Raw genomic sequence first — 72089 nt, forward strand, 5'->3', positions numbered from 1 at the left:
TGAAGCTTGGACAACAACACACACAGAGAGGGTACATCCCAAGTCTCTTAATTGTGTCCACATGGCTCCTCCGAGATCCAAGAAAATAAGAAAGAAATAAGAGCTTTGGACGGCCGTCAATGTGGAGGAGCAGAACAAGCAAGGATTGAGGAGTGAGGAAATTTAAAAAAAGAGACTTGGGATTTACCCAGAGAGTGACTTCATTTTCTGCTCAGGTGGGCATTACTCCACTATATATTTACATGTCTGCTGCTATATTAATACTCTGGATTTCAAATATAGCAGCTTTAAAGTAAGTTATGAAAAGTAAAAGTACTTATAATGCAGAAGAATGGCAGCCGTCAGTGTTATATGGTTGCATTACTTATTACTGATACCTTAATATCAGATTGTAGCACCGGTGGAGTAGCTTACTTTATGTTCAGTTGTGTAATTCAATTGTATCAAGTGGACTGGTAAAAAACTATACCTCAAATAAATGTAGAGGAGTAAAAAGTAGCATTCTTCCTACTGAAATGTTGTGAAGTAGAAGTATAAAGTAACGTAGGATGGAAATACTGACACAAGTATGTAAAAATTGGACTTTAGTGTAGTACTTAAAATGTTCTATTGCTCTTTTAAGTAAAACAATCTTCCGTTTGGTCTTTAGTTTATGTCTGTCCAGTGTGAATACATCACAAATCATGCTTAGTGTGCTTTGGTGCCTCGTGTGGAATTGGAAGACAGTATCTGTGCGCACAGTCCAACAGAACACTGATCACCATGTTGATAAGTGAAGCTACACAGTTAACTGTAACATTCACCTGCTTTAACCTCTCTCTCAATCCAATTCACTCAGCATGGGTCTAATTGATCATTTGAGCTCAGTTGTAGATTACTGCTGGTGTTTGCTTCCATAGGGCAGCAGATTTTAATCTACTCTGAGCACTGTTTTTGATACTGGATGCATGGGAAGGGCCACAATGTGCTAGTAGTGTTGTTTTGCAGGTTCATCACAACTATACAGTGCTTTGTTTGTTTTACGGGTTAGTATTACGTTCCTGCTGAAGATTAATATAGGCTTTCAAACTTCTTTTCAAATCTTCCTGCCACAGCAGGTCCACTGACACTCCAGACTATATAACACACATACAGAACATATTATAGGAAACATCACCATATGTACTTAGAGCAGAGCTAGAGAGTCAAACATATTTACACTTTACAAACATAATTAGAATTGTTTACCCTCCACCATCAACGGCTGACATTGAATGAAATCTCAGTTTTGTGCCAAAAGTAGAACTGAAGTGGTGAAGAGTTATGTCACAATTCAAACACTTCTAAAACCTTATGTTAACATGAATGGGACACATCTTAAAACAGTATAAATGTTGGTCTCTGCTGTCTTCATATTGATTTGAAGAACAGTACATAGAACAGAACTGTGTAGCTTTATAACATTAAACATTAAGCAAGCCTGTTAAATTGCTGTGGGGTGTCTTTGCTTCTTCAAACCGTACTGTAAGAAAGTGAAATAGTCTTGTTTAAACAGAAGAATTTAAACTTGAACACCTCTACCACGTGTGCGAGTTGTCTGGTAAATGCACACCTCTATCTGTGTTTCTGTGTCATAACAACAGGTGACACCCCAGCTGATGATGGCTGCGGGGACAGCTGTGATTGGCTCTCTCCAGTTTGGCTACAACACTGGTGTCATCAACGCTCCTCAGAATGTGAGTATTTACTGTAGTTGTGTGAGTGAAAAAGAAGGAAGGAAAATAAATATAAGGAATATACAGAAATAAATATAAAGAATACAAACAAATGTGTGAGAATGATGACGGTGGAAAGTGGCAGCGTGTGCACTCATAAGAATCCATGTAATACATTCACTGCCTTCACCCAGCATTTATTTAGAGAACTCATTTAGTCCAGTTGATTCTGATTGCAGCCGGCTTTGATTGCTCATGGAGTAAAAGAACACCCACTCTTACTTCTTCTTAGTTGGTTATAACGGTTCTGTTCACTCCAGAACCTGCCAGGAGGAGAGCAGACGGGAGCTCCGGTGAAGTAGTCTGCCAAAGATAGGGAGTGAAATGGGGTGAACGAGCTAGCTAATGCTAGCTCTTGTCTCATTTGTGGTCTGATAAACAGTACATCAGGACATCCATGTACCGTACTTACTGAACCGACAGTCCAAAATGACAAAGACAACAAACCAAGATGAGCTTTATTCATATGTAATAACACTGGGCAATGGCTATCTTGTGTAAGCTAAGTGAGGATGTTTTTACTTTATTAGCATCAATACATGTTGATTTGCTTGCTAGAAGCTATCTCGCTTTGTTAAGCTTGCAAGCTAGCTAGTTTTGTTGAGATGGAGTTGGTATAACTTACTTAGGTAACATGAAGCATTTAGTTAGCTTAGTGTTACATGTTTCATCAAAGTCACATATAAATGATTTTGACAAAGAATTTGACAAAAAGTGACTTAAATTGCTTAGCTTTGCATTACATGCTTAGCCACTGATTAGACCGACACAAACAGGTCAATTAAGCAACAAACCAATGATCTATGTGAGCTGTACTGTCACGTTGGAGCACCTCTCCACGCCTGCATCAGAGCCATCTCCATTTAGTTCACCTTGACTGAAAAGATCCATCTAGAACTTTGGATTCTTGTGTGGTTCCACAGAGACTTTTTATTTAGGCAAGATAAACGCACACTTTATTTATGTAGCCCAGTGGAAAACAGGGTTAACTTATGTCAGTTGCCTCCGAAGGTGCTTTGACAGATATTGGAAAAGACAGGGAACAGGTTAATGAGATGTTTGTTGGAGGCATTAAGGATTAAGGAGCTCAAGGTTACCAGGCAAGTTACTGAACTTGTGCTTGCAGGGGGACTACCTAAGGTCATGTGAACCTTTAAGGTTATTATGACAATAATGTGAAAGACCCAATGGGGAAAATGTACAAACAACGTATAATGATGCATAGTGGGTTGATGCTCCTCCAACTAATTTCCTATGGGACATTTTACTGTGAATAATATGTATGCTGCCTTTATGTTATGGTTACTAATCTATGCTACCATGCACATTGACTTAGAACAGTTGTCCTGAACACTGCATCAGTATTAAAGTAAGACCTAACCATTAAAAGGGGGAAATGGGTTTAGCTAATGCGTCAAGAAGTGGTTGGTCCCATTTGATTCAGTAGTGTATGGTTGTATACTGGGATGTGGTGTTTGGAAGTGAAGTTAGGGATGACAGCATGTAAGACCCCAACTTACAGCTTGTATTAACATGCAATCTGTATTTGTATATCTTCCATCTGGACAAGGAACAACTAAGAGTCTACAGCTATTATTAGTGGCTCTGTGAGGCTGTACTTTGGCACAGCAGAGCTTTGAGCTAAATGCTATGCTAATATGCTCACAATGACAATGTGTACATGGCAGTTTTTAGCAGTATAATATTAACCATCTTTGTTTGGAAAACATTTGCAAATTAGTGCTGATAGTATTTAGTCTTTTACTCACGCAAACTATGAGACTGTTATAGATTTGACCTGTAGGTGGAGCTGGAGGAAAAGGAATAGTATCAACAAAGTTAGAATAGTTCATCCTCTGGGGACCATGAATGTCTGTAATCCATCCCATAGTTCTTGAGACATTTCAGTCTGAACAAAAAAATATAAACGTGATGATGGTGCTCCAGGAATAGCTAGGGGATCCATGGAGTCAATAAGTGGTGGACCAAGTGACTGAGCGACATTGTTGAGAGCCACAAGCAGGTTCAGTCTGTCTTTATTGATCTGACACATTGAGTCAGAACGTGTGTTGTTTTATGTTCTAGATTATTGAACATTTCTACAATGAGACGTGGAGCAGCAGATATTCAGAGCCCATCTCTCAAGGTACTTTAACAGGTCTGTGGTCGCTCTCTGTGGCCATCTTCTCTGTGGGAGGAATGTTCGGCTCTTTCTCTGTCGGCCTCTTCGTCAACCGCTTCGGCAGGTACGACTCTTCCTATGACCATAAAACTTTATTAATATCACCTGCCACTTGAAATGACAAACAACTCTTATTTTCTCTAAAGGAAGAACTCCATGCTCATGGCCAACGTGCTCGTCTTTATTGCTGCTGCGTTTATGGGCTTCTCCAAGCTGGCCGCTTCCTTTGAGATGCTCATCATTGGACGTTTCATCGTGGGTCTCTACTCCGGCCTCAGCACCGGCTTTGTGCCCATGTATGTTGAGGAAATCTCACCCACATCTCTGCGTGGCGCATTAGGAACTCTGCATCAACTTGGTGTAGTGATCGGTATTCTCATGGCACAGGTGAGATCCTTACTGCAACTCTTGAACTATGACTAGCCTCTTCATTTCCCATCTCCAATAGCTTTAGGGCCTTTACACACACAAAAAAACCAACACCTTCAAATGTGAATGTTCAGGCTGCCATAGCTGGTATTCAAAGAATGGAGTCTTGAATAATTGCTGACTGGAGAAATAAAAGCTGGATAAAAAACATTGATGAGGAGAAGAATTATCTTTGATATAATGTACATTTCCACAGTCATAAACCACCAGTGTGAAAGTGTTTTCAGCACAATAGTGACTTTGACATGACTCTGTTGATACAGTTAGTTCTGGGGAAAGGTGCATTACAGGTTATCAACAGTTAAAATGGAGGACATTTTGAGTCTGTTAGAGACATGAAGACCTGCTTCTCTGCAGCTGAGGTCCCAACAGTACAGTAAGTAGCATCTTGGTAAACTTAGGGATGTTGACTAGATGTCGACATGCACACAATAATCCAGTCATAATGAGATTAAGGTATTAATGTCAGTAGGGCCGAGCCACCACATTGTCATTGTGCCAATGTGATAATGCTGATAGTCGGAGTAAACACATTAATCCACACACAGCAGTCTCAACATGTGAGTCCCGCCTCTCTAACTAACCGAAGTAAGGTTGAGGTTGAGCTCGGAGCGTTCGTTCTCTTCTCGTGTTCTGATTCAAACTTCCAGACTGTGCAGATGTAACGGCTATTGATCACATTAAAGTCATTCCCTCCAATCTCCAATAATTACCTTTTGAAAAAGAAAAAAAGTGAACGAAATTGTGGCAGGACACACACACACACACACACACACACACACACACACACACAAATGCATGGAAGTTCACACATGACGGGCAATGCAGGTTCAACAGTGTATAAATGTAACAACATCCAAATATGTTTTTGATAAAAACTGCAAATACTTTATATATTTGTGGGTTTATATAGGTATGTGTGCATCAAAAATACATTTGTGAACATTATTCTTTATTGCATTGAAACACAATGTCGCTCACATATAAATGACATTTTTACATGTGTTACACATGCTAATACTCAATGTACTAATATAAAATATGTATAAGCAAAGTGTTGCGTGTGCTGTGCAGATCTTTGGGACTGAATCCATCTTGGGGAATGCCTTTCTGTGGCCCCTCCTGCTGGCTTTCACTCTGCTGCCGGCTGTGCTGCAGTGTGTCCTGCTGCCCTTCTGCCCTGAGAGCCCCCGATACCTGCTCATCAACTGCAACGAGGAGAGCAAAGCCCGCAGCAGTGAGACACACTGCACACACACGCACACACACACACACACACACACACACACACACACACACACACACACGCAAACACACACATGCAAACACAACTCATCAATGCTTTTCTACAAGCTACTGTAGTGAAATGAGCTTGCCTGTCAGAAAGAAAGGTTGGTAATACTTCATCATTAGACCACATATATCCTGCCACATCCTGCACCCTCAGTGTGTGGCAGCTTAATGAGGCCCCCCTCCAAGCTGACTTACATGTAACTTGAGCCTACTGTCTTCCAGTCTTGGTGAAGCTGCGGGGCACTGACGAGGTAACCGAGGACATGCAGGAGATGAAAGAGGAGAGCCAGCAAATGATGAGGGAGAAGACGGTGACCATCCCCGAGCTGTTCCGCTCCCCCATATACCGCCAGCCTATCTTTGTGGCCATCATGATGCAGCTCTCGCAGCAGCTGTCTGGAATCAACGCTGTAAGTCAAAGGACCAAAGAGGAGCCGATGAGGTCTGCCAAATGCTATGATCAAATGAGGGACAAGTTAGTGACTGTACCATCCCAAGGAAGAATAGATTTGATAGGTCGTTTATTAGATTCCTCTTCCTCTGGAGGAACATTTAACCCAGTGCTACACCTTCACTGCCCTTTCTCCAGGTACATGCAGTACCATTTTTTTTCCAACATGTTAACCTAAAGGAGAGATTATTAGAACGGGGCTTGATTAAACACAATGACTCAAGAGACAGGCCCTCAAAGTTGACCCATATTGGACGACCACCCCTCCTATAGACACAGATATCTTCTTACAAAATAAACATAACAGTATTGTTCTCTGATTATCAGAACGCTAACGAACAAGGTTATCCACAATTTTAATAATTTTGCAAAACATTTATTAATAAGCCAAAAAACGTAATCATTTTAATATGCTATACAGAGACACTTTACATCTTCTGAAGTGTTCATGTTGTGCTGGCTATCCCTTGAGCAACAGCAGACTTTTGAGTATGTGGTGGTTAGATCAGTCCAACACATGAATCCTTAAAGGTGCAGTGTGGAGGATTTGGTGACATCCAGTGGTGATGTAGCAGATTGCAACCAACTGCAACTTCTGCTGTGTGCCAAGTGTGTAGGAGAACTTGTGGTGGAAAAAAACTATTCAATAGCACAGAGTGAGTCCTATAATACTGAATACTGAAACAAGAAACATTGAGGAAAGAAGTTTGTCTTTAAAGTATTTATTCTGTGGCCAGAGAAGGCTTCACCGTCATACAGACTGCAGTTCAGTCTGCAGAGGATGAGCCAAGAATCCAGTGTCTCTCTTGCTTATAAGCATCTCAGCACACAGGCTGGGAGAACATCAGGTATTTACATTATAACAAAGCAGTTTCAAGCTCCCCATTGACCCATCCAGTCAAACCCTTCCTCTTCTGAGCCTTGTCACACAAAGACATGTGTCTTTATTACTCGTGCCTATCTCTGAGAATCTTCACACCTCAACATTCTCTGGTTAAACTGCATCCCCCATTTGGTTACTTCCTCTTATCAAAGCAAAAGCCCACGATACCCCATATGGTCCTGTTACCACTCTCCTAGGTAACAATCATATGTCACATATATAGTTGTGTTAGTGAGTAAGGCACATAAACTAAATCACAGTAGAAATGTACTAGCACAGGGAAGATTCTCTATCACAAACTACAGTGGCCAAGGCGAAATTGTGAAACCACAAAGCGCCCTATCAAAAGCAAGTGTTTGGTTTGTCCACTCTGGGCTACTGTAGAAACATGGCTCCGTGAAGAGGACATGTATCTACATATACTGTATATGTAGATACAAACGAGATCCCCCTAAATGTCACACACTGTTCCTTTAATAATGTTGCCTATGCTTTTCAGTCTCACCTAAAATGTTGCTTCTCTTTTCTTTATCAACACATGACTGAAAAACAGAAGATGAAAATGAAATGACATAATAAGGAAGCCTAAGTCAGCAAAGATGTGTAGTGCAAAGTTGTTACGTTCTCTCAGGTTCAGCTAAGACTCAAGCGCAGACACAGACACAGACGACAAGGTGACGTGGAGAACTAGGTAGCTTTACTGGGCTCCAAGTCATCAAACACGGCAACAGAAAATCCAAACTGAGTAAAAAAAGGGCAGAGTCACAAAAAGACAAAGTCACGACCCAGGACCAAACGCTGGAGCACGGAGCATAGACACAGAAGACACAATGCTGGGACATGTAGAAGACAGGGAGACGAACAAAGACAATCTGACAACCAGAACAGGGAAAGCAGGGGAGTATATATGTGTGTGGGGTGATGAGAAGATTGAAGGCAGCTGGGTGGACTGGGCAGGTGAGTTGGATGAGTGCAATCAGGAAACGCACTCAGACACAGAGACACAGGAGGGAGCCGGGAGGAGACCAGGGGCGGAGCTACACAGATAGAGACAGAGATAGAGACAGAGAGAGAGACAGAGAGAGAGACAGAGAGAGAGACAGGGGCCAAAGCCCAATCCTGACAAAAGTGAACAAAGTGAAGGTGTGAAGATCTCTTTTTTGATTTTGAAGCCAATAAGCACAGGCTGATGATGCTTTGCTCATCTCATTTGGACTCAGACATTATGTTCTGTCTGCTGCTGTGAACGGATCCACTGATGTGAGTACACATCTTTTGTAGATACACTGATGGTACTTTACATACAGTACATCGGAACTTTTATGAAACATCGAAATAAGGATATGTGCTACAAAAGCTACAAAGAGGTGTAAACTAGACAAGACAAGGCACGTTTATTTATATAGCACATTTCATAATGCTAAAGCATCTGATAGATAGGCCTCCTTGCATCTCTAGGTTTAACACCTCCTCATGTTTAACACATGAGGAGGTGTTAAAACAGTAGGCTAGAAACAGCTGAAGAGCATACTGAGAAGGACTGTATAGCAAATGTAGAGTAACTGTTCCTATTCAGGTGTTTTACTACTCCACTGGGATCTTTGAGCGGGCAGGTGTGTCCCAGCCGGTCTATGCAACCATTGGTGCAGGAGTGGTCAACACTGCCTTCACTGTGGTTTCTGTAAGTTCTAAACCCCAAAACAACACAGCCTCACATGTTTGCCTCTAGGACTTTATACCTTCATAAGATACATTCCCTCCTTCTGTGCAGTTGTTTGTGGTGGAGCGTGTGGGCAGGAGACCCCTTCAGCTCACTGGTTTGATGGGAATGGCCGTTTCAGCAGTTTTTCTAACCGTTGCCATGGCGCTGTTGGTAAGTGTTTGAAATCATCTTGACTTAATCCATCAGGCTTTTGAAATAAAGTGAGTGATAGTCTGTGTGGTGTTCTGTGTTCCTCAGGACCAGGTCAGATGGATGTCCTATATCAGCATTGTGGCCATTTTCAGTTTTGTAGCCTTTTTTGAGATCGGCCCCGGCCCCATCCCCTGGTTCATTGTGGCCGAGCTCTTCAGCCAGGGACCCCGGCCTGCTGCGTTTGCCGTTGCTGGTTTCTCCAATTGGTCGGCCAACTTCTTAGTGGGGATGGGCTTCCCGTATGTTGAGGTAAGACCGCTTCTATTCAAATGATATTGTCATATTAAATGTATCTTCAATTCATAACTTTAGCTTGTGCCCATAATTCAAAAGAAATGATGTTATGCCTTTTGATGTCCGGCAGCAACTCTGTGGCCCATACGTCTTCATCATCTTCACGGTCCTGCTGCTCGGCTTCTTCACCTTCACCTACTTCAAGGTTCCAGAGACTAAGGGCCTTACCTTCGATGAGATTGCAGCAGGATTCCGCCAGTCAGCCGGTCAGGGTGCTGACAAGTACTCGGCCCCTGAAGAGTTCAACACCCTCAGGGGGGACGACCCCGACCTTTGAAAGCTGCTGTACATTCACACCTGTTACACTTTTAGGACAGTGCTATCGTGTTTGAAATTTCCCGTAAACTAATGCTAGGGTCGTTACATTGGAGCTTTAGTCGTCATACAGACGGTAGTAAAGGTGATGACCTGACTGACGACATCACTGGTTACTATGGGCTCAGTCTGTAGGAAGTCTGTTTACAGCACTTGCCATGCTGGCAAGAATGGCATCACATTTCAAATGAATTGAGTGAGTAAGTGAAGTGAGTGAGAGGCCGGGATGTGCTGCAGCAGAAAGAACAAGTTGGGTTCAGACTCCTGCTGACACATTTCTGCATCCCTGTGTACCCGTGAGCCTCTTTGTACCCGGCCACACCACTTATACCATTTGTTTTGTTTCAGCTAAACAAACGTTACAAACTCAAAATGAAGTTATAATTTCATTATTTTCTTTACTGTGACAATTGTTTTTGTTTTATCTTTATTTTCAATCAATGAACATATTTAAATGTAAATAGCTTCATAATAGCTGAATCTAGAGTGAGAAACCCATACTGTATATTGTAGCCTTTGTATATGTACTGTATAATTAATTAACTTACTAAAGTCAGTATCCCGCTGACATTTACATAATATATTCACAGTTACATTTATATATATTTACTGTATTCCTATGTAACATCCCATTTATACCAATAGATATCTAAAGATAACTGAAATTCTGTGTATGTTCTATTTTTCTGAGCTGTATTCAAAAGGCTTGCTGTCGCAATAAAAGGATTTCTTCACAGAGACCTACAGCAATCCATAGGAAGATGTATACGTTTATATAGATGGATAAATTCCAGTCAACACATTGTGTCTGAGAGACATTACAGCAGGAGGACTTTGTTTTTTTACAGAATAAATGAACCGTGCTGTGATCTGTACATGATGAAAGAGTTGTGTTCTACAGATAAACTGAACAGTGTTTCAGAAAATAAAGGATATAACAAACAGAAGTTACATTTGATTTTGATTTGCGCTAATGATGACAACCACCTTCTATAATAATTCAGTGAACACTGTAGGGTGAGGGTAGTTTAAGGATTGGGTAAAGCTCATCAGTCGTGATGATGTCATGATTAATTACAGTATGAAGGCCACTGTGAGGATGAAAGAACTCTTAGAGAATAAAGCCACTCTTTTTGAGACATAAAAAATTAGATTAGCCTCAGTATTTAACATTTTTTTTAAAAAGTCATGATATCAGGATCAAGTCTTTGTTTCACAAGGATATTTGTGATCAAATAATAATGTAGCATTTTACATTAGTGATAATATTGTTTGTGTAAAAGTATTTTTTTTATATGTTCTCATTCTCATAACAATAACACACTAAACTTTATTCGTGAAATTCCAAATCTCTCCCCAGTTGAGGTGTAGTTAAAATCATCATGTTATTATGATAAAGTCTAAAGCTTGAGAAAAATACATATTGGAAATATGTTTCTTTGAAGAATGAGTCAAAATTTTGAGAGAAACACACAATATCAAAAGAATAAAGCTTTAATATCATGATATAAAATCATATTTCGTCTTTTAACATCATTTTACATAGACTGGACATATTTCTGTAGCACTACATGCATCTATATGTGTTTAAGGATACTAGTATTTAGGATTGTTGCTGCAATACTGTTTCCAACTTCTTCTCCCAGCAGTTTACTGCAGGCATTTCTACCCGACACCTGTGTGATGGAAGGACAGTCCAGATGTAAAGACCAAACTCAAACGCTCAGTTTGTAGCCACTGGTGCCTCTGGGGATGGCCCTACTGGTCAGGCGATCATCAGTCCACCACTTTGGTTCAGACCACATCTCAAAGTCTGTCTTACCTTCCAATGCATGAAGCTGTCTGGGTCCACTACAGTAGGCTGAACTCAAAATAGTCCCACAGCATTTAGCGGATATGATTAAAGAGAGCATGCTCACACCTGCACCGACCCTCTCATTATGTCAAAAAGCTCTCCATTCACAGTCAGCCACTGGTAATAAGTGCATTTTCAGCTCAGCCAGCACACATATATAAAAATGCTGGGAGAGAATATTTTGATTTGACATATGTGAAAAAAAAGTCACATGAAATTATTTGTGAGGATCAGAGAGGGAATAAAAAAGAGTAAAAGTTGGCTCTGACAAACCACCGTCCAGGAAGACAAACTATACAAAGCACCAAACTGAGGATAAATGTACAGACAGAGTTGCCACCATGTTGTCGTTAAGCAGAGAAACAGCAGGTGGCGATGCAGACCTGCTCTGCTCCAGGAGACAATCACTGGTCTTTGTCGTGCATCTGCTGCTGCATCTTATTCAGCATCTCCTGCATCCTCTTCAGCTGCAGACAGAGAGAACGTTTAGTTAAACTCCTGAAAACATCCTGAATCTGATGCTGGTGTGTATTTAATTCTGAAATAAATTAAAGATCCTAAAGACTGACTTAAAACCTTCTGGGCCCAAGCCCTATTCTTAGGCCTCTGCTCGAAAATTGCATACCCATACTAAAGAGAGTGTATATCTCGAACTACAAGGTCTATTTGAATAATTTTGATGTTATAATAATGGTAACACTTGTGAGATTTGTTCAGATGTTCCAGCTGTTCCATTGTACTTGTATATACTATATAACTATATATTTCACTTGTTTTATCACTAATAGTGTTCAATCTATCCAAATACAGCAGTTTGGCATCATTTTGAGAGCCAGAATCCTCTCTAAGGCTGTAAACCATGGATCCATTCTCGTCTGACTGCAGTTTGACTGTGTCTATGTGAGGCTTTCAGACTATGACACCTCGTTCGATGCGTAAGAGTAAAAAAAAAACGGTGGGCGTAAGCTGGTGTTGATTGACAGAATCGTTAGCCAGTAAAAATCAAAAATGCGCCGTGCGTCACCGAGCGTAAAATCCGATACGCCGAAAGTGAAATCCCTTCCCCCCGGACCCCCAAGCTTCTTTGGCCCCCCTTTCTTCAGGAAACAGATTAGAAACACACAGGATATACGTCAAAGCCATATTTGAATCGGAATAAGCGGGGATTTATCCGTTCTCTTCAAGAAAATCATCTCAAGGTACGAAGCATTTATGATTATTAGCTGTGGAGCAGCTTGTTTTTGTGGGGCTTGTCGGCTGTATCTTTGTAATGGTTTCACAGAGAGAAATTCTGAAGATATCTCTGGATTCTGTGTCAAATTATCTTGCTTTCTGATGTATTGGTCGGGCGTGTTAGCCATTAGCTTTGTGTTCGTAGCTTTGTCCGGTGTGCGTAGTTCACAGAGTCATGGCGAGAAATACCCAGTGGTGGGCCGTCAGGGCCTGCAAAGCCTTCTCTGCTGTCCTAAACAGAATCACAAAGTTATAGCTATTTTATAATTTAATATTTTTTCTTAAATACATTTAATTTTTTCTTATATGTATTATAATTTATAACAATATTTTTCCCATTATCTTATGTTCTCATTGCACAGCTACTGTGCTCCTCAGTTGCTCTGCTTCCAGTGCAGCTTGTTTTAAGTAGAGCTGTTATCCAATCAGATTTCACCTCTGTGTCTCTAGGTAGAAGAGAGGCCCCAGGCCTGCAGACTCACCAGTGAATCCATGTGCAGTTTAAGTTGAATGGGGACGATATTGTTGATTGACATAGTCTTCAACCAATCAGATCTTTAGTTTGAGATTCATGGATGCACCAGAGCGGTTTGCAGGCCTACAGCTATGTCAGCATTACTGCAGCTCAGAGTCCAGATGCCTCTCTTCCGCAAGGTGCAGAGTGTGCTGTGATTAGTCAGTGGGCAGGCACGTGACTATGTGCCCGCGAAACATAATGCTTGCTAGCAGAGCTTTGGTTGTAACAGACAGAGTTCAAGTGTAAATATTTGAAAGACATTTTACCTAGCTTTGTTTTTTTTATATGAAATGGCGGAAGGAGGAGAAACGGATTTAGTGGCGGAGTTACTGGGAACGCTTTTCTCAAGAAGGACATTTCTGAACAAACGTAAGAAATGACCCCCACAGCTAGCAGCCCTGACCAGCCAGGAAAAGGATTTGTATGCAGCGTCGGAGAAGCGTTGCACATGTTATGGCTGTGAATGTGTTTCATTTTAACTGAGCGTCGGTACTTTTGGAGAGACTAGAGTGGATCTACAACTCAACGACCACGTTCGCAGGGAAACAGCTCCACAACCGCGGCCCGCCCTTCGCTGGAGACGACCACGGCGGTGGAAGACGGACAACCGAATGGCGGCGGAAGACCGATGACGACCGGCGAAATACAACTGTGGAGGCTCGACTGGCATCGATGAATGGAGAAGGACTTCTTACTGGAACTGATGTGCTGGGATTAAACTCTTTGTCAACAAAGAAAGGAGGATAGACAGCATTTGGTAAGTGAACTTTGTTTGTTTACCTCTACAGTTACTACTGTTCATTTGTCAATCGTGGCGTTTTTATGAATAATATTTGAATGGCTCGTGCTCGTGTGGTGGAATGCGTCGATCCGCTGCAGGTCTGCTGGATTGATTTGTTGCTTTGTTGTCATATGAATATATGCGACTGCTCTTGTCAGTTTGTCATTGTGTTACATTGATTTGGACTGTATTGTCCGTTAATGACGCAGCGTCCCGTCATGCTCGTATTCATGTATCTGCACTCTGCATTTCGTGTTTTGTATGATAGGTGTTGAACTTCATGTAACATTTTATTTCATTTGTCAAATGTTGCAGTGTTATGTGAATATGCGGCTTTTACACGAAACAAATAATAGCTGTGACATCATAATGAGGTTATTAGAAGTGTAGAACAGCACTGAAGGCCCAGGTATAAAATCCACGGCCCGCCACTGCACCTGTGGCTGCAGTGTGAACGATGTCAGTGGGCACCATGATGCACCGAGTGGTCAAATGAGTCCTCCACAGATGTCTGGGACTGTTTGGCTCTTTGCTTGAGATCAGTTTGTCATGATGAGCAACAGTGACACTCTAACCAAGTGTGTTGTCGCCACCCATTTTCAACAAAGATGCTGTACTAATGTAAATGCCCTACATTCACAATCGTGTACTTAGAAAGAGGAAAAATGATGCGTGCCTGTGCCCGCCATTCACTTCCCAGTGGGTTATTAGTCCGTCGCAGAGGGATCCAGATGGTGTAGCTAGGTACGTCAAAACATTTGTGTGCATGCTTTCACCTGTGTGTTTGTGTTGTTTAATGACTTCTTCAACTCCACATATTCACCTGTGTGTTGTATTTGTCCCTCATGGTAGGCATCCAGCTGGCCTGGCACCGCTTTGCAAACGAGCGGACATCCAAGATGCCCAACACACAGCCCCAGACAATTAGACCATATTGCTGCTGCCTATTGGGAGAAGCATCAACACACAAAAACAAACACAGACGTTAAGCAGTTATTAAAGGATCGAACTTCAATGACGCATATTAATAGTTTAAACATGCACAATAAAAAACAAACAATTCATAAAATCTATGGAAAATTTTATACAAACACACACCCTACCTGCATCTCTCCAGACACGCCCCCTTTGAACGGCCACGGTTCTGATTCCAATCCCAGCAGGTCTGCCCCCGTGGTCTTCCCACACCCTACCACAAACCAGAACCGAATTTCTATCAGGGGACATCATGTGGTTAGGGCCAATAAGAAGCCAGTGCAGACGGTAAATCATTGCACACTCAGGTTTAAATCTTCATGCCAGCGTAAAAGTTTACTGTTTTGCAGCATTACAGCTCCCAAAGAGATGTTGGCTGGAATCCCCTTATTTCAGTTCAAATAAATATTTGAAGCGTAATTGGTGGTTCAGCTATCACTGCACTATTTTCTGATGAGCTTTACTAAGCTAGTGCTGAGAAATATTGATTGGATGTTGGGTTAATAGTGGAAACTTTTTCAACTGAATGATATTGTTAAGAATGATTTATGCAGCAGAGGCTACTTGTAGTTAGTGGTTTCAGGTAAAGACAGGGACACAAGGAGTTCAAAGGTCGTACTTAGAGTGGAAGCAGTTCTTCCAGGTTCCAATGGTGGAGCAATCACTCAACACTCGTCCATCTGAGTGAGAGAGGTGAGTGGGTGGGGTTAGATTATGTATAGTATGGTAGTATAACACATAATGGAAGAGCATAGTATATAGTATACTATACTACATAATATTATAGTATACTGAGCTATGATATTGTTGTGTAATATCAAATAATGTTGTAACAAATGTCAAAAAACGGTATCATAGGGAAACCTGCTATATTATGCTCACATGCACAGTACAGGACTGAAGGGGTTAAATGTACTTAACAACTTAATAGGAAATATTAGCCACAGCTACGCTGCTACTGTAAATGAATTACGTCATGTAAAAAGGAGGACCTGCACAGAGGCCTGCAAAGGGGGGGGGGGGGGCTTCCTGGGCCCACTGTGAAAAGTGCTATAAAAAGGGAACACACTCTTTGCTTCAGAGCGCTTCCTCCGGCCAAGGCAAGGCGCCTGCTGCATCAGATCTTTCAGGTACTCCCTCTTGAGAAACATATAGCTAGATAACTTTCACACAAACCAGTTGCTCGGGTGAATTCCATACAAACTGGTTGGCTGTGAGGAAATAGTATTATACTATAGTACCAACTTAAATGTGGAAATAGATTTATGTTATAGCTTTCCTATAAAAGGAAATAGAATGAAATTGTAACACACCTTTTAAACATATAAACTTTAGCCCACTTTATGTAGAGACCCTTCACACAGAGTTTTCCTATAAAAGGAAATATACGCTTTAGCATGTAAACTTGTACTAACTTGTTTTTGGAAATAAAGACACTTGCTTTACCATAGTATTGCAAAGAACTTAGAACTAGAGTTTCCTCTCTTTCTTTCCTTCTCCCCCTTCGTCTACCAGGAGGGGCGCCTTCCGTCAGAGGTGAGTGTGAATTCTTATTTAGACTCGTGATTGGTCAAACCTTATAAAACGTCTCTAAAGAAACCAAACAGAAGGTCGTTCACAGTGGGGTAAATCCACCCACAGGTTCTGCCTAAGTGTCCTGGTAGTTAAGACGTCTGCCTAAATCCCACAAAGTGAACCTACAGAACCGGATTCGTGTAGTTCAGCGTAAGTTGTTCTAAAAACTAAAAATCCTCCTTGAAATCATTACCCAACATTGGTAAACCGGCTGTTTACAGTAAGGCGATAGTTGCTATTGTGGGAGTACCTCTGGTGTCGAAATAGGGGCAAAGGGTTTGCTAAAACCGGCCTAGCCTCCCCGGAAGCCTGAGACACTGAGGGAAAATAACCAATAGTATATTGTTGAAGAGAGAAAACGCAGCAATATGCTACACTTTGCCAAGGGCAAAGTATTATTGAGTAGTATACCATGCCATACTATTGGTATACAACACTATACTATACAGTGCAATGCTATTCTATACTGTACTATATCATACTATATATAATGCAAAATAATAAAGGCTTGTATAGCACAGCAAACTACTGGTATACCATCGTACAGTATAAGGATTCTCAAACTGTCTTCAATAATGGACCCCCTTTGAAATATTTACCCTCACCAGCCCAACACATTTTTAGCAAAAAAAAAGGCGTCTTTTGCGCTATTGACAGTTTATTGCAGTTAACGATTGCATTGAAAATAGGAATATTTAATATGATTATGTTTATATACATATATATATATATACATATATATTCATACATTTTAATGAACTTATTAGAGTAAATACTCCTGCAGATTCCTGCTGTACAACATCAGGAGGATTCGCCCCTTCCTCACTGAGGAGACGGAGCAGGTGCTCATCCAGGCTCTGGTCATCTCCCTCCTGGACTACTGCAACTCTCTACTTGCCGGAGCCCCGGCGTCGGCCATCAGACCTCTGGAGCTTGTCCAGAAAGCTGCAGCTCGCCTGGTGTTCAATCTCCCCAAGTTCTCCCACACAACTTCCCTTCTCCGTTCTCTACACTGGCTCCCTGTAAGAGCTCACATCCAGTTTCAGACTCTAGTGCTGGACTACAGGGCAGTGAAAGGAACAGCTCCTTCCTATCTCCAGGCCATGGTCAAGCTCAGAGGTCCCTGCGACCGATCGACCCGGTCACAGCTGTTCTCTGTCCTGGCCCCACAGTGGAGGAATGAACTCCCCACTGACGTCAGCACAGCAGAGTCGCTGCCCATCTTTCATCAGGCTGAAAACTCACCTCTTCAAGAAGTACTACCCTGAGCCTTCCACTCAGCACTCATTGTATTCGTATTAGTTTGTTGCACTGATTGTATGTGTTTGTTTCTGCACTGTACGTTTGCTCTGGTTTATGCTCTTAGATGCTTGTTTAAAGGAGATGCACTTATGACTTCTGGTGACTAGTAGTTCTCTTGAATATCTATGTTGAATACACTTATTGTAAGTCGCTTTGGATAAAAGCGTCTGCTGAATGACTGTAATGTAATGTAATAGTATAAGTAGCCCATTACATAGATGTTTATACTAATGGGTACAATCTCAGGTCGTTCTCCTTTGCTCTCTAAGATAAGATTAAATATGACATCTAGCTACTTACAAATATCAGACTAGGTTCTACACATAGAATGGTTAGTGTCAGAAGAAACAGCAGCAGCTGTGTAGAGATATCCACAGACAGGCAGCAGCTGTGCTGGTGGCTTGGTTTACAGAGTTCCTCTGCAAAAGATGAAAACAGGGTCAGAGGTCATGGCTGAGGATGGAACAGTTGCTGTCCATAATGAAACGTCCGTCTATCTTGGTCAGAGTATAACTACACTGTTGTTTTATGGTACTGCTGAACTTTCACCTCATTGGAAGTCTAAAACGGCCTGTCCTATATCTATGGTATGGATGACGACTAGGCCTTTTAAAAAATCCAAAGTATGATTCTATGACATCATTGTTATATTAGAGCAGCAATGCTGCAGCACTGACCTCGAATGAAGAATACAAATGCTTGTTTTAAATGAGTCACTGGGAAACAGCAGACGCTGCCAATATTTGCATGTAGAGCAAGATAGGATGATGAAATATTGCACGAGGAAGAGTACAGCAGCCAGCTAGCCTCTTGGCAGAAAGTGGCCTGGGAGTCTTGCTGTCCTCTTTCCCAATGATGTGCTTTCCTGGGGACTCACCTTGCTATCTGTGGGAAGTGTATTACAGAAGCAGAGGCAGAAAAGCAACCAAACAAAAATCAGAGAACCTCATCTATGTTTCTGTTGATATAGTGTCATTATCGTTTCTGTAAGCATAGAGCAACTAACCAAAAAACTCCTTCTCCTTCTCCAAGAAGGAATTGTCTTGTTCAGTTGTCTTTTGGAAAACTCCAGGCTTCTTGGTTTTTCTCTTTCTTAGAATAACCAGAACCATATAATCTCCTTTTATTGATTTGCGACAGATGGTGCGAGTTGAAATGTTTGTAACTTGTGTTTGAAGGTCAGCTTGAATCTGTTTCGCAGTTGTCCAAGCTCCTTTCTCCACCATTCCAACAATCCTTTGCTGCTGTCTTTGGTCAACTTTTCTCCTAAGTCATCTTCTTGAAAACATTACACATGGTGGACACCGGAACAGCAGGTTCTCTGGAGATGGACTTGTAGCCTTGAGATTGACCATGTTTGGCTTAATCCTTTTCTGACCTCCTCAGACAATTCTCTACTTTTTTCACTTCCTCCATGCTGTGTGGTACACGCAGTGACACAAAACAGCAGAACAATCTAAACTGGTTGACTGATTATTAGATTCCATAAGTAAGTTCAAGGTTGAAACTTAGTTATTTCTTGAAACTTCAAAAAAAATAGTGCCTACACTATTGTTCAGGCCATTTTTGGATTTCTGTGTGGAATAAGCTAGGACTCCGTGTTCTATTCAGCTTTTTTTGTAAACTAAAATTAAGCATATAACAAAAGACTACGGACATTTGCGATCTCCTGTCTTTGCTTTCTGTGCCACAAGCAGGTAGACATGGAATTAATTGTGCCAGATTTTGTATTCAAAAAGCAACTTTTGCCAAAAGGCGTTGAGTTTGCAGATTTTTAGAAAGTGTCTCAATAACTGTTGGATGTTTTGCCCTTAAATGTATTTCACATTCATGTTCCCTTACAATGAATTGCAATAACTTTGGGGATCCCTTCACTTTTCTAGCGCCATCATCATGTCAAAACTAGTGACACCCATCAGCCTCAGCTGTCACGGGCAAATCTTATGGACTGTGGACACAAGGAAGTGTTTCACAGGGCTGAATGTGTGCCTGCAGATTGTGAAATAAATCAAGAATAGGGGAGGAAAGGAGATCAAATAAAGTACTGTGAGATTTCTCAGCTAAGCCTTCATTGTGTGAACTCTACTGCAGCCTAGCACAAAAACAAGTTTCAAGATTAGTGATGCTGCTAATGCCCAATACCCTGCCTATGAAGACTTAAAGTAGGAACACTTTTTAAAAATAAGTTATTTGACAATGACAGTTGGAGAACGAAAAGATAATCAGCAGGACACGACCTCTACAAGATGATTTTCTCTCCTGGAAACAATTGTTTTTCTAAATGATGTACAGATTTTTAAGGACCCTCCCAGGTTTGGACTGAGGCCCCAATGTTTACACCGTCTGGCTCCGCCCCCTGGCCATTCTTGTTGTTTAGAACTAATTAGCCTATGTTAGCTTCCCAATATTCAAGGTGCCAATAATGGTAAAACATATGTCCATTAGCAGTCCTTTTCAGCCCGTTAGCACCACTGTGCCTTAGAACAGCCTCATTGAGATGCTAGCCTGGCTGGTTTATGTTTCTGATGACATACTTTAACCTACATCTCTATAACTGTTCATGTACTGTTCATAAGGGAAAAGAGAAAACACTAGATGAGCAGATTGTATGAAAATAGAGTCACATTTATATCTATGAGCTTTTGAATGAACTCGTCTCTGTAAGTGTATGTGTCAGAGCGGGTGAACAAGGTGGAGGTCAGGCTGTGTAGTGGTTAGACTTATCAACATCGCCTCACACCATCTCCACTCAATGAGGGGAAATCCCTGCCAGGTCATCTGGCTGCTGCAGTGTCATGTGCTGTCCCATGGCCTGGCCTTTGTACCTCTGGTTGTGTACTGGTGGGGCTTCACTCTGAATACCTAATAAAGCCACTCTATGCAATACTCCACTTTCATTACATCGCTTAGTAACACACACACACACACACACTCACCAGGTTGTACAGTATTGAAAAACTATTTAATGCTTTAGAGAGCAGGCAGAACAAATAAATATGACTTACATATAAAACATGTTAAGGCAGAGGGCAGATATGCAACTATGTCCTTGGTACAATAGAGTCATCAGCAGCTCACGTCTGACGGTGTAACTCTTACTTTCATAGCTTCATCATGAATTCACTCATACACAACATCTCACGTCTCTATTGTACATTAGGTTTATACCACAACAGTAGACATCATTCAAAATCTAACTCAAATACAGCATTTGAATTATGAAAATAAAAACATTCAGTAAAAAACTCACAATTCATTTAAAGAGGGATATTTGTCTTATTGGTTGTTCTTCAGTGAGATCTGTCCATAAGGAAAGTTAAACGGTGACTGGGTCAAGCGTGTGCTGCAGACGATGACGCTACTGATCATGGAGGTCAAAGAGATGCAGTGTTTCACATTTTGGTTCGGTGAGACAGTACACTTCCATTTTCTATTCACTCAAATGTTAAATTTATAAACTCTTTAAAAAATACCACGAGGTACACTTCTTACTCGACGCTATGCGCTGTATTGTAAGTAACAGCTTTTTTTAAGCAATGCATAGAATATCAATAATTCCTTAGTGTTCTTTCTGTCCCTAAAAACGGATTTACATTTCTTTATTCAGACTGTTCCGTCTTCAGGCTCTGGAGGTGCATCGAGCATCTTGAACATATCATCGATGACCTGCCACAGACAGCTCTCCAGAGGAAAGTCATTGTCCACCAGGTTGACCAGGAAATAGTTGTCGTGGATGTACTTGATGATCATGCGTGAAGGAGACTCGTCTTCGTACAGCTTGGCCCACTGCTCGATCCACAAGGCGAAGGCCTCGTCCTGAGGGAAACATGGGGACAGGTTTGACGAAGGGGACATCCGGTAGGCCGGTCAGAGGACATCGACTAGTCCTAAAACTGCTGGTGTCAAACACATCGTGCTTCTGATAACATTTTGTTAGGGCCGGTATTTTCATCAGTGTGAGCAGGGAACTCATCCTGACCAGAATATCTCAAACCCTCCCATCGGTGCCGGTAGCGCAGAGGAGTCCTAAGCTGAGTTAAACTACATGACATTTTATTTTGTATTGACATTTCTTATTCAAGCAACAGCAGTTTGCCAGACACCGGTTATTCTAATAAAACAACAACAAGAGTACTGCTCCAAAAGTCTGTCAGACTTCTCACAGAACAAATGTTGAGATCATCTATGTGTTGGTACTGGTTTCTCTGGGCTTACTTCAGGCACGCTTGCACCGAGCCAAGGACGTCGTCAAAATGCCTTTATTAGCTCAGGGCAGGGCTGGCAAATGTTTCAGGTTGTGGCCCATACATACAGAAAGAAATAAGGAGTCACTGGCCAAACAATAGTGAATGTAGTTTTCACCCAGTTTCACTGCAAGAAAATCTGTGTTAATCGACCAGATAACCCCATGTGACAGAAAATGAATTTTCCATCAACATATCTTCGCAGCACTACTAAACTGTTTGACATTACAGTAGTTTACTGGTGTGCCCACATAATACAAAAAGTATTTCTGGATCTGCTGCTTTTGCATGGCCTAAGTTCCTACTTTAAATACTAGATGTTACGTGTAGATCTGTAATTTAGTAAAGTTAAAACAGCCAGAAATTGCCAAATATTGGTTTTTGTTCATGGTCTTAAAAGATTACGACACAAATGTAACTGTAAGATGTAAATCTGTCTAGTATTAGGATATGACAAACAGAAATGGGAAGATATTGGTTTCTGTGCCAGACATCGTTTCACTAAATGTAGTCAACATGCAGTGTTATAACTAGGATGTGCAATGTGCGGTGCTCAGGCCATATTCTAGTTAATTAAAACGCGTAATTTGGTCCCCCAGGTTTAGGGCGCATCAGAGAGACGCTCTGAGGAAGACCCAGTGTGGGTCGAAGCTGGTCGCCGTTCTCCTGCAGTACCTATTAACTAGATAAACTAACTGACTAAATTATAAATGAACTAATAACTTAACTAATAAGGCATTTAAACTACATCCATGGCTCGTTGTGAGTTTGCCTGAAGATGTTCATAATCTTCAACTATTCCTTTAAGTCAGTGTGGTTCCACTCATTACACAAAAGGCACACCTTCATCATTAGGATGGACACATAACATTTGAGCGATGATGGTACTTCCATCAACAGTAGAGAAAACAACCACCACCACCACAGTCTGTTTTTGGAGCTTTTTTCCCTCCAGAACATTCCTGAATCCCTGCACGTCAGCAGGACAATCATTGTCTTACCTTCCAATACATGAAGCTGTCTGGGTCCACTACAGTCGGCTGAACTATCTCCCTGCCGGGGAAGATCCCCCACGTCACCGCGTTGGGCTGCATGTCGGGGGCATTGGTCAGGTTTCGGCCCTGCACAACCAACATTCATTGGGACATATAAATAACACAAACTCACACACAATGATGATGCGACTGTGGCTAAGTGGAGAGCAGGGCCGTCCTTCAATCAGAGGATTGGCGGTTCGATCCCCGGCTCCAGCCCCACTGGTCGCATGTTGATGTGTCCTTGAGCAAGACACTTAACCCCTTTGGGTAAAAGCGTCTGCTAAATGACTGTAATGTCATGTAATGATGCTTTCTGGTCACACTTACGTGCACATTAACGATGTGGTAGTTGACACGGGGCTCATACTTCTTTAGTACTTTGAGGAGAGCGGTCACATTTTCACTGGAGGTGAAGAACTCCAGATAGGCCTGTTGGATTTCAAACAAGACAAACCCATGGTTTCAAACCCATCCAGAAGGCACAAACAATAGTGAAAGTGCTCCTACCTTCTGGAAGACGTAGCCTCCTGCAGGTCCCCAGCCTGCGATGGGGTCTGCGGAGGGTTTGCCATTGATGTTGGGCTGCGAGTTGATGGTGAGGACTCCTCGTCTGTTCACCTTCTCCAGCTCGTCCTTTAGCAGGTTGGTCTCTGGGGCCAGAGGCTCATCGTTCCATGGCAAACACATTACCTAGCAGCAGTGCAAACCTTAGCCTGTGATCAACATGGTGTCCCGTCTCATTTAAAGACAGCTGATGCTACACAACTATGGTATGACATTTTGGGAAACACAGATGTTCAGCAGCACATCCGTCTCATGTGTACAGAGCTGGGGTCAGGACATGGTTAGCCTAGCTCAGCATCAAGACTGGAAGCAGAGGGAAACAGCTAGCCTTTGTCTGTCCAAAGTTGAAAAAACCCCCACCTACCAACACATTTAAAGCTCTTTGATTAACATGTTGTATCTGTGTGTTTCATCTGTAAACAGACAGAAATGAAAAAAGTATTTGTAGTAATAGGAGGGAGTTACGTGCCAAAACTAGTTCTCAATGAACAGCAGTCGGTGCAGAGACTGCTGTATTCGGCAACCTGGGCTGTAGCTGGAGACACTGAACACAAGTAGTAGGTGGAGGGATAAGTTGCTGTTCACCAAGGAATAGTTCCAGCATGTAACTTCCCCTAAAATCCAAAATTGTTGTTTCAGAGGTGTTGCTAGGTGTATTTTTATAATGTATTTTTGTTAAACCTTAGTGCTGCGTTCGACGCCATTGACCATTACATCCTGTTACAGAGACTAGAACATTTGATTGAACAACAGATGTCCTCAATGCTCCCTCTGAGGAATGTTAGAAGTCACGGGCAGAGCCAGCTGGTCTACCTTGTGTCCGTTGCGGTTTGGTTGAGCCGTGATGTAGCAGGTGAAGACCTCATAGACGCTCTCTTCATTCATCAGCTCATCGCCCCACATCTGCAGCAGAGCATCTTTGGATGACTTGCTCTTTAAGTAGAACAGGTAGTAGTCATTTAACTCGCCAAAGGCTGGAGACGAGGAATTTCCCCTGAAGACATCAACGACAGGACACCTTTTAGTAGTTTGACAGTAGTCTTCATCATTCTTCACTAGCACATAAACCACATTAACAAGGACGTAGAATCTTTTGAGTTCATGTGTATTGTACCATCTGCCGTTGGGGAACTCGTCCCAGTCCTGGGTCCTGTAGATGTAGCTCTTGGGCCTGGATGCCCAGAAGATGGGTCGGACATCTTCTACCTTCCGTTTGGGATGAGCACTCACTGCCCAGGGAAGAGGCCGCCTGGCAGAGAACACAAGCTCTGAAACACTGGATCACTTTGAATCGAGGCAAACAAGGAGCTGCTCAGGCTCTTTGAGATATCTGGCTTCACTCATCCTAACACTGCTGATCCTGGATGACTTTCCAATCGAACTATGAGAAAGGCGGGGTTCAGGATACAGAGAGCAGCATGTCTGATGAAATTATTGATTTCAAGTTAATTTACTGCTATGATATTGTTAAACTGGTGCCCAATATGACCAGAGATGTGATCGAAAAGGGTAAAAAAGTAACATTAACATTAATACTGTTGGTGAACAGAGGCTACTATAAAAACGCGTTAATTATCTAGTTGCTGTAGGTCTTATGTTTTATAACCAGAGTGGAACACTGATATAACCGTAAACATTGACAGCATCTCCAGTGCAACAGACACCATGCAAAGTCTTTCTACTGGTTTGGCACGACACTACTCTGCTCTGTTGTACTTGTAGTATTTTGTCGATAGACCTTCCAGGAAATATGACTTTTTCTAGTTTTTATCGATAAGGAAATGCCAAGAATCAATTCCTTTCTTAAAACTCCCCGACTACCTCTGACTTTAGCTCAAAGCACCAGTGTGCTGTAAGCAGGCGGAGGGATGACTGACCTGGGGTCCTCTATCCAAAGGCCTAGCTGTCGGAGAACCTCCATGATGGCGACCTCTCGATTCAGCGTGTAGAAGTGGAGGCCTGGTACCTTGCCGCTGTCCAGCAGCACGCGGCACATCTCCACCGCCTGCTGGACTCCGTAGTTACGGATAGCGGCGTCGTTATCTTTGATGGGCTCGATGACTCTGGTGATCTCCTCTGGTATCTCCAGTTTCGACAGCTTGACGAGCTGACGCAGAGACTGGTAACCCTGGAGAGGAACAGGTTAAAGTCCAGCTTTATGCCAGTGGATGGTGTGTTTGAAATGATTTGATAACGGAGAGCAACAGCGCTTTTCTTTAAGGGTACACGTATGGTTTATAAAGCACTGAATGGTTTAGGGCCAAAATACATCTCTGATCTGCTGCTACCTCATGAACCATCCCGACCCCTTAGGTGGTCTGGGACCGGTCTACTTTCTGTTCCCAGAGTCAGAACTAAACATGGTGAAGCAGCGTTCAGTTGTTCTGCTCCACATATCTGGAACAAAGTCCAGAAAGCTGCAGGTCTGCTGAGACCCTCAGCTCCTTTAAATCCAGATTGTTTGCTACCTTTAATTGAACCACATTCAAGGATATTAATCAATTTCCTGCATTTCTCTTCTGTATTTCATTTCTTACACTGCTTTTAGTGTTTTAATGACTGTTTTTAAATCTCCTTTTCTTTTGCCTCATGGTTTGATGCTTTTAATGGTTTTATGTGAAGCACTTTGAATTACCTTGTTGTTGAAATGTGCGATACAAATAAACTTGCCTTGCACATACAGAGGTTGGCTGCAGGTAAGAATTTGGCCTCACTTTTTTTAGTTGTTTACTTCATTGTAATACATATATTGAATGAACTGTCATCCACTGTGTCCATTCCCGTACTTATCATGACCTAGCAGCCGGGTTATGACAAGTTGGGGGTTAGGCAGATGCCGTGACACTGTCCTCCGGGGTAAAACCTTCAGGTTGCACACAGGAAATGATGTCGGGCTACCCAGGTATCTGAGAGTTTTTGAGATAAGCTCATATAAAGCCAGCAAATTCATCAGTTGACAACTACTCTGAATCAATCCTTGGGATGTTTAATAACAACTAAACAAAGTCCTAAAGCAGCAGCACAGGGAACTCTTTGACAACATTTAATCAATGTTCCCCTGCTTCCTCTCAAACATAGCTGTTCAGCCTGTCCTCAATCACAACATTGTCACATGATAAGCTGCCGATAATGAATCTACCTATTGTTATTTACCCGACTGATAACGTATTAGCAACTGTACAATCTTCTAAATTTAGTCTGCCAATGTTCGTCTATCACTCTTCATTGTATTTCACCTAATGACTGAAGCTGAGCAACACATTTGATCCTCACAGTATATTAATTAATGTGTGTGTGAGACAGAGAACTAAAAGGAAATTTGAGTTATGAGAAGAATGTTTGAACAATCCTTGATCTATAATTGGCCAAACTCTGCTTGCACAAACAAAGGGAGTGATGAACAAAACCACAAAGAGAAGACGGAGTCATGCTTTTCTCAGTAGGACTCTTCTCAGCATTGTTTATGTTCAGCAGCAATGAGAACAGTATTGCCGTTTCTGGAAGCAGCATTGATTCACCTGAATGGGGAAGATTCCAGGTAGGATGGGACAGGTGATACCAATCGCCCTACAGTCATCCAGGAACTTGAGGAAAGTGTCTGCCCTGAAGAACAGCTGGGAGATGATGAAGTCTGCTCCGGCGTCCACCTTCTCCTTCAGGTGTCGGAGATCCTCCTCATAGCTGTCTGCCTCCGGGTGGCCTGTGGGGTAGCCTGGACATACAGACAGATCCAAATCACTCACTGACGCTTCAAATAGAGTTTCATTTAAACTGCCCTCCACTGACCTGGAGGCTGAGAACATACCAGCAACACAGATGTCAAAGTAGTCCTCGAACTCTGATCGGATATGTTTAACAAGGTCGGTGGCGTAGTTGAAGCCTTCCTCCTCTTCTTCCCAGCCTGCTCCCACTGGGTCTGTGGAGAGGTCAGAATACCACATGTTAAGAGGATCTCCAAAGCCTAATCGATGTAAAGTACGTTGTTTAGTTATGCCAGCTGTCAAAAGCGGCCCATTGACCTCTGCTAAAACACTGGAAGCACAACGCAAAGTAAAATGTAAAAGTGCACTAAAGAAAGGAAGCAGTAGCCTGCCTTCTACAGTACGTTTCTACACCACACTCTTCAGGCAAAGCTACCGTTCCTCTCCTTATCACTGAGAAGGGCTGGCAGAAGCAAGTGAGCTACTCTGTTGTGAATGGAAACCTGAAGAAACAATGGAGCAAACAACTCCCTGTTCATAGCGCAACCTCTCCTGAAAATCAGAATGTAAACACACGCCAGCTCTCCTACCTCCCCTTAGTGCCATGATGTTCTTGAGGCCCAGGTGCTTAGCTTTGGCCAGGTAGCCAGTGATCTTCTCTTTGGTCTGGTTGCAGCAGGTCAAGTGGAGGATGCTCTCCAGGCCACAATAATTGACCGCTGTGCTGGCAATCATCAGAGAGGAGGTTTCCTTGTCTGAGCCCGGGTCCCCTGCTGGATGCCAGGTGATGTCAATGAACAGGGGCCCCCCGGTACCCATACGGTCGAATCTGTAGAAAAATGACAAAACAATTGTCCAGATGTCTTTTTTTCTTGAGTGGTAAGTGACAATGTGATGTTGCTGAACAATGGGAGTGATGATTGTAATTGTCTTATTGATCTGTTTGTTTTGCGGCTCTCTTGGCCAGAGTTCCCTTTGCTGATTCTAACACGTCATGTTTCCTCTTGAAACATTTTCCATTCAAGTCAGGGCTCAACAATGAGTACTGCCCAGTTAACCGGGGCTTGCCTGATGGAGTTTAGTTCCATTTAATTCTTTTTTTACCACTTCAGGTTACTTAAATAGATCAAACGTGAAACGTTTGGAAACTGCTGATAGACACAACGAAAATTCACTTGTAGCCAATTTGTAACACAAACACATGACAAACTAAACAAACTAAAAACAGTAGGACATTCCTGTAGTGAATTTTTTTTATTTGCATTATAAGTAATTTGAGCAAGTAGATTTTGCAAGTGACAAAAAAAAGCATGAACGTTGAACTGTGCAGGTAAAGGTTGATTTCACATGCCTTGAGATGAGGTTGACAGCTCCACTGGCTGTGCGGGGAGGAAAGAACTCCAGCGAGAACCAGCGGTCTCCGGACTCCATCCTCCGCCGCATCTTGTCCCGCAGTCTGTCGGAGCGGTCTGCGTCCAGCACCGGCGTGGAGCACCGGGAGCTCTCCTTGGAGCTCTCCCCGCTGTTGCTGGCCCCGCTGGAGTCGCTTTTGCATGACAGCAAACTCCCGTCCGCTCGCTGAACCTGGTTCACCATGATGGCAGATTATACTGCGAAGAAAAGAATACACAAAACAACCCTTTCCGTCAATACGGTTTTTTTTTACATGGGAACGAACGTAAAACCGACAGCCTGTCAAATATTGTTGACAAAGTACCATCTCATACAACGTGATGAAAAAGTTAAACAATTAGCAATATAAATTCGTAACTTGACAGATTAGGGTGCGAATTCAAATTTAAGTTAACTTCTATACTTCTATATTCTATATTCTCCCCATATATCCTACCGTAAAGATCACTTCACAACAAGCACTAGCTGTAAACTGGCTGATCTCTGGACAGATATTTGGGGTAACTTTAGGCCCCACAAAGTGTCACCGAGTGCCACGAGCCGCTCTTTTTATACCCACGTCTAACACACATGCGCGTGCAGAGACACATTCAAAGTATGGTAGTACACTTATTTAGAGCCTGCTAGCTCTCTTGGCTGAGCACGGCTAACGTTAGCTACGTGCCCCACGAGCGATGTTAACCCATGGGGCGAAAGACACACAGAAGTAACTCAGGCTACGTTGTTCCGCACCGAGCCTGAAGCTAAACCCAGTGACGTTCTGTTTATGCTGGGACGAAAAGGTAAACAGTGCATCTCCCACCTCCACCTGCCGGTTGTCTTGCCGGTGTTGTGTTAAAGTCTGTTCTCTCCCACAGAGCGTCTGCCACCCAAGACTGAGCGTTAGCTGGGGCAGCGTGGGAAACCCCAAAAAACCGAGAGCTCCCTCGTACCCGAAGCAGTGATGCCGTGTGGTGGGCGTCAACGACACCGTGTTTACACCCGCCGTTTCTTCTCCAGCACGGATGAAAGCAACGCAGTTCTCTCCTCGTGTGGGTTCGTGAAAACGTTGTAAAAACAATGTTTGTATAATTTTGTAATGAAACTGACACTGACTCTAAAAATGAAACACTCGGTCGTGCATATGACACATGTCTCACTAAATAACATAGGCCTGGACAAACCGCAGCAGCATGAGCGTCTGGATTTAGTTAAGTTGATTTAAATGAATACACATTCTTGTCAATGTTGAACGTTAGTATTAAAGTTAACTTTTTTTCTCATAATAATAATTGTTTATCGGGTTTCCCCACGGGCAACACATTTAACATGGAATATTCATTTTTTTTAGGGGAATTAAAATATGATACGCACATTTACAAAATTAGCTCGTTAACTAATTAAATGGCTTTCTTTGCAATATCAATGGGGTAATAATTTACCATGTATGCATGCATGCATTTTAAGAGTATGGGATGTGTTTATGATAAAATAAAGGCGTGTGCGAAAATTACACGCGGGTTTGACTCTTTTGAACAATCTTCCGCCTTTGACGTTACATGAAATGGTAGGAGCTCATGATGCATTTAGATGGCATAGGAAATATAAACGTTCAAACCTAGAAATGATATTAGCAATACATATTTAGAATCAAATGTTAGGACACAACGAATTCTTATTTGCTATACAACGTCCTGTCCGATGCACTGCCCGCTAAATGTGTTTTTCCAGGTTCTTCCACCCATTTGATCTTTCAAACTTAGACAAACTTTGCGGTTTAACAATACGACCTGAACGCAGCATGACACAACAGCGAAGATGGCGTGTTGTGGAAACTGTTTTTGTTGCCAATGTTGCTGCAGAGAAGGCGAGACACGGACGCCTGAGGAGCTGGTAAAGACTTATATTATAATCGGTCAAAACGAGGATCTCTTGATTCTCATATAATCCGATATGTTCCCTCAGAATTGCTCCAGAGCTCTGCACGGTGCCCTCCTCTGGCTTGCTTGCTCCGCCCTGCTGCTTGAGACTGTTCTGGTGTCTTGCAAACCACAATGACCTTAAGTCTATTCAGGATGTAACAGGCATTAGTCCTCCTTACACTGTGACTTTGTCTCATGGGGATATTGTTCGCTGTTTTCCTCATGCTAATGGGGAGAAAACCCTTGGACCAAACTCCATTTATTGTTTAATAAAGCTTCCTTACCCTCCATAACACCATTTAGTCCTTTGGTGGCTTATCAGAATACCTGCTTCAGTTCGGCATGCATGTTACATGCAACTCTTTAGTATGACAACCCCGTAGTACCTCTAGTCCTCCTCCATTCTACTCGGTGTAGTAATCTGAACCATTCATCTGTAGACCACATCCTGTCTTGAAGCTAAGCGAGTTTACTCTCTGTCAGGTGTTAACATTTGCAAAATAATTCAAGTTTATATTTATATTATTACTTCGTAAACTATGTGTGTTGCTGAATTCCCAAAAGCAATCAGCTAAAGACTTTATTTAGTTGGTTATATTTCCTGTGAACTGTCACTATACTAGTTATTTTTTACTTTTGAGTATTCCTCTTTCTTTCCTCAAGACAATCCTTGGGGAACTCGGAGATGAAGAGGATGAGATTCTACCCAGGAAAGATTATGAGGTGAGAAAGTTGTGAAACCCGTCATTCAGAGAAAGATCTCCAGTGAATGTTGACAGATCCATGCTGCCCCAGGTACAAATGAGAGTCAACGGATGTCTGACCCAGGTAATAGTTACACAGTATTTGTTTTGGCTTTAACAGAGTTTGGATTATGACCGCTGCATCAGTGAGCCCTATGTGGAGATTGTGGAGGCGATGGACAACAAGGTGAGACAAGTTAAATGTGTTGACTTTGTTGACTCATTGCTCAGATGTGGACGTTTCAAGAGAGCATGCAGATTGGATTTGAGTTGTGTGTCTTCTCAGCCGTCTGATAATATAGTCGTATGTGTTTTTTGGAAGAAGCTAGAGAGGCTGGATGTGCTCTGTAACGTGCTACAGTGTTTCTCCAGCCTTCTTCGTTGGTGGAAATTTACCACCTACTAACGTATGAACTGATTGTTAAACCCGGTGTTCCACAGGAGTTTATTTTAGAGCCATTATTGTTCTTAAGTCACATCATTTGGTCTTGTCTACTTTTTGTAAACTTTTTGTTTGTAAACTGGCTTCTAATATTTGATATTTGATGTGTATTGCAATAGTTTCTTTTATTCTTACAGAAAATGTAATAACAAAAATGCTACTCTGAATAATTACCTAAATCACATACAGCTTCAGTTAAATACACTTCTACTCAGTGTTAAAAATATATCTCATTTAGTTTAGTCAAAAAGACAAAAAACACAAGTGTAAATGTTTATATAGGTGATGGGAAAGATTTCTTGAGAGTAGTGAAAACTTAAGTATATAGAAATATGGAATAATGTATGTATTGAACATGTGCTCTCATCATTCACTGTGGAAGCAGTCATAGAGGCTACACATCAAGTTGAGAGCGAGAAATTAAATGCTGTCAGTGGATGTACACAAAGACTCAAACTATTCAAAGGCCTTAATTGTAATGGCATAGTCATGTAGACCTAAAAGATGAGGATACTTTTATTCTGTTGCTATATACTGTCATATTAGTTTCATGTGACAAAAACACACAGAGGTCTTAGATAATAGTTTCATTTTTATATTTTACATTTTAATTTGAGATATATATATAATGCAAATGTTTTTATTAAAATGTTCATCTGCCAATAGAAAGCCAAAAAGTATGAAGCAGTACGGTGGATGATGATGTTCGCTATCGGAGTCACAGTGGGTCTGGTAGGTGCATTGTGGGTGCCTCTGTCTTTCTTTGCTACATCCCAACCTGTTGCAGATGACCAGTCACTGATGTCTTCATGTCTCTCTCAGGTGGGCCTGTTTGTGGATTTCTTTGTACGCCTCTTCAGCAAAATCAAGTTCACTGTGGTTGGGGATTGTATCCTTTAACATGCATCAGCTGAGTTGATGATAAACAGAAGCTTTCATGAAAATAATGGATTCTCAAAATTGTGTGATGTGCTGAGTGTTAGAGTCGCTGCTATTTGTGATAAGGTTGTATGAGATGTGTGTATATATATCAATGGGGTAATAATATAAGAGTATATGATGTGTTTATGATAGAATAAAGGCTTGTGCGTAAATTACATGCCTGTTTTGAACAATCTTCCGCCTTTGGCGTCACATGAAACAGTGTGTATGTGTGTGTGTGTATATATATATGTTGTATTGTTACAGTAACAACAATAGATGGATGGGTCGTCTCAGTTGTAAATCTAAAGAGACAGGATCATCCTCAGTGTGGCCGCTTGTTCTACCTTAGTTGAACGCCTCCAGCTGTAGAGAAGTGCAGCGACAAAGGCTGTCTCCCTCTGTCTCTGCTGGAGCTCCTGGCATTCAACATGACCTTCGTCTTCATCGCCAGTGTGCTCGTCCTCATTGAGGTAGGACTGCTCAGATACAGTGGTTTTCAAATTCCAATTGAAGTTCTTTTCTGCTGATATTTGATATGTGTGACTTGGACCTGAGCTTGAACAAGTACACAAGTATATATAGAAAGAAAAACTTCCAAGAGGAAGCATCTTTGTTAGAATTAGCCACTGGTGAGAAACATCCCCACATAACAAATAATGAGTCAAACACAACAGTACACTACAGTATGTGTAGTTTATTGTCATCACTCGACATGATTTCTACGTGTTACAGCCTTAAACTGTTTGGACCCATTCCTACCTGGTGTCAGTGATATGTTGAGTCATTTTGTCATACTAGACAATACACTAACCTGTAGAACATGCTATATGTTGGTGTCCTGTTTCCAGCCAGTAGCTGCAGGCTCGGGGATCCCGGAAATCAAAAGTTACTTGAACGGAGTGAAGATTCCAGGAATCGTCCGGCTGAGAACCTTTCTCTGCAAATCTGCTGGAGTCCTGTTCAGTGTGGCTGGAGGTAAAGTACGAGTACAATATGTAACGTGTACAAGAAAAATGTTACTTGACTGAAGTGGCTGACAGCAGACATCCTGCCATTCATGTGAAACTCAAGTACACATGAAATAATACTGTCCGGAGGCTCAGAGCAAAGAGCAAAGTGTCTTTTATCAGGATATGATGTTGCAGATGAAATGAAGACGCAGAGCTGTTATTTATGTACTGTACCTGCATCAGTGATGAGCAGGTGGGTGGATGGTGCCTCTGACTCAGTGTGTGTCCACTCAGGTCTGTTTGTGGGGAAAGAAGGTCCGATGATACACAGTGGAGCCATTGTGGGAGCTGGCCTTCCTCAGGTACACCGCCACACGTCCTCAACACCGATGAGTACAACTGATCCTAATGCTCATGCTGAGATTACATTTATTTCTCAACTCTATGTCTGAAATGACACTTTTATGATTGTAGGGTTCATGTGTCTGATTGTGTATGTATACAGTAAATATAACCTTTATTTAGGCATGTAAGATCCCACTGAATATCCAACTCTCATTTCCTCAGGAGACTTCACCAAGATAGCAGCACTACACTTTACAGATAGGACAAAATACTACAGTATTAGTGCTGGGCAAGTTAACGCGTTATTATCGCGTTAACTCATTCATTCATTAATGCAGACAATTATTTTATCGCGCGTTAACGCATTTTAAAAAAAAATATTATTTTGAAAGTGCGTTGCTCACTGGCAGCGGTGGAGGAAGTCTTCAGACTACGTTGATGCAGCGAGTGGGAGAAGTTTAGAGAAACTAAAGCAACACAAGCTAACAGATGCTACAGAGAAGTGGAGACAAACTGCAGGTCAGTGTTGTGGAAGATGTCGGTCTGAGGAACGTTCTCAAGGTGCGTTCACGTCGCGTTTGGTGTGAATGCACCTTTAGGATCAACGAATGACGTCACGTATGAGTCTCAAGACGCACCGTCACAAGAAGAACACACGAGTTGTGTTAAAGGAGAGACGACAACAGCGATGCGTCACAACGAGCACCAGCTGCTGCTCTCACTGGAGACTACTGGACATCGCTGGGTGACCTTCATCACCTCTGAGTTACAGCGTTATAGTGATGAAGAGTAGAGCTGCATTCACATGAAGACACAACACACACATTGTGATGAAACGTGCTGAAACATGTTGTTCATGTTAACAGCAGTGAACGTTTCACATGACGTCACACACTGAGCACACAGAAGAGATAGAACTGCTGCTGTGTGAAGAGAATCCTGCTGTTAACAAGTGTCGTTGCAAAATGACGAGAAGAGACGGCGAACTGAAGTTTGCAACCCAGCGGGAAGTGTTTTAATAAGCACAAGCCAACATTCAACAAGTTCAACAAATCCAAAGTATGGTTTTCACAGCTTACTCTTATAGTCAAAGTTCACCCCTCTTATGTTACTTTCCACCAATCAAACTAGTCTGTTGAACCACAAACAAAACACATCACTATGTCATGCTCTCATGTCCTCGTTTGGGTCAAGATAACCTTTTGGCAGAACACACGATTCGTGTACGGGAAATGTTTGGAACCAAATTGGAGTGATAGATTATTCTAATAATAATACATTTTATTTATATAGTGCTTTTCATGATACTCAAAGACACTTTACATTAAAATCATCATATATAAAAGCTATACACTAAAAACACACATTAAAAGCAGTTTTGAACAGGTGGGTTTTGATTTGGGATTTGAACATGGAAAGGTCAGTACAGTCTCGGATGTGTTTGGGGAGTGAGATCCAGAGGGAGGGGGCTGATATGGAGAAGGCTCTGTTACCCCATGTCCGGTGCTTGGTCCTGAGTGGAAGAGACAGGAGGCATCAGAGGAGCGGAGCCGACGGGATGGAGTCTGGTGGTGAAGCAGGTCGGTGAGGTAGGAGGGTGCCTGATTGTGGAGGGCTTTGTGAGTGAGGAGACGGACTATGTATTGGATTCGTTGTGGGACGGGGAGCCAGTGGAGGTTCTGGAGAACAGGGGTGATGTGGTCACGGGAGCGGGAGTGGGTGAGCAGGCGAGCAGCAGAGTTCTGGATGTACTGGAGTTTATTGAGGATTTTGGATGATGTGCCGTGAAGAATGCTGTTGCAGTAGTCGATTCTGGAAGTGATGAAGGCGTGGATCAGAGTTTCAGCAGCAGATGAGGAGACTGATGGGCGGAGACGGGCGATGTTTTTTAAGTGAAAAAAGGCATTTCTGGTGATGTGGTTAACGTGGTGTTCAAAGGAGAGGTTGCTGTCAAACATGACTCTGAGGTTGTGGATGTGTGGGGAGGGAGACAGAGTGGAGTAGTCGATGGTGAGGCAGAAGTTGTGACTGGTTTTAGTGAGGGATTTGGGACCGATGATGATCATGTCAGTTTTATCACAGTTGAGTTTGAGGAAGTTGGTTTGCATCCATGATTTAATGTCCGTGAGGCAGTTGGTGAGAGTGGAGTGAGTAGCAGTGGAGATGTAGAGCTGGACATCATCGGCGTAGCAGTGGAAGTGGAGACCATGTTGACGTATGATGTTACCAAGAGGGAGCAAGTAGAGGATGAACAGAAGAGGACCAAGCACCGAACCCTGGGGGACGCCTTGAGACAGAGGAGCAGTGGAGGAGGTGCAGTTGTTGATGCTGATGAACTGTTGTCTGTTTGTAAGACATGATTTGATCCAGGAGAGAGCAGTTTACGGTGATGTTGAGGGAGGAATCGAGGCGGTAGTGAAGGATGTTGTGGTTGATGAGGTCAAAAGCTGCAGTGAGGTTGAGGAGGATGAGAGTATTGAGATGACCAGAGTCTGAGGAGAGGAGGAGGTCGTTGCTGACTTTGAGGAGGGCTGTTTTAGTGCTGTGCTGTGAGCGGATACCGGATTGAAATGGCTCGAACAGATCGTTGGCGATGAGGTGGGCTTTGAGTTGTGTAGCGACAACACGTTCCAGTATTTTTGACAGAAAGGGAAGATTGGAAATGGGACGGAAATTGCTCATGTTGTCAGGGTCAAGTCCAGGTTTTTTGAGGATGGGGGTGACAGCAGGCAGTTTGAGTGTGTCGGGGACTGAGCCGGAGCTGAGGGAGGAGTTAATGATTAAATACAAGTGCACAATACACTACTTTTGAATTCATTATTGAACTTTGCCATAACAATTCGATTAATCGCAAAAGAATCTTGCGATAAAAAATGTTAATCGTTGCCCAGCACTATACAGTATATTATATTACAAAGTTAGTAAATACAATAAAATAGAGCACCTAGTTTTTCTACTTAACGTTCCCATGAACAGGATTTAAAAATGTCCTACTTTGGCATGTCTTAAAGGATTCACAAGTGACATGAACAGTGAAACAGGTGTTACTTGCTGTAATTATTCCTCCTGTTCATACTGGCCATGAACTGATCCTTTCCTAATGCACTTTCATTGTAAAAATAATGACTGTTACAGAGGAACCAAAACCCCAAACCACTTTCTTCAGGTGAGAACTAATGCATATGAGAATTCAGATCCAGATCACGACATTGTAGTACAAAGTATTTGGATTCTACGGCTATTGCAGTAGAATTTAGCTATTGGCTGACCTGGAGGCAACTTTTGTCACCAAGCGACTAGCATAAGCTAAAATGTTAAAACTAACGTAGACCAAGCCCAGCAGTTCATGTGGTGATTTTTTAATCTTCTGTAACTGTAGCATGAAAGCATGTTGGAATCATGCTAACTAGCCAGCCACTGAGTGGGTAAAAACATAATACTTCATCCACACACTCACGTCACAGCGTATCACTAGATGATCAGTTCCCACACACACACTGTGTCCATATTGATTTAGTCTTTACCTTCCCAATGTTTTTTAATTCCAAGGTAGAGGCACTTCAGCCAAAACTCTGGTGCTTAGTTGCTCTTTAAATGGTTAAACAGACACTGATATTGATACTGAAGTGTGCTCATCACAAATGTTCTCCCTCTACCAGTTTCAGAGCATCACTTTCAAGAGGATCAAATTTGATTTTCCCTACTTCCGCAGTGACAGGTATGGCTGCGCTTCACCGTTATTAACAAAACACTGTCCACTGCTTCCCCAGAAGTCATAATATGGGACAAAATATTGTCAAGCGTAGCTCATCGTGTTGTCTTTTCTGTTTTTCAGGGACAAGCGAGACTTTGTGTCAGCGGGTGCTGCTGCTGGAGTAGCTGCTGCCTTTGGTGCTCCTATAGGCGGCACGCTCTTCAGTCTGGAGGAGGGCTCCTCTTTCTGGAACCAGGCCCTCACTTGGAAAGTGGTACGTCACCTTGTCCAATGAACACCAAGAGGGTCGAAAAGTTTTGTTCTTCCTGCTGACTCTGTCGTTTTTAGTAACTCTAGTGGAATTGGTCGGTGCAAGTGTCACTAAATGAGTACTCTATGCAGAGGCTAATGATCCACATCAAGAACTGATCATCTATCAGCACACATACCTCCAACATGAAGGAAACAAACCAGGGCTTTTCTCTGAAACCTCAGTCTGTCAGCTATACAGTTACATAGCACCAAGTACTAACCGTAGAGCAGCATTCAATGTTTTCCTTCCTCAGCTCTTCTGTTACATTTGGTTTCAGCTCTTCTGTTCCATGTCGGCCACCTTCACCCTTAACTTCTTCCGTTCTGGGATCAACTTTAACAAGTGGGGCTCCTTCCAGCTGCCTGGTCTGCTCAACTTTGGAGAGTTCAAGGTAAAGAGTCCATCGCTGCAGTTAACTCTTCATTTGATACAAAATATCTGTAAATGTGTGGTTTGTATTTATTCAAGTAATCTTATAACTATTCAATGTTTTATTGATGACAAAAACTTATATTTTAATAAGATAAAAATCTATTGTCAACTCAACTTTAACCTTCTCATTCCTCCACAAATACTGGAACATTCCTCTTATTTAATAACCCACACTCTCCGATGAACTTTTTGAACCGTTCCTTTCTGGATTTTTGTATATATAACTATATACAAAACTTTATAAACTGTGATATCAAATAGCTTCTGCGGCTCCAGACACATTTTATTTGGTGAAAAATAGGGCAAAATGGCTCTTTGGATGGTAAAGGTTGCCGACCCCTGTCCTAAACGCTTAGAAAGGGAGGGGTGAGCTGAGGGGTATTCAGTCGGTTGCAATCTGCAACCTCACCACTAGATGTCACTGAATCTTGTGCACTAGTGGTTCATTTAGCTGTTAGCCAAACACGCTGCAGACTATTACCTTCCCACAGGGGACAGAATAGCAGACGGGGAGGTTGGAGATGTCATCAGCTGTGTTATCACTAGCTGCCCCTGCTGGTTAAGAGTAGTGAGTGAAGAGTCAGCAGAACGTTAATGACACTGTAAAATAGGTAATAGAAGGTGTGAGTCACCGCAACCATGAGAGGTTCATGAGCATGCAAACATAACGGAGCACCCAACACATTCTACAGTTTGCTGCAGCAGAATGAGAGAGTAAGTTATGGATGAACATAGAGATGCACATGTTAGCCATTGTTAGCAATATCGGTTGATAAAAATGCATTATGCCCGTATTTTGCTCATGCAAACCCAGTAGCAACATATCCACTGATAGAAGTTGGACAGTATGTATGACGGATTTAATGAGACACAAGTAAGACAGAAGTGCTAATAAACAGCATATTACTACAGCTGTTCTACTGTTGATGTGCACTCCAAGGGCAGCCGTCTTGGATTTTAAGGTCAGGGTTGGTGGGGTTCGTCCGTCTTTCCAAGTTGGATATCCGCCTTTAGGCAGCGTTCCAGTTGAAGTTTCCGACTGTGAACTCGGAAATTCTGACTTTCGCAGTTCAAATGGAACGCAGCAAATGATTCACTGCTGCTTTTGACGCTGTCCACCATACTGCTCTCCCACTCTACGCTACTGGTACTGGCCTCTCCTGGGTAAAGTCATATCTCACAGACAGACAACCGTTCAGTATCAACGGCCCAATCCCAACGTCCCCCCTCACGGACTTTGAGGCGCGCTCCCGCGAAGTCCGTGAGGGTTTAGGGCTGTCCCGCTGTCAAATCATCGAGTGTTTGAAGCTCTCTCGCAGACATTTTGAGCCCTTTATGAACCCTTACCGTATGCTGACTAAGTTTAAGGGAATTACCCACAAATCATTGCAATGTGACGTTAAACACGGGGTAACCAGTGGACGCACGGAGACGTAAACAAAAAGGTAAACAAAGAGGACGGCTCACGTGTGCTCAGCCTGTATAATAAATAGATTATAATAAATGACCTCTCATCTTGAGAGGAAAGAGCCTGAAGACGTTCAAATCAGGGAGTACAAAGTATACAATAAATACACACAATTATACATCATATTTGTTGCCGTTTTATTAACGTGATATGTTGCAGCAAAGTGCTGTCCCATTCCTATTTACACCATTTCGAGCCCTCACAGACTCTCACACTCACCCACTCACCAGGTGACGTCAGTGAGTCCTTGAGGGTTCAGGGTTCGAGGCTTTAGGGGGACGCTGGGATTTGGCCAACAACTGCAGCTCCTCACCGGCTCCTCTGTCCCAAAGCGCCCCCCAGTGTTCAGAGCTCGGTCCTCTACTGTTCATTCTCTAGTCTACACGCTCCCCCTTGGTAACATCATCCGTTGTCACAGTCTCCACTTCCACTCCCTCTACCCTGATTTACCGCAATAATATGATGATAAACACAACCGTCCTCAAACTAAACTGTGATCAATCTGATATGACTATCATTGGTCCCAAGTCCCTCACCAAATCCACTCACAACTCCTGCCACTGACAGCTCCACTCTGCTCGGACTCAATTCCAACTCCTTCTCATCACATACAAAGCCTTCCATAACCAGGCCCCCTCCTACCTCACCCTCCTTCTTCATCGCCACACTCCTTCCTTCAGCCTCGTGTTCTCTAGACACCGACCTCCTGTTCCTCACATCCAGGACCAAACAGCTGGGCTGACGAACTGTAGCTGCCCCCTCCATCTGGAACTCAAACACGTGTGACTGCTCTGAACTGCTTATGTTCAAGAAGTTACCCAGAATCCCCTATAATGTTGGATTTATTGACCTGTGCTACCTTTTGCCTTTAATGTGTTTAAGCTCTCTAAGATCTTTTACTTCCTTGAAAAGCACTCTATACATAGAATGTGTTACTTGATATAACATATATTAATATTATGGTCTAAATAGTAATGTATTGTTTGAACTCCCTGCTCTTCAGTGTTCAGATGGAGATAAGAACTGCCACCTGTGGACAGCGGTGGACCTGGCCTTCTTTGTCCTGATGGGGGTGGTGGGTGGCCTGCTGGGGGCGCTCTTCAACTGCATGAACAAGATCCTGGCCAAGTATCGCATAAAGCACATCCACCCCAAGGCCAAGTTTGTCAGGTGATGAGCTGTTCACACAGGAAACTGTTCATCTTCTTCCAGAACATCATGCCTGTCAATCAAAGCTAGTAGCTGTCTTCAATATCAGCTGTGGTTTTGAAAGCAAATATTTGGAAATGTGATGCTAATTTCCATTCAAGTGTGTATTTATGGAAGTTGATCTGATGCACTTTTCCAGAGTTCTCGAGAGTCTGCTGGTTGCCATGGTGACGACCGTGGTGATATTTGCAGCTTCCATACTGTTGGGCGAATGTCGCGACTTGTCCTCCCCCACATCCCATAACACCACAGTAAGTCTCTGTCATGGTCACAGTACGGAGCACCTGTTGTGGACTCTTCTTAATCCACATCTCACTGTTTAGAACAGTAGAAGCTCACTCCATCAAGGGCGAGGACCGATTTAAGCAGAAACAGTTTCCATTGGTTAATCCATCGATCCATTCTCTGTGGCTTGTCTGGGTCCAGGTTGCATTCATTTAATCAATGACATCATGAGGAATTATTTGATGTACTGCTGGGCAGTACTGACAACCATGTGATGCTCGGTTATGTAGTGTCTGCTGATTTTCCATCATATTTCCATACTGTAAGTCGAGAAGAAATGAAAACCCTTCTGGATCACATCCTCTAAGACTGCCCACCTTTTAGCGGTCCAATTAAATGTGAAGGATTTGATTAAAATCCCACTTTAAACTATTCTGTGAAATACTCACAGTACAGAAGTTTCACTGTTTGAACATAGATGTGTATGAAATGACATTCCATGTGGTATTAAAATGGATCTTAAAAAGTCTTCACGATTGTTTAGTTTCTCATGTTAAGTTGTGAGTTGTGTTTCCAGCTGTCCGGCGGAGAGGACATCAACTCAACCATTCGACAGTTCTTCTGCTCCAACAAGACCTACAACGACATGGCCACGCTGCTCTTCAACCCACAGGAGGCTGCCATCCACCAGCTCTTCCACCAGGAGGGTGAGATGAGCACACACACACATTCACAGTAGCTCTTTGTTAGTTTAATCATATCTTTTTGAAACACACCCCCCCCCCCCCCTTGAATTTCCTGGCACATAAGACATAGTTTCATTTTCATGATTGTATTTAGTATTTTTTCTGTAGTTTTATTGGGTGGTGCTTATTAGTATCATTGTCATTACTGTAAGACGACAGTATAATAAAGTCAAACACGTTATTGATCATACTCGCACATTGGACCTTTTACATCTGTTATATGCACACAGAGCTGCATGTGATGATACAGCCGTGGCACAGTAGATGATGGGGAGGTGAAATTGCAAAATCCGTTAAATATTGTGGTCAAAAAAACTATTTAATAGTACAGAGTGAGTCCTAAAATACTGAAATAAGAAACATTGGGAATAGAAGTTTGTCTTTGGAGTATTTATTCTCTGCGCAGAGAAGGCTCCATCGTCATTCAGAGTACAGTGTAGTCTCCATGAGGACGAGTGTCCCTCTCCTTTATGAAGGCCCTCAGCGCAGGCTGGGGGACCAGCATGTGTTCACATTATAACAAGTCATCAACCGTTTCCAGCTGCCCATTGACGCCTCCATTCATCCCCTTCCTCTTCTGAGCCTTGTCACACGAGACATCTGTCTTTTATTACCCTTGCTTGTCCCTGGGAATCCTCACACCTCGAGGTGTTCTCTATGAGAGCAAGAAGGTCATAATAGGTAAATATGTCACAGTAGAGGAGAATTAGCAAAGTATACATTTTCCTCCACAATATACAAATTGAATGTTTTAGATAAATGATGAAAATGTAATGTGAATCCTAATGTATCTTTCCATGGTCTATTCTAGCTCTCTCTCTCTGAGTGTGGTAGAAAACTGCATAAGACCCAGAAATGCTCCCGGCTTCCTATCGATCACTTTCAGGTGGTCCGTATGACCCACTGACTGTCCTAATGAAGACCTGCCTGCTGCTCTTCCCGTCAGGTACCTTCAGCCCTGTGACTCTGTCCGTCTTCTTCCTGCTGTACTTCTTGTTGGCCTGCTGGACCTACGGTGTGTCTGTACCTAGCGGCCTCTTCGTCCCCTCACTGCTCTGTGGGGCGGCTTTTGGACGTCTGGTTGCCAACATCCTCAAAGTGTAAGAACCATTTGACTCATGTTCTAATGACCAAAGCTTGGCTGTCCCCATATCCCAATGGCTATGAAATATCACACATATCAAATGATCTCACAAATGACCCGTGTCATCGGTTAGAGACAAAGAGACAGAGCTAAGAGAGATAATATGTGTCTTACATTCATCAAGTGACACTCCCAGTGAATGAAATGAAAACCCCAAATGACTAAACAAAGACCCATGCTGGGTCAGAGCGCCAAGTAACCTCGCTGCTGGTCGTACAGGTCCACAGCCACGTGGTGGAATCTGCTGACTGGATGATTTTCTTTCACTTTTTCCGTTGTCACAGGCTTTGAGCTTTGAACTGTGGGAGACAGCCTGTTGGTTCAAGTCTTTACACTTCACCACACATAAGCTCACTGTACATTCCCCCTCTGACTGGAGAGATACTGGTCCTTATTCTGTGTCTGTCCTCTGTTAGGAAACTGGGAATGGACATCTACTCGGGGACCTTTGCTCTCATTGGAGCTGCCGCCTTCCTCGGAGGCGTGGTCCGAATGACCATCAGTCTGACTGTCATCCTCATTGAATCCACCAATGAAATCACATACGGGCTGCCCATCATGATCACTCTAATGGTACTGTCATGTTATACATTTCAGCATTTTCTACCTTCAACCACCGTGCTGTTTTTAATTCAAACAACATGAAATGATTTCATGTTTGTCTGTGTTAGTCTTGAGTAGTGAAGAAGTGTGTGTGATGCCGTCATGTACTTCCTGTTGGGCTCATGTGGTAAATGGTTTTGTGTTTATCGTCAGGTTGCCAAGTGGACTGGAGATTTCTTCAACAAGGGCATCTATGACATCCACATCCAGCTCAGAGGAGTGCCACTGCTGGAGTGGGAGACTGAGGTTGAAATGGACAAGTAAGATTTGTAGTTTATCAGAATAGAAGCCCAAGGGCTGAAGGCTTTTCCTTCACTCTGGTGACTCTCTACAGCCTGTAGTCTTTAATCAGAGTGATGTCGACGTCAAGCCACAGCTGCAGTCGAGTTAGTTACATTTTATCCAACCAGCAGCAGGCCTGTTGGAGTCTGACACTATGAACTTCCTCAGCACCGTCCCTTCCTGCCCATCCTCTCCCTTTGTCTTCATCCAAAAGCAGCAGGTTACCGGGGGCAACGACCGCACATCATCTTCTTTTTGCCAAGTTTACCAAACTAGCACATTTGAGTTACAATACAGGAGTACATAAGGCTGTTATGATCAACATGATGTGAAAGTGGAATCATGTTTAGAAGTTGTATAGTGTGCCCATAACCATGGAGGATGTTACTTATTAGCGGATGATAGACAGCATGGATGTGGCATCAGGGAGGATGGAGGACGGAGGATTAAGGCTGCTGGATCTTCTCTGGGCAGGATGTTTAAGCTGCTGTATTCATATTTGAAACTCTGGATGACAGTGAAGTACTCTTTCTGATCCCGCCCTCGCTAGAGCTGCCATCAAGTGCTGAGTTTTCTTCTTTAAACTTGTAGCTGGGCGACTGTGGCCCAGTGGTAGAGCGGGTCATCCTTCAATCAGAGGATCGACGGTTCGATCCCCGGCTCCTCTAGTCCATGTCAATGTGTCCAGGGGAAAGACACTCAACCCCAAGTTGCTCCTACGGTGTATGAATGCTCCTGTCATCAGTGTGTGACTGGGTGAATGAGGACATGTAGTGTTAAATCACTTTGAGTGGTCAGAAGACTAGAAAAGGGTTCTACATGTACAGTCCATTTAGCATTTATTCCCCACTTCTCCAGGTTTGACATTGTGTATCAGCTCTCAGCAGCTTCAGGACCAGAGCTTCCTCTTTACAGACCCATGCTGATGAATTCTAACAGTGCTCGTGTGTTTTTCTTTCCCTTCATGTGATCAAGGCTGACAGCCAGTGATATCATGGAGCCCAACTTGACCTACGTGTACCCCCACACCCGGGTCCAGTCTCTAGTCAGCATCCTGCGCACTACCGTATACAACGCCTTCCCTGTGGTCACTGAAAACCGGCAGAACGAACGGGACTTCATGAAGGGCAACATCCTGGTCAGCAACAACATCCGCTTCAAGGTACGTCCTGTGCCATTGAACATGTGGAGCCCTCCAAGCTCAGCTTCATTTCCAGAGGCAGTCAGACAAATAGAGGAGAGACTGAGGACATTTCAGCAGACCTTGTGGATGTGAGACATCTTTCTAATGACGCTGCCACCCTAGCAGCAGTGGTGTAACCAGTGGGTGGAGGTGGAGGTGTGTGACCAGCAGTCTACTCTTCTCTCTCTGCCACAGAGACAAGAAGCTGTCTGTCCTACACCAAGCAGCACTGCATGCCAATAACATTTGAATGAGTAACTAACGTTGTCAATAAGGAACAGCACATTTTGAAACAATCCATTACATTTTCTAATGACATCAATCAATGACAAAAATACCTTCTATTTGGCTAATACACCTTTTAAGTCAATTATGAAAACAGCCTTTTGCTGCTGTCATAACTCCTAACATAAGCGAAGCACCAAAGGGATTGTAATGTGATGATGTTAATTTAAGATTACGTCAGTGTTTGTGGGTGTTAGAATGGATCTGGGGGGGCTCGACATCAAGAGAAAGTGTGTAAACTTATCCTCCTTTTAGAAATCCAGTGTTGTGTCCCGTGCGGGGGAGCAGCGGCGCCGCTGCCAGTCCATGAAGTCGTACCCGTCCAGCGAGCTGAGGAACGTGTGTGACGAACAGAACGTGGTGGTAGAGCCAGCAGAGGAGGGAGAGGACCTGCTGCAGCAGATGCTAGAGAGGAGGTAGGCCACTGTATAGTTCTCTACACACTGTTGTACTGTATCATAATCATCAATGGATCGTCAAATGCTTAAATAAAACAAATTCAATCTACAAATTAAACATGATCAAATCACAACACAGAAAACAAAGTGAAAACAGTGTTTGAATGTTGTCCAGCAGAGAGCAGCATCCACTTCTAAGAAACTACAAGAAGGAATGCATATCATTGGATCTGCTTTATTTCTTAGTCAGACTGTTTTTTACCAGGCATTTTAAATCTTCCATACTTCGGCAAAAGTAGAATAATCTAAATATATTATGAGGTAATATCAAAAAATGATATTATAAAAGTGAATACTATATCATGGTTTAGTTTGGATAACCTGTGTTGTGTCAGTGAGACAGCCCTCCTGTAATTGTTGTATTGTTCCACATGCAGACACGCTCCGTACCCCAACCTGTACCCAGACCAGTCTCCCAGTGAGGAGTGGACCATGGAGGAGCGCTTCCGACCACTCACCTTCCACGGCCTCATCCTACGCTCCCAGTTGGTCAACCTGCTCATCAGAGGGGTCTGCTACGCTGAAAACCAGTCGGTCTGTCTCTCTCGATCTCACACACACACACACACACACACACACATGCACGCATGAGTCTTTTTGGTGACAGATTTTCTATATACATTCAGAGCGCCACTCAGCCCAGGTTGTCCTATGCAGAGATGACTGAAGATTACCCACGTTACCCTGACATCCATGACCTGGACCTGACCCTGCTCAACCCCCGCATGATAGTGGTATGACCAGTCTAAACACTACCTTCTTTTTTAATGTGGTATAGAAACAAATTGAAAACGTTTTTTTTGATATTTCAATAAAAATGGAAATATGAGTCAATAAAGAAAAGATGTGTCCTGTGTTCCCAGGATGTCACCCCCTACATGAACCCATGTCCCTACGCAGTGTCGCCCAACACCCACGTCTCCCAGGTGTTCAACCTGTTCAGGACCATGGGGCTGCGACACCTCCCAGTGGTGAACGCTGTTGGAGAAGTAAGTATCCGAAAGAGTTGAGGCTCTAGTTCCTCCAGCGTCATGTTAAAGGCTGACACTAAGTGTTTTAAACTCGGTGTTTCGATCATCAGACAAAAGAGAGAAACCCCAATTAACATGGTTGTTATGTTTCAGTACAGCATACAGTGGCTAATGTTGTGTCTGCCATCTCTTTCAGATTGTTGGAATAATCACAAGACATAATTTAACCCACGAGTTCCTTGTGGCCAAACTGCGGCAGCACAGCATCACTATTTGACCCGACTGGACAGTCTGCTGTCCCTCCAACCCAGACCCTCCAGCCCGGTCCTGGTCCTGGTCCTGAGTCCTTGTCTGTCCATTTGTAATAGCATGCACACATATCTCTGTGGTACAATAAGGAACACATTTATATTTGACTCAAGTCTTACATTTTCAGTGTTGAGGAACCTGGCTTCATACCCGAGGGACACGTTACTAGAACCACATTAGTTTTGACTGTAGAAAATGTTTTACACGTCACAGATATCCCCAACGATCCATATGATCATTTATGAGCTGGCTCTCCTCTGACACAGCACCAGATGATCTGATAGCATTGAGCTTAACACATTAACCACCTCAGCTGTTCTTTTGGTGACTACAGTATTATCGTCACTCAGTTGTACTCAAGCTCTCCTTCCTGTCATGCTCCCCCTTCAGAAGCCAAAACAACACCCACACAACTCATTTAGTTTTTATCAATCGTTAATGATTATAAAACATTTCTTTTCCCTTCTTTTAGCTGGATCGCCTCGCTGGCAGCAGCACATTGTAGTTTGTTGGTCGTCCACACAGAACTGCAAAGATGTATTAAGTGAAGTGTTGAGCTGTTTCTGCTGGTTGGAGACACAAAAGACAGATTAGCTTTGCAGGCGGAGCTTGTAATAAAGCAGTCATAGCCCAACATAGCTAGCTAGCCTTCTGACTACATGTTCGTTTGAATTGCATTGAACAGACATTGACTGAAAGCTGCAGCAGCTTGTTGATCGTGTTACTCACCGTTTGAAGGAAGTTGCAAAGGATTCCTCGCTACCCTCATGACAGAATCTTTCTTTTGACCTTTTGATCATGCTTTATTGTCGTTATCACTGTAGCACTTTTACGTTTGACTGGAGTATATGCACTAAAGCAGGTCCCCTCCCGGCCTGTGACTGAACTAGAGCTCTGGGAAGAGCTGTTGGACATACAGTATCACGTGTAACCACCGTAAACACATTAGCATCGATTTGCACTCATGACATGTAGTAATATTTTCACTGTCATTCAGTCAGTGACCTCAGCAGACAGTCTTGGTTCAGTAACCGGGCATTCCCCATTCTAACACAACTATTGTGTCGATTATATGGTCCACTGTCCTGGGTCATCGTTTCATTCCCCTCAAATGTGACTGGGAGCAAAGGCAAGTAAGAAGAAGTGGAATTGTACCACTTATTTATTACCACTTGTTTATTAGCGACCACAATGGCACATGTATGTACATCAAACATTCCTTATTTGTTTCTTGTCTCGGCTTTAAGTTTTATTTAAGAGATTATTTTTTTATACAATTTCATGTTTATGATTTGCTGCCTGTGCTGTGAATGATTCTGTGTCATGTCATTGCATTTCTAAAGGGACCAATGCTGTCCTGGATAATATTGTTTATAGTCTCGGCATTGCTCACTTGTTATTTTAAAATGAGTCTTTTTACGTTGTGCATACTAAATACTACATATGGCAGGTGGCGAGCAGAATATGAGATGAGGAGAAACAGTGGACAGTACACGTCCTACTGTGAAGCCAGAGCCGAGGGACCGTTTGCCAAATACTTGGTTTCACATGAGTTCTGTGGAGATGTTAGACGGCGCCCTGTGCTTGTTTCAGATGTAGAACTGGCCCATGGAACAAAAAGCAGAGAGACCTCTGTCTTGTGCCTTTTTAGTGTTCAAATAAAGCTCCTTCTGTTTTGTCAAATTGAATAAGTGTGTCTTCATGTTTTTTTTTATTCAAACCCGTTCTGGATAAGGCTGCACATACTAATGCCACGGAGGTTGTGATCATGCAGTGTGTCCACTAGAGCAGGAAGGATTAGATGATTATGTGAATTGTTGATCGACAGAACAATAATCAACTTTTTTGTCAGTGAATTAACTGATAAATCAAGAAAATAATTAGCAGATGAATCAATAATGACAATTATAGCAACTAACAGAGTTCACATGCTATCACACTGGAAAAGGGACAAACTAAAGAACATTAAATCCAATTTCTACATCGGTGCTGTATGTGTGCTGTTGATTGACATTCTCCCACAATGCAAATGAATGAAACAGTTGAAAATAGAAATATCTTTGTGAGACAGAAATAAGTAGTCGTAAAGACATTTAGTGTAGTTTCATTGGCAGTGACATGCAACGTGTCACATGTTGTATACTTTAAGTAAGTAAGTGTGCTGTCTGTTGCCCACTTAGTGACTTTCGTGCTAGATTTAGCGACTGTTGGAGCTACTTTCATTAGAAAAGAGTTGGCAACACTGAGCCGGGTCTTTTGGTTGGAACATGTGTAGAGTTTAGTGTAGTCTTGCTCATTTTTCAAAATTACCAACCGCTTTAATGAACTGTATTTTTCCTCAAAGTTTGATATTTAAAATATGATTTACTGAGCTCTGTGGACCCAGACAATGATGTATGACAGCCCTGTGAATCTCATTATAGCAGGGACAGGTGCCTAAGTGGCCATTGAGACCAACAGAGGCCCCTAACAGCTCAGGTGCAGCTCAGCATTAACCAGTTCTGACACAACTAATGCAGAGGTGTAAAGAAAAAGAATGAGGCCTGAATGTCTCAGTAACAGGGAAGAAGCTAACTGTACAGCTTCACCTTGATCAATGTCTTAACTTGGTTTTCTTTACAGGGAACATTACAGCACTAACGTGGATGTGGCCCCTCAGCCTCTAGGCACATGCTGGCAGGAAGACAGGATATTGAGAACTCCAGTGAGGAGATTATGCTCTTGGGGCACAAACACAAGTAGCTTATTTACCCTCTTCTAATTCTCTGTGCATGAAAATAACAGCTAAATGCGACATTTCTTATTGATCATGTGTAATATATCTCACACAGGCAGCAGGAGATGTTTATGTCTTCATACAGGATGGCGGGAAAGTGCACGCTAAAGTACCGTCCATCTGAATCCTGATGTCAAAATGTACGCCTGTCACTATAAATTGAACTTGTTTTTAACCAATGGATTCATCTCCTCAACAGCAGTGAGCATATCAGAAACACACATGTATGGCACTGCTGTAACTGACACTAAACACTCAAACATCACGATGAGAGATGATGATATTTACAAGAGGCTATCATCATGTCACCGGGCTGATTGCTGTCATTTACCTCTATTTAATCCAGCCAGTAACAAAGCTCCAACTTTCACCTGTGGGCTAATTGAACCACGGCCTGTTCTGCATAATGGGTGAGTAGACGTGTGCAGAGGTGAAAAGCTGGCCTCTATACCATTATACTAGATTACCAAGATAAGAGTAGAAACACTTGTGTGTAATTGTAGACAAGCTGTTAGCGCTGGTGACAAATAACTGTAAGCAAGCTGCTGTAAGAGAACAAATCTGAAGCCAGTCATATTATTTCCATGTGATTACACACAAAAGAGAGCTAATGGCTGCTGGTCCCTGAGGGAAGGAAGTGCAGGAGTCAAGATTGGTACGGCACCTCACAGAATCTCACCGATTAGCTCCATCATCTCCTTTCTAGTTTCATTTCACTGCAGTCTCTCAAACCTTCATCTCATTGTCAGCTCCTTCAGTCCTGTCCCTTCACAATGTCCAATTCAAAAGTAGAACAGCATTTCTCAAAATGGAAATGCCTGAAGTGAGTCAATACAGTTCAATAAATAGATAAATAGTTTTTTTATTTATAAAAGGACTACTTTGATCCATTTCAGGGGACTTTTATTTCATAATGCCACATTTATTCCCTTGTTCTTTTTATTTCCATCTGTCCCATATTCTAATAAAAGGGGCGTGGTTATCTCACAGATTCAGGACGTTAGTCTCCAGAGCTGTCTTCGCTCTCCTCCTGATGAAGTAGTCTCAGCATCAGGGAGTGAGGACCGCGTGGTGCGCTAGCTAGGTAACTCTTGTTTCATTTGGGGTCTGATGAACAGTGACTTCATTAAATTCAGGGCTCCGTATTACCGCAATCCCTAACACCGCCTTCTTCAAAGTCCTCCAAATGAGGAGTGGGCAACGTGGCACCGTGCCTCTTGAAATTCAACCACTGCAACCAGATTGCATTGCATTGCTGCTAACATAGGCTGTGTTCAAAATTGCATACATACACACTATTCATAATTGTGTGTATTGCGGTTTCACACTAGATTTTGTGTTTGCGAAAAATGAGTATGAGATGTGAGCTTAGTTCACATACTCAACTGCCCCACAATGCATTGTGTCTGGGTGCATTGAGACCAGATGTCTTGCAAACCAGCCCTGCTTTAGCTTACGTCAGTATGGACAGTCTGCTGGTAAAATCATACTTAATGGTTCATTTAGCAGGCAGTATACAGTAAAAAGTAAAAAACGTATAAAAGTAGTCCTTTGAAAACATCCTTTAGAGATAAAAACATATTTATTTACTGACTCATTTATACATATTTACTTACGTATTTGTTACCTCATTTATTTATTTCAGGATTTATATATATATATATATATATATATATTCATATGGCCATATGAATAAATAAATAAAATGGCATTCCATTGTTGAAAGATCGTAGAAAAGTATGAAAGCATAAAAGTATAACTATTATAACCTGTAACCTTTCAAAGTATAACCATTAACATACGTGCCTTAAACCTCCATTCTCTGCAATGTCCATCAGGGGTTAACTTCTCTGGTTTCATAAAGATAAATATTCATATAGAATTCTATGAGAAAAGGACCCTACTTCTCACTTGATTATTTATATTTATATTACTTCTCACATATTCTCTCAGTAAACATTGTAAACATGAGTTTATGATCTCAATCTTTAGTTTCAAGTCTTCTTCAATACAGCATGATGTTCATTTAGTAAGTGATGGTCCATTTAGAGTCAGTTAGGGGGCGACTAGCTCACTAGGCTAAGAGGGTTGTCTGGTAACTGGAAGGTTGACGGTCCGATCCTTGCATGGGACGTGTTCTGTGTCCTTGAGTGAGACACTGTCCCCTCGTCATAGGCTGGTTGGACTACCTTTTGTTTAACAGGCCACTAACACTGTGATGTCCGGTCTGGGAACTGTCCGTGTTTTTGTCCTTCAACTTCAACCATTTAATGGGTTGTTTTTATTTCATGAAAGTTAATTGTAACGTTGTCGATTAAAAATGTCTTATTCAGTGTTTGGTTGTACTTAGCTCCGCCCTCTTGTGTCACTTCTGGTTGCAAAAAAGCAGAATGGCGACGGCCAAAATGCCGAACTCCAGGCTTCAAAATGGCAGGCCACAAACTAATGGATGACATCATGGTGACTACGTGCACTTCTTATGAACAGTGATGGGTGCAAACAATTGATGCTCAGGACAAACACTGAGAACAGCACTCAGTGAACCAACGGACACGGTGATGTTCTCACTTCTCAGCAGCATCATATGTGTGAACAACAATCATCTCATAATGATTGTTGAGTTAAATATTTTACACACGCTGGTTTACTTAATCACTATAGTTCATTTTACTATAATCTCATGTTTTATATGCCCGATTAACAGAGTTGTTTCTGTTCAGCCTGATACCCAACTGCTTTTTCCTTCTTTTGTTCCTTCCTTCCTATATTTATTATCTTTCTCCCGTGTCCTCCTTTCCTCTCTCCCTCCCCCTGTCCACTCATGTCAGCCACACTCACTTGTCCTGAGGTGTGGAAGGCGGCTGAGATCATTAGGGGAAATGACTCTTGTGTTGCATACCAGCTCTGATAATAAAACTGTCACAAGGGGGACAGCGTGATGACTTGCTTCGGGAGAACATGCTTTCTGTCTGAATCGCTCTCTGCCCTTCTCAAAAGCTTTACTTCCTCCTCAGTTCTTTTCTTGGCTATATAATAATTCTAATGATGCTAAATGAGACAATTATAATGTAATGTTCATGTTAAACCATGTTAGCATGTCTAGCTTTCTGAACTATATTACAGCAGCTGTAACTTGGTTAATTTGTCAACAAATGTGAGGCCTAAAGGCAGACACATTCAGAGAACGGGTCAATGAATCATTTCTATATTGTTGTGATGGCAGCCATCTAGCCTGGTTTTGCTAATTGATAATACAGTCTTCCAATGTTGCTCACTGGCTGTTGAATGCAGGCCTACTGTAGAATCCACTGTTGGTTTGGGAAGCTCACCGTAGTATATTTACGACCCTCACTCTTCCTGCAACACCATCGGGACCGTTAGGTGTGTGTGGTTGTTTACACACACACACACGCACACAGTCACACACACATACCGATTTATCTACCCATCTTAGACACACGTGTGTGTAAACAAGGTCTCTATCATAGTTTTTGTAGTCTCGTAAACACTGAGCTGGATTTTTCGGTTGGATAATTTTTAGAATCTAGTGTAGTCTAAACCCTAGCTTTAAACTGGCAAGCTGGCTACTCACCTGACACATGTGGATGTGTGCTAAAAAACACAAACCAATGAGCCTTAACGGACCACATTGCGATAACCAACAGGGAAACTCAACAAAAAAACAACTTTAACGCACTAGAGGACCATGCATATGCTTCGGATAGCTCACACCTACTCACTTGTGTCTACACACACTGGCTGCAGGACCAAACTCTCCAGACTAAAACAGCAACAACACCATAAATCACATCAACTTTCCTATCCAAAATGCATACCCCAAACACAGGGTGTGCTGAATGTAACCATTACCACAGCCTCAAACAAATCAAATTTGAATACAAGAGCCCTCCCTTGTTACAAAGCGGGCCGAATGGCCATGACAAAAGAGGGAGATGCACACAACCAAGCCAATTAATATATTGTTTCGTTAATTTAAAGTCAACACAAGAGGAAAGCTTAAACTAACAGTGGCATGCAAAGCTTTCAGCAGTGATTGCATGAGTGGAACAGTGTAAATGAAATGTTGAAACAAAAACTAAAAGTCTTACCAAAACTCAAATGGGTGTCTCAGGGAGGAGAGAGAACCAGCAACTTCTCTTCTTCTTCTTCTGGTTTTACAGCAGTTGGCATCCATCTTATTGGTGCATTACCGCCACCTTCTGCGCCGGAGTGTGGATCAGACAATAGACTTACACTCTTTACCCCAAAACAAAACAAAACAAACAAATAATTAATTAATTAAGAGAAAAAAAAGAAAAACCTTTCAATCATACCCTATAAAAAACCCTGTGTTCTTTAAGAAAGCTAACAGGACCCTAACCTGTGCTCTCTCACCCATGCTCAGGACTCCTTTCAGTGTGCATTCATGCAGCCTAATTCCCTCAGATTATTCCTCATCATCTCTCTCTGCATCTCATACTCACTACAACTCACCACTACGTGCTCAACTGACTCCTCTTCTCAACGTCCTTCACACAACCCTGTCTGGAGTTTTCATATCATTTCCAGTGTTTTGTTTGGTGCACTATGGCCCAACCGTAGCCTTGTCAGAACAGTTTCCTCTCTCCTGTTACTACCTACCCTGGTAACTTTGACACTCTTTTGAATTTGATATATATGTCTCCCTTTTTCCTCTCTGTCCCACCTATTTTGCCACATTTGGTTGATATTTTCACAGACAATACATTTGACCTCTGCCTTACTGACACTAATATTCATTTCACAATATTTCCTTTCTTTAAAGCCCTCTTTGCCAACTCATCCGCCCTCTCATTCCCACTCACCCCTACATGTGCTGGAACCCACATTTTAACCTGACCTCCCTGTTTATCTATCCTTGTGGCTGACTGAAGGACTTCATACAGTACATTATGTCCTGATGGCTGTTCGAATGAAAAGATCTTAAACTTGCTAGGAATGAAGACGAATCGGAGCATATCAACACCTTTTCCTGTCTTGCTTAGACAATAAGGTCAGTAACTTATGCGTTTACGAACGTCCACACGAAGAGGTAACCCCAGAGCTTTCAAACTCCTCCGTCTTCGGTGCTTTGAAAACTCCGGTGTAGATGTGTGTCACATCCTACTATGTCGCTGTCAAACGCCTTTCCCTGCAGGTGGCTAATCATGATCTGCAGAGCCCCGCCCTCAGTAAACTATCAATGGATAAACCCAAAAACAGAAAAGTCACGGAGGAAAATAGAGTTTAATTCTGCGTGGACGTATTCATTTGCTTTCACTGCCAACGATGCTGGCTTACCTGTATGCGTGATATGAGCGAAAAATAACGATTCCTCAACTGCTGCAGCAACCTGAGCAAATTTTTTTCTCCTCTTCATAAGAGTTATTATAGAGATATTGTTATAACAATGCACTTACCAAATCAACTATACCTTTTTCTTTTCTTTTGATATCTAAGAACCAGCAACTGAGCTCAAAGAGGGTTTTTAAGAGCGAGTTCTGGCACACAGGGCCCATGTGTTGCAATTGTTGCTGATGAGCAGGTGTTGCCACTTTACTGATGACCCTCTACCACACGCACTTTCAATACCCGCAAGGAGAGCAGCCACACAAACCAAGTAGCGGGCGAACAGGATGGAGAGGGTCGTCACTGGGCAGCTGTGAATCGTCATTCTCTCTGGGCCAAATTCAACGAGACGTCATGGTAAGCCGGCGAGGTAGAGAGGGGACATTTCTGCACTGTTGGTCTGCTCCAAGCAGGACCCTTCTGCTGACACGGAGCCCTATATGTGCTCAGCTCAATCTGTTCATCTTTGCAGTGCAGGGGGCGATGTTGGGGAGTCTCGGCAGAGGCAGCCGGAGAAGTGGAGGCAACGTTGCGTTGTTACGTTTTGCCTCAGCTATGCCTCAGCTTTGTACTGAGGTTGAGAAAGCGAAAGGTGACGGCTGAGCTGTGATTTCTCCTCTTCCAGACGTGTAAAGCACTGAGTGATAGATGAAATCAATCCAAAAAGCTCATCTGTGATGAAGGGGGCTCCCAGGAGATCATCATGGTTCTTCTTTGGCAGTGCTGTGGGTCCCAGCTACACATAAGGAGAGCCCACGTGGCTAGAAACATCACACGGGCCAATGGCTGTCGCTACTCCCTGAATCAGATAATTGATTTGGCCAATGTTGCGGTCGAGAATGTCAGTAGGAGACAGCGGGCCGAGGTCAACAGGCTAGGTAGCTGCCAGCAAAACACCCAACACACAAGTTGGTACCAGCTGCACCACATGTTGACTCAGTTGAAATATTTAGTAAAAATATTCTAGTGTTACCCCGTCATGATGCAGCAGGGGTAGAAGCTTCCTGCTCTCTGACCGGCCAGCTGACTGTGGAAGTGGACTGCGAGGCCGGAGCAGGCACCAGCAATGAAGCCGGGACATGATGGTTACTGACAAGGTTCTTGAAGCGGCAATTACATTCAAAATTAAATGGCTAGCGGTGTGTGCTGCCTGTGTAGGCTGCATGTATTCGGGTTGGCACGACCTGATTGGCTGGCTATGCTTATGCAAATTTTCAGTGGGCAAATGAGTGCTTGTGATTGCAGGAGAGTATTAACCATAGAGTCCAGTCGAGGGCGGAGCCGTTGTGATTTAGAACGGATTCTATTTTAATTAATATAAAAAATGTCTCATGTTTCACTTGAGCTACACATGCGTAGCATCGACCTACTCTAGAGTACACTTTATCATGTTTTCTCCACTGGAAGGGCACTTATTCATGTTTTTACATGAGTACGTTTTTACTTTGATTTCTTCTGATGAAAATATATATATTTTTTTCTACAGTACAACAATCATGTGTTTATTCTAAGTAATATTTTATTTACCTTGTTGTTTTCCTCTTTTTCTTTGGTATTATTTCTTTGGTTTCTTTTTCTCCCTGATATCCTATTGTATTCAATGTATTGGTTCATTTATATGTCCTTTAGCAACACCTAGTGGCGATTGTGAATAGCTGCACTGAACAGGAAGTGAGCGAAGAGTAAATAGTCAGGGTAACAGGAAGTGATGTTCAAGAAGTGCCGTGTGCCCATGGCCACATCGAGTGAGAATCTCAGCGTTCAATCCAGATAATCCTGTGCCTTAAGTACACAAAATCGGCTTCATCCGTAAGTGTGCTACTATTTACAGTTATATTAACATGCTTATATTCATATTTCTTTGGTTTGTGTTAGTAGCATTTATACTGACATACTAGATATTATTAAGTACTTACAAAGGCACTTACTTTTTGTATTGTTGTGCTCTTTTTCAGTTTTACAAAAATATTACATATTTTCCACCATTAAAACTCACCAAATACAACAACCTGTCTGTTCCTTGGAGGATACGGTGCTGGGAAATATATTATCAAGCTGGCTGTATAGCTGAAAACTACATTTTACTAAAACAACTTTTAGTGAGGACAGCACAATCCTGGAACTGACTGTTGTACTACTTATTAACTTGAGTTAATGAATAAGTAAAAGAGTTGTGTAAAGCCTCTTTTAGTATCTGTTAAGGAAACGTTAATTGGTGATTAATGATTAATAACGGCTTGCCCGATCTGAACCCGAGTGGTGTCTCGTTATTGGACTTCTGTGCTAGCCATGGTTTGGCCATAACGAACACCATGTTCGAACATAAGGTGGCTCATAAGTGTACCTGGTACCAGAACACCTTAGGCCGGAGATCAATGATCGACTTTGTAATCGTATCATCTGATCTGCGGCCGTGTGTCTTGGACACTCGGGTGAAGAGAGGAGCAGAGCTGTCAACTGATCACCACCTGGTGGTGAGTTGGATCAGATGGCGGGGGAACCGGTTGAAAAGACCCGGCAAGCCCAAACGTATAGTGAGGGTGAACTGGGAACGTCTGGCGGAGGACCCTGTCCGGGAGGTCTTTAACTCCCACCTCCGGAAGAACTTCTCACACATCCCGAGGGAGGTTGGGAACATGGAATCCGAATGGACCATGTTCAAAGCCTCTATTGTGGATGCGGCCGCTAGGAGCTGTGGCCGGAAGGTCATCGGTGCCTGTCGTGGCGGCAACCCGAGAACCCAATGGTGGACACCGGAGGTGAGGGAAGCCGTCAAGCTGAAGAAGGAGGCCTTCAGGGCCTGTTTGGCCCAGGGGTCTCCTGAAGCAGCTGAGAGGTACCGGCAGGCCAGAAGGTGGTCGCGGGTGCTAAAACTCGGGCATGGGAGGAGTTCGGGGAGGCCATGGAGAAGGACTTTCGGTTGGCCTCAAGGAGGTTCTGGCAAACCATCCGACGGCTCAGGAAGGGAAAGCAGGGCCTACCCCAGGCTGTTCTCAGCAGGGGGGGGGAACTGTTGACCCGGACGGGGGACATCGTCGGGCGGTGGAAAGAACAATTTGAGGAACTCCTAAACCCGACCAACATGTCCTCTGCAGAGGAAGCAGCGCCTGAAGACCTGGGGGGCTCACCCATATCCCTGGCAGAGGTCGCTAAGGTAGTCAAAAAGCTCCTTGGTGGCAAGGCGCCGGGGGTGGATGAGATCCGCCCTGAGATGCTGAAGGCGCTGGACACTGTTGGGCTGTCTTGGCTGACACGCCTCTTCAGTGTCGCATGGGGGTCGGGATCAGTGCCCATGGACTGGCAGACCGGGGTGGTGGTTCCCATTTTCAAAAAGGGGGACCGGAGAGTGTGCTCGAATTATCGGGGTATCACACTACTCAGCCTCCCGGGGAAAGCTTATGCCAGGGTTCTGGAAAGGAGGCTGCGACCGTTTGTCGAACCTCGGATTCAAGAGGAGCAGTGCGGATTCCGTCCCGGCCGTGGAACAGTGGACCAGCTCTTCACCCTCGCAAGACTACTGGAGGGATTCTGGGAGTTTGCCCAACCAGTCTACATGTGTTTTGTGGACTTGGAGAAGGCTTTCGACCGGGTCCCTCGGGGGTTCTTGTGGGAGGTGCTGCGGGAGTATGGGGTGCCGGACCCGTTACAACGGGCGATCCGGTCTCTGTACGACTGCAGTAGGAGCTGTGTCCGCATTCTCTGCAATAAGTCAGACACGTTCCCGGTGGGTGTTGGCCTCCGCCAGGGCTGCCCTTTGTCACCGGTCTTGTTCGTGACTTTCATGGACAGGATTTCTAGGTGCAGCCGGGGGGTGGAGAACGTCAGGTTTGGGGGTCTCGGGATCACCTCTCTGCTATTTGCAGACGATGTGGTCCTGTTGGCCTCCTCGGATCGTGACCTCCAGCATTCACTGGGGCGGTTTGCAGCAGAGTGTGAAGCGGCGGGGATGAGAGTCAGCACCTCCAAATCCGAGGCCATGGTGCTCTGCCGGAAACCGGTGGATTGTTCCCTCCAGGTGGGGATGGAGTGCCTACCTCAAGTGAAGGAGTTTAAGTATCTCGGGGTCTTGTTCACGAGTGAGGGTAAGATGGAGCGGGAGATCGACAGGCAGATCGGTGCGGCTGCAGCAGTAAAGCAGGCGCTGCACCGGACCGTCTTGGTGAAGAGAGAGCTGAGCCGGAAGGCAAAGCTCTCAATTTACTGGTCGGTCTACGTTCCTACCCTCACCTATGGTCACGAGCTCTGGGTCGTGACCGAAAGGACAAGGTCGCGGGTACAAGTGGCCGAAATGAGTTTCCTCCGTAGGGTGGCCGGGCTCAGCCTTAGAGATAGGGTAAGGAGCTCGGACATCAGGAGGGACCTTGGAGTCGAGCCGCTACTCCTTCGCATCGAAAGGAGTCAGCTGAGGTGGTTCGGGCATCTAATCAGGATGCCTCCTGGACGCCTCCCACTGGAGGTTTTCCGGGCATGTCCAACTGGGAGGAGACCCCGGGGAAGACCCAGAACACGCTGGAGGGATTATATCTCCCAGCTGGCCTGGGAACGCCTCGGGATCCCCCAGTATGAGCTGGAAAATGTTGCGGGCGAGAGGGAAGTCTGGGTTAGCCTGCTTGGCCTCCTGCCACCGCGACCCCGGATAAGCGGAGGAAGATGGATGGATGGATGATTAATAAATGCTGATCATGAATACCATTGAAAGGACTAAGAAACTTTGCACTCAACATATCCTGGTGTTTCCATTGTAGGTCACTGGTAAACACATAACACATGAAATGCAAAATGTAAATAGTGGAAGCCAGTGATAAACTACACAAACATCATTACATTACATAGGTATTCAAGAGAACTACTAGTCACCAGAAGTCATATGTACATCTCCTTTTTTAAACAAGCATCTAAGAGCATAAACCAGAGCCACAGTGCAGAAACAAACAAATACAATAAGTGCAACAAACTAATACGAATACAATCAGTCCTGAGTGGAAGGCTCAGGGTAGTACTTCTTGAAGAGGTGAGTTTTCAGCCTGATGAAAGATGGGCAGCGACTCTGCTGTGCTGACGTCAGTGGGGAGTTCATTCCTCCACTGTGGGGCCAGGACAGAGAACAGCTGTGACCGGGTCGATCGGTCGCAGGGACCTCTGAGCGACGGAGCAACCAATCGCCCCGAGGCAACAGAGCCAAGTGGTCGGGCGGGGGTGTAGGACTTGACCATGGCCTGGAGATAGGAAGGAGCTGTTCCTTTCACTGCCCTGTAGGCTAGCACCAGAGTCTTAAACTGGATGTGAGCTCTTACAGGGAGCCAGTGTAGAGCACGGAGAAGGGACGTTGTGTGGGAGAACTTGGGGAGATTGAACACCAGGCGAGCTGCAGCTTTCTGGACAAGCTCCAGCGGTCTGATGGCCGACGCCGGGGCTCCGGCAAGTAGAGAGTTGCAGTAGTCCAGGAGGGAGATGACCAGAGCCTGGATGAGCACCTGCTCCGTCTCCTCAGTGAGGAAGGGGCGAATCCTCCTGATGTTGTACAGCAGGAATCTACAGGACCGTGTAACCGATGAGATGTTTGCTGAGAAGGACAGTTGGTCGTCCAGGGTCACACCCAGGTTCCTCGCAGTCCGAGTTGGCGTCACCACGGTATCATCAATGGTGATGGACAGGTCTCGGTCCGGGCAACCCTTCCCCGGGAGGAACAGTAGCTCGGTTTTGTCCAGGTTGAGCTTGAGGTGGTGTATCGTCATCCACTTTGAGATGTCAGCCAAGCACGCAGCGATGCGTGCCTCCACTTGAGTGTCACCAGGGGAAATGACAAGACCAGCTGGGTGTCATCGGCATAACAATGGTAAAGGTCAAAGGAGGAGAGGAAGGAAAGAAGAGGTTCTAGCTTATCAGTCTGGATGTTGAAGTCGCCGAGCAGGATGAGTGGGGAGCCATCGTCATGGAAGTGCGAGACTAATGTGTCGAGCTCTTCCAGGAACTCACCAAGAGGGACTGGTGGGCGATACACAACAGCAACTGTGAGCTTGACTGGATAAGTGACAGTAACAGCATGAAATTCGAAAGAGGACGGGGAGAACTGTGGAACAGAGACAAGAGAGTATTTCCATTTTGGGGAAATTAGCAGGCCAGTACCACCACCCCGCCTCGCAGCTCTGGGAGTGTGAGAGAAAGAATACACATCTGACAGAGCTGCAGGTGTGGTGGTGTTTTCTGGTGTGATCCAGGTCTCAGTTAGAGTAAGAAAGTTGAGGGAGAGCAAGGATGCGTAGCCTGAGATGAACTCACCTTTCGGCACTGCCGACTGGCAATTCCAGAGCCCCCCTGCCACCACTTGCTCGCCATGAGCTGAGAGAGTAAGATAGATGAGATTAGTGAGGTCACGGCACCTGAAAGTGGCCCAATGTCTACATGAACGGACAGAAATGGGATGCAAACACATGATAGGCAACAGAAACCCTGTAAGTACACACTCGAGAAGACTTAGCTTGACGAAGTCGGGCTTGAAAAAGTCGCCCTGTTGCCTTTGTTAGCCCTAGCCTTCGTTTGCCTGACGCTTCCAACCACCAGCAGTGCTTAAGGACAGCAATCTATTGATTGCTCATTGTCTGCCAGGAGTGGAAGCCCCGCCTCTCACACTTCACAGCGCAATCACAGAGCAATTGGCCAGCTGAAACTCTATTCACACCTGGATGACAAAGACTGCAGACAGTTCTAACACTGAACCAGGCAAGGTACAGCTCAAATACAACTTGTAAAAACTACAACAGTATACTTAGTCTATTCCAGCTGAGTCTAGTAGTTCAATATCCCTCCAGTTAGTTAACTGGAGGGATATCACTACACAAGGTTTGTTGGGATCATACAGTGACATTGAAACGGGGAAGATATTCACCCTAAATCGGCTAGATGAGGATAACAGTTGAAATGAAACACAATCTTTATTATTGTGGAGATTGCCTGAGTTTATTGTTTGAATGCAACTTTACCTGAACTTCCAAAATAAATCAGGCATGTCTGACTTGAGTTGATGAGGAGCACCTGAAGGCACCATTAACTTGAACTTTTCTGTGATGTGGGTGCAGGAACGCTGTGATTGTGTCATTTTGGGAGGAGGTGCAGTCGGTCCACTAGAGTTCAGCCCTCTGCAGTCCAAACATTTGTAGGAGGGATCGCCTGACACTGTCAGGGCCACATTAACCTGTTGGAGGCCCCCGGGTTCAAAATGGGCTTCTAAAAACCTACCACATGTGCAGTGTGTACAACCGAGGAAAATACAAGTTACAATCTGGAAATACTGGAGGAAAGGGATGCAACATAACACAGACGTAATTGGGCAAAATAAAGCCATGTATTGTTCAGAAGATAGGGATTGAAAGACATCCATAGATCATATGTGGAGTGGGCAGGTGATCAGAGGAGGTATGTGTGAATTGATCGGAGGCAGTCTGGATATAGTCATCCAATTGATGAAGGGGTATCCCCATGCTGCTTTAGTGACCAATCATGTAGATGAGGACCACAGCACTATTTGCATGGGAGAACTGAACTCATAAGAGTAAATACAATATGAAATATACACCAGTACCACCAATACTACCAGCGGAGGTTGTAACATCCCTCCCCATGAAATCCAACATAGTGGAAGTTATATAACGAACGATAAAGGTCTTAAAGGTGCGCCGTGTAAAAGCTGACCTGAATTTTAGTTTAAAGCATTAAAAAAAGGATATATCGTTATCAACAGAATCTGAAAAGGTTACAGTGCTGCTGTTTTGTCAAAGACGTCTATGTATTGGAGATATCTGCTGAAATGAGCGTGCTAAATAACAACAGCGAAACCTGTCCCGTCCTGTCCTGTAATACCACTTGTACCTTGAGAGGCGCTAGTGGGTCACCATAGACCCAGCGCTCCATAATAGTACAAACCAGCTGACACACAATAATGAGCATGGAGCTTTTGGGGCCCCTGGGGGTAGTCGTTCATTTCGTCTGGTCGGTAATCCAGCAACACTATTATAAAGCCTAAGAGCCAGATCCATTATAGAGGCCATGTAACCATGGCACTGTATTTATCCACAGGTCTTTGGCCTAATGAGTGATAATAAATCCCATGTGCTTATAATAATTACTCAAATGAGAAGATCATTATTCACAGGTGGACTGCGGGAGATGTCATGGAGTCAAAAGGTTTCTGTGGAGAAATTTTCATTTCACCCTTATAATGGCAGGGTATTTGTGAGTGTGAGTGGCCCTGCTATTCATGTAGACACTGGGATACTTTCTGTTCTTGTAGTGTTGTTGCCAGAGCATTAGTCACATAACTGTGGGGGTCCTGTTATCCTGAGGTAATACAATTGATATCTGTCAGGACGCAGTGGGAGGCCACCGTGGTGGTGGTGGTGGTGGGGGGGGGGGGGGGGGGGGGGGGGCACTAAAGAGGTTTTAATGACATTGTAAGCAGTTCTTTGCGTCTGTGTGAGAACTATGTCTTGGAGGCATATGTAGAGTTACACACTTGAACATATTTTGATGTGGTTTTCGTTGCTTTGGAGAAACATAAACTAAAACTGATTCCCATCATTGTTTATATCATTCTGTATGTCCACAAACAGGACCCATACACACGTATTAATGTGTGGAGGGATGTTAGAGTGAGGGAGCTGCCTCACAGGATGTAAGTACTCGGTCCGAGCTGCACTTGAACCGGCGACCCCAACAAATGGTGCTTTGCAGCGGAACAGCTGGAATGTAATTTACATTTTTTTTTTTTTACATTTCCATGGTTATGATAATGAACCTGTTTTATTCATATGAATATTTAATTCATCTTGAACACTTCGGGGTCTCCATTAATACTGTCACATATACTATCTAGCTGATAGGGCTGATATTGGTGCTGTCATCCTAAATATACGTATTGATTCAATATGTTATCCTTTCAACATTTACCAAATATTTACAGATAAATAGCGTTGTCTTTTTTGTAAAGTAAATGACAACTTTGAGTCACAAAGATGAAGAAGATAAGAAACTAATTACAAGTCACAAAGGTAAAATGAATGTAGTGGACTAGAGCAGGGGTGGCCAACCAGTCAGAGACCAAGAGCCACATTTTTTACTGTGTTACCGCAAAGAGCCACATCATACACATGGGCACACATGAACATCACCCTTGCTCACACACACACATATCTTTGCTCAGCCAGATTTATTGTAAATGTCACACACCAATATGATAATGACAGAAATTGACTCCTAAGACCACAGGCCAGTCATTTTCAACAATGAACATTGTGTGCACTGTCTCACACAGACAAACTCTCAGTTCAACCAAGTCCACAAACAAAAATATAATAATTTACAATAGTGTTTTTCTTTTACTATGCATGTTACTTAGTGGGACTTCTGGCATTCCTTGCCTTGAACAATCCTCTTCAAATCTGGCTTGTATTCCGTTGTTGCCACTCGAAGCAATTCTTTCACATGGGTGTCAGTCAGAACAGATCGATGCTTTGATTTCACGTGTTTCAGGGTAGAAAACACAGACTCGCAGACGTATGTTGACCCAAACATTGACAGTATCTTAACGCAGCCCGTTTGACATTGGGGTATTTTTTCATTGGCACACTTTTCCAGAACTCAATGGTCCCTTCCCTTAAAGCAGGTTTGAGTTGGTCCTCCTCACAAAGATCGATCATCTCCAACTCAGCCGCATCCTCATCTGTGACTAGCGGGGCTTTCAAACAGTCCGTCTCGGCGTTAAATGGGTCGACGAGGAACGTAATCTGTGGCCGCACATGCGCGTTTGACGAAAATACCGTATTTAACTCAAGCGAAGCGAACACGAACATTAAAAAAACACAAATACAAACTTCGATATGAACGTAAGAGCCGCATGAAACCGGGCAAAGAGCCGCATGCGGCTCGGGAGCCGCGGGTTGGCCACCCCTGGACTAGAGGAACAGCTAATCTCTAACACTTATCAAACCCATCACTTAACAGGAGCAGAGTTAATTAGAGGCCATAATAAAGATTCTAATTGACAGCGCCATACTGTATGACTCATTTTAATAGCTTCATAATATCTACTATTACTAATCTGTATCCACTCTGACAAGTCTGTGAAATGGAAATGTCTGGATTAAATATGTTTCATTACGGTATAACCCTATTTCTCATTGTAAAAAAACACCTGTTCCAGTGACCAGTAACAAAGCAAAGGTGACTGAAAAAACTTATTTTTTAGGTGATCAGTGTTAAAAATAGCATGAGCCAATGCCAAATATATATGCAACACCATCATTGCTGTGTAAAAATAGCCTTATCTGTGTACAGGTGGCACTAGAGGGGTCACATTTACAACATATGCATGCTAGTCTTTCCACAGCCGGCGGGAAGGGGAAGGCATGATGTAATGGCGTGGGAGTCTGGGACCAGTCTAGGACAGGAATAGACATCAGGGCTGATGGACGCCATGAAGGTTAAAATGGTGTTTTGCTGCAGCTTCAGCCATGAGCAAGGTGGATCGGAGCTGTGGACCTGTTCTGGTGTAAAAGTAAATGTTGAAATGTGAAGCCACTGTGTAACACTATGTAACTTTTGCTAGATAGCAAGTTACTGTTGCCACTAATGATAATTACCAGACGATCGCATATTCAATTTTGGTGATTTCAGTCACCAGAGTCATTTGCTTTATGGACATCATCATTAGGTGTCCTGATGTAGAGCAGCTGGAATGGGGCCACAGACAGGAACCAACAGCTGTGTCCAAACCATTTTATTGACTAAACTACAGAATTATTAAAGGAATACTGAAGGAGTGAAAACAGTGTGATTTTGAACACAGCCAACCAACATGTCTCTCGAAGTCTTGGTGAGGTGCAGTGTGTTTACTTCTTGTTTTACTTTTGCGATGAATGATGATGTAACTCAAGCAGATAGATAAAGTCACAGTCAACACAATAGAAATGAGTTCATGATATAAGTTGCTTTGTAGTTTTAACATTCTGATTGCATGATGCAGATTGGTGTTGATAAGCAAAAAGGCTAATTCTAGGCTAACAGCAAAGACTGCAATAATATCTGAATCATGAAATCAGAATGTTATACTAAAACTAAATTAAATTGTTCCAACACAGCAGACGTAAAATCAACCCCAATAACTTCATGAGCCACAAACCATGGGAAAGTGTAAGATGTGTGTTAGGACTGTGATATGAGTTTACTGATGAGGGTTCTGGGACAGAGGGCATGTGTACAGATTGTAAAACCCTCAGAGGCAAATTTCTGATTTGTGATTTTGGGAGATAAAAAATAAATTGAATTGAATTGAATTGATAGACTAAATGCTGGGTTCAGAACTCTGACCTTCAGTGGTACAAGTGAATAGATCCACTGATATCAAACAGAAGTGGAAAGACATAAAGAGGGATAGAGGAAGGCATGATGCAGCACAGGCCGTATGTCAGACAGAATCATCATTTCTGCACTGACCCTTCCAAATGTCCCATCAGTATGAGCTCCTCACATCTTCTCATTGTACAACCAATATGGTCCCAGGATATAACCACAAGCTTAATGTTCATCTCTACCGACAAGTTAACAAGTAAATCAAATCTGCCAGATTGTTTACAGAGGGAGGTTCTGACTGCTATATTTAGCTAAGTTGTCAATAACTACCGTGAGGTGGAAATGAGTAAACGGTGGGCAGAACAAAGAAAGACTCTATTTCTTAATACCAACATGTTTAATATATATATTTATATTTATATAGATGTTATAATTATTTCGTGATACAATCATTACAAAATTCTTCCATTCGAAAACAAATTTCAATTTAAAAAGGCAAAGGCAGAGGAAATGAATTCACCTCAAGCCAATGAGTTACACCTATCACACTCTCAGTGGGTTAAAGGTCAACGTTTCAGTGAAACTCTTAATGTTTCATTGTAAAGTAGAATGACGTTGTGTTGGAGCAGCCGCTTCAGGGCAGCTGAGGTAGTGTGTTGGTGATAAGCTAATCAGCTGAGAGGAGGAAGTGGTGGAACATTGTTGACCGGATGGCTCAGATGAGCAGCCATGACTGAGCGACTGTCTCTCTGTCCCATCATTTATCAGGTGTCACATTCCCTGCATACAGCACCCAGCGCTGGATACCGGGTTCAAATAGTGTCAGAAAACGTGTCATAACCATGATGGAGTTCTTGCCATCCTTGGTGTTGTTAACAGTGTGTCACTGTGTGTCTGCCTCCGAAGATGCTGTTGGTGAAACATTACCATAAGCGTGTCTTGCCCTTTTCTCATACTAACCCATGCAAAACACATGGACATAACTGAGCTCTCATTATTGACTGATATAAAAGATTAAAGTAGTGGCAAAGTAAACCTTTTTACATAAAAAAAGACTTAAGGAGGAGATTTAACTGTATTATAAAAGGCTTTGGACTACATAATCCTCCTGACTGATTGCAGGTTTGGATGAATTCTGGTATTTGGTTAAGATTAGGGAACAATTGTGGTCATTGCCTAAAAAAAGTGTATAATTATATATTGAATATGGTAAACACCTTGATTTGTACATTTAAAGAAGCCTTCATCATGTTTTGCCCACTTGTAGACAGTACCACTCACAGACTCTTGACAAAATGGACTTGTTCAGCAGTTATGGAGAAATAGTATCATCATTAAGAGTCATCGTTCTGGCAACGAGAACTGTCACATTGCATTAGGCAAAACCTCATTTGGACAATCAGTCTTCTCTGTTAAAGGAGCAAAACTATGGAACTGTCTACCAACTGAGTTGAAAATGCAACACCATTTTAATGTTTTTAATAGAGGTATTAAATCTTGTCTAAAAGGGAAACAACATTGTTCTCACACCTAACACCCCTATAAACACACTTGTACTTTGTGTATGTATCTGTGGATATATTTTCTTTCTTTTCTTCCTATTTTTAAAAAAACTAAGCCTCCTGTGGACAGGTGTTGTAAATTAGCATTTGGCTACAAACACTTAACACAGTGCATCTGGGCTTTGTGCATAAATGTATGTTACTATTCTAATGCTACTGTGATGTCCATATCAAATAGAATAAACATAAACAGGATGAATGTAAGTCTAATTCTCTTTCTCTTTTACCTCTACTTTTGGTCTCCACCAACTCTTGAGGCATCTCTCTTTATCTGCTCTAACTGGTCTAAACCAGGTTGAGCCAATACAAGACCCTTATTTGTGCATATCTATATTCCAAATGTGTGCACACATCAGTTTAATAGTGATTTCCTTTGATTTGCGTGACTTCTGTCAGCTGAATGCTTCCCAAGTCCTGAGTTGTAATGAACTGAAGCCCAAATTAAGGCATTGTGAATGACATGCCTTTTGGCCTGACAGCTACTGCTTTCTTTAACAGATCAAAGACCATATTTATCTGCTCTATTCACGTCATGTTAAGTTAGTGTTGTTTATATTTTTTCATAAATCTTTAATCTCATTCAGGAAGAAAAGGTGACTCCTGTTTGCTTTGACCTTGCATACTAAAGCCTTTTGCAATACAAACGTCTGAACCCACAGTGATGATCAAACTCTTAACTCTTCTTAACTCAATGGTGCTCTTGAAAATATTATGTATGTCACTGCATCAAACTTTGATTCAGCATTTCCCACTGAATTACTGGGTAAAGGCATAAATCAATTTCATTTTAAACCAACATTGTAATTTCCAAAAGTTCAATCGACACACTGAATACACTTTGATTTTCCACTGATTTTTTAAGCTGAAATGTTAGGTGTGTTATGTTACAGCATTTTGTGTTCATATAAGGCAGGGGTCGGCAACCCACGGCTCCGGAGCCGCATGCGGCTCTTCAGCCCCTCTGTTGCGGCTCCCTGAGTCTACATAAACACTAATCAGTGGCGGGCCGTCAGGGCCTGCAAAGCCATCTCTGCCTAAACAGAATCACAAAGTTATAGCTATTTTATAATTTAATAATTTTTCTTAAATACACTACATGTATCATAATTTATAAAAATATTTTTCCCATTATCTTATTTTCTCATTGCACAGCTACTGTCTTCCTCAGTTGCTCTGCTTCCAGTGCAGCTTGTTTTAAGTAGAGCTTTTATCCAATCAGATTTCACCTCTGTGTCTCTAGTAAGAAGAGAGGCCCCAGGCCTGCAGACTCACCAGTGCCTCCATGTGCAGTTTAAGTGAATGGGGACGATATTGTTGATTGTCATAGTCTTCAACCAATCAGATCTTTAGTTTGAGATTCTTTGATGCCCCAGAGTGGCCTGCTGGCCTACAACTACATCAGCATTACTCCAGCTCAGTTTGCATGAGCAGCTCTGCAGTGAGGTGCAGTGTGTGCTGTGATTGATCAGTGGGCGAGCACGTGACTATTGGAAAACAAAACTTAACTTGCCAGCAGAGCTTAGTTGGAGGAGTAAGAGTTCAAATTGAAAGATATGGAAGAAACTATAACATTTTTAGGGTTTTGCTTGGTGTAGTTTATTTATTTTTTTACCTAGCTTTGTTTTTTCAACACTCAACAGCTGAATAAGGAGGAGAAACGGATTTAGTGGCAGAGTTACAGACAACGCCTTTCTCAAACAAGAAGGACATTTCATGAAAAGCTGGACATCAGTAAGAAATGGTCAGTCAACGCCACAGCTAGCAGCCCTGACTCAGCAGGAAAAGGATTTGTATGAACGGTGTTTCTTGCTGACAGCATCAGAGAAGCGTTGCACATTTTATGGCTGGGTTTGGAGCTATGCTACGCTAACCTGAGGACACCATAGCATTTGAAAACTTTTGGAGAGACTCGAGTGGATCTACAACTCAACGAACACTTTCGCAGGGAAACAGCTCCACAACCGCGGCCCGACGTGCGGCCTGCGCCGGCCGGCGGAGGTGGGATCCCGGCCCCGCTGCCAACCTGCTGCAGCAGACCGGCGAAATACAACTGGGGAGGCTCGACTGGCTCCATGAATCGAGAAGGACTTCTTACTGGAAGTGAAACGATGTACTGGGATTAAACTCTTTAAGTTTCGGTAAGTCACAAACTGTGTCCGTTTTTTTAGTAACGTTACTACTGTTCATTTGTCTATCGTGTTGTTTTTATGAATAGTATTTGAATGGCTCGTGCTCTTGTGTGGTGGAATGCGTGGATCCGCTGCAGGTTTGCTGGATTGATGCATCATAATGAGGTTATTGGGAGGAAATTCAACTGTAGTAGGACAGCACAGAAGGCCCAGGTATAAAATGCACAGCCCAACACTGACACTAACACGTTTTCGTTCTCCGTCCACACGGCGTTTCAGCATTGTTTCCGAGATGATCTCCGTCCAGACTTAAATGCCTGAAATCGAATATCACGTGACTATTCACATACACTGGGCATGCGGGTGGGTGCCGGTGTAAACAGGAAGTAGATTAGTTGCTCAAAGCCGCTAACATGACTTCAGACGACCGCTCCGTAGGACTGATAACGCCGCTGGACACGCTGCTCGCTAATCGCTCCAATAACAGCTGCTTCCTCCGCAGAAATGCAGACTTTAACTGGACAACAGCTGCTAGTAAAGACAATAAGGTCAGTAACTTATGCGTTTACGAACGTCCACACGAAAAGGTAACCCCGGAGCTTTCAAACTCCTCCGTCTTCGGTGCTTTGAAAACTCCGGTGTAGATGTGTGTCACATCCTACTATGTCGCTGTCAAACGCCTTTCCCTGCAGGTGGCTAATCATGATCTGCAGAGCCCCGCCCTCAGTAAACTATCAATGGATAAACCCAAAAACAGAAAAGTCACGGAGGAAAATAGAGTTTAATTATGCGTGGACGTATTCATTTGCTTTCACTAACGATGCTGGCTTACCTGTATGCTTGATATGTGTAAAAACTGTAATGTTGAAAGACACTTCCAGAACAAACACACAGCATTTGCTGAAAAGTATCACACTGGAGATGAGCGATAAAGAGCGATTCCTCAACTGCTGCAGCAAACTCTCCTCTTCACTAGAGATCTTCTGACTTTCCCAATACTTTGATTTATGACCAAATACAGTACCTGGAATACTAAAGAATGAAAAAATACTTTTCCTTCTGGATGAAAGCGCAGAGACACATGAACCACATAACAAAGGCCAGGTTGTGTGTGATGTTGCTGACCCCTTATATCAGGGGTCGCCAACCTTTACCATCCAAAGAGCCATTTTGCTCTATTTTCCACCAAATAAAGTTTGTCTGGAGCCGCAAAAGCTATTTGATATCACAGCTTATAAAGTTTTTTATATAGTTGTATCATATATACAAATATTTGTTGTATTTATCAAAATATAGAGCAAAAATAAAGACAATTCTTGACATTTTGTTGCTATTTTACCGGTTATAACAATATCAAACTCTTATGACTATAATGTATCCTCTGGAGACCATGAATGTCTGTTCATGGTAAACCATGCAGTATTTGTTCAGATATTTCAGTCAGGATTGACATTTCAGTGATGGACATTGCCATCCCTTGAGCGATGCAGCCTGTGTGACTTCAATGTCCAAAAATAAACCATGTTAACGTGCAGTGGTGAGAGAAAAAAGTACAATTTGTGATTGGTATCA

The 72089-nt window shown here is 43.1% G+C and overlaps 3 protein-coding genes across 4 annotated transcripts in view; 2 read left to right on the forward strand and 1 right to left on the reverse strand.

Moving 5' to 3' along the window:
* The window catches only part of LOC306712374 (solute carrier family 2, facilitated glucose transporter member 1-like), a gene marked incomplete at both ends in the record, with an annotated part of 10344 nt that extends 866 nt beyond the window's left edge, over window positions 1–9478 (forward strand). Inside the window, 9 exons of the mRNA XM_079181623.1 lie at window positions 1623–1715; window positions 3840–4000; window positions 4083–4323; window positions 5440–5602; window positions 5881–6068; window positions 8569–8673; window positions 8764–8865; window positions 8953–9156; window positions 9272–9478. Coding sequence (XP_079037749.1) covers window positions 1623–1715; window positions 3840–4000; window positions 4083–4323; window positions 5440–5602; window positions 5881–6068; window positions 8569–8673; window positions 8764–8865; window positions 8953–9156; window positions 9272–9478 — 1464 coding nt within the window. The remainder of the gene's footprint in view (window positions 1–1622; window positions 1716–3839; window positions 4001–4082; window positions 4324–5439; window positions 5603–5880; window positions 6069–8568; window positions 8674–8763; window positions 8866–8952; window positions 9157–9271) is intronic.
* Window positions 9479–20700: 11222 nt separating this feature from the next.
* Window positions 20701–29666, reverse strand: mthfr (methylenetetrahydrofolate reductase (NAD(P)H)). Of its 2 annotated transcripts, none has more exons than XM_079171520.1 (12): window positions 29516–29666; window positions 28652–28910; window positions 27891–28129; window positions 27405–27515; window positions 27118–27311; window positions 25477–25727; window positions 24714–24848; window positions 24413–24593; window positions 23543–23725; window positions 23363–23464; window positions 23000–23119; window positions 20701–21570 (listed from the first exon to the last, which is right to left on the reverse strand). In XM_079171520.1, the coding sequence occupies exons 2-12, from the start codon at window positions 28894–28896 to the stop codon at window positions 21358–21360; spliced, it is 1974 nt and encodes a 657-aa protein (XP_079027646.1). In that variant the 5' UTR covers window positions 28897–28910; window positions 29516–29666; the 3' UTR covers window positions 20701–21357. The 2 variants fall into 2 exon arrangements, with proteins under 2 accessions (XP_079027646.1, XP_079027645.1); XM_079171519.1 differs by having other exon boundaries at window positions 29150–29666.
* Window positions 29667–30203: 537 nt separating this feature from the next.
* Window positions 30204–49025, forward strand: clcn6 (chloride channel 6). Its single transcript, XM_079182433.1, has 23 exons — window positions 30204–30585; window positions 31278–31337; window positions 31479–31544; window positions 32466–32531; window positions 32622–32688; window positions 33087–33193; window positions 33572–33698; window positions 33968–34035; window positions 37678–37736; window positions 37854–37986; window positions 38303–38416; window positions 40929–41095; window positions 41274–41385; window positions 41937–42066; window positions 43052–43205; window positions 43666–43822; window positions 44006–44112; window positions 45110–45296; window positions 45858–46018; window positions 46438–46594; window positions 46687–46794; window positions 46924–47049; window positions 47228–49025. Exons 1-23 carry the CDS (start codon window positions 30511–30513, stop codon window positions 47306–47308), a joined length of 2589 nt encoding a protein of 862 aa, XP_079038559.1. The 5' UTR covers window positions 30204–30510; the 3' UTR covers window positions 47309–49025.
* The last annotated feature ends 23064 nt before the right edge of the window (window positions 49026–72089 follow it).

The sequence above is a fragment of the Pholis gunnellus genome, assembly GCF_910591455.1.
Source record: "Pholis gunnellus genome assembly, chromosome: 2".
NCBI lineage: Eukaryota > Metazoa > Chordata > Actinopteri > Perciformes > Pholidae > Pholis > Pholis gunnellus.

Excerpts from the sequence above, each read along its gene's own strand:
- mthfr (XM_079171520.1), bottom strand. The coding sequence starts at position 28,896 with ATGGTGAACCAGGTTCAGCGAGCGGACGGGAGTTTGCTGTCATGCAAA. Across the intron at positions 27,516-27,890 it reads CATCATGGCACTAAGGGGAG|ACCCAGTGGGAGCAGGCTGG; the intron begins GTAGGAGAGCTG and ends ACCTCTCCACAG. Across the intron at positions 23,120-23,362 it reads ACCACATCGTTAATGTGCAC|GGCCGAAACCTGACCAATGC; the intron begins GTAAGTGTGACC and ends TTGGTTGTGCAG.
- clcn6 (XM_079182433.1), top strand. The coding sequence starts at position 30,511 with ATGGCGTGTTGTGGAAACTGTTTTTGTTGCCAATGTTGCTGCAGAGAA. Across the intron at positions 30,586-31,277 it reads CACGGACGCCTGAGGAGCTG|ACAATCCTTGGGGAACTCGG; the intron begins GTAAAGACTTAT and ends TCTTTCCTCAAG. Across the intron at positions 32,532-32,621 it reads TCGGAGTCACAGTGGGTCTG|GTGGGCCTGTTTGTGGATTT; the intron begins GTAGGTGCATTG and ends TGTCTCTCTCAG.